Below are 72,089 nucleotides of genomic sequence, written 5' to 3'. Positions count from 1 at the left end.
AGCCAGGCTAAAAAAACAGCACGCCTGCAGTGAAGTTCGAACTCACAACCTCAGCCATACCGGGATTGCGACTCTCCCAACTTATTTTTACAGGCTTAGAGGAGAGCGAGTCGAGAAACAACCATGATGCCAATGTTTGCATCAAGTACAAACAACATCATATTGAAGGGGATCTAGGGTTCCAAGTTAATTCTATGAAAGATGCATTCACAAATATGTACAACAACTGTGATTGTTAATATGTACAATGTGTATGCATCTTTTATTATAGAAAAGTTTACTAAAACCTCTTCATATAAATTTATATGATATACTTAATTTAATTCCTATGTTTTTTGCAATATTTTTGTCTCCAGTCCATACTTTTTTGTTGCAACCTTAATTGTATCATGGCTAAAATTATACTGAAAACGAACACTAATTTTTTAGTGAAGTTTGTGGTGTATATATGCATAGCGTGTGTTGTTGAACTAAAAGTCAATTAACTATACTAGGTATGATTTTTGTTATTTTTTCAGAGAACAACCTTGTTCTTGAAACAACTCAGCGAAAGCCTTCCAAATTCCTTTTCCTTCTACAGAAGAGCGCTTGACATCAAGAAAATTATTCCACAGTGCCTTGCAAAGGGATTTACCGACATTATAATCATAAACGAAGACAGAAAAACACCAAGTAAGTCATTCAGCTTAAAGCAGCTGTCACCAAATTAAAACAATTGCAGAGTTAACATTTTGGCTGGATAAAGTGGAATATTAAACAGTTCTGATTGAAAATGTTGGTCAAGTTTCAATATTTTTTTTAAGTTTGATAAAGCTCCCATTTCTTGTTAAATATATTTAAATATATGTTGTTTAATAATAATGTTTAAGTCAGTAAACAGGCTTTTTCTTTAGTGGACCTTTATGAAAAAGTTTGGTTACTACTGACCTATCAAACACAACAAACTTTAATTGTAAAATAAAAAAAATTGTTTTTTGTTTTTATCAGATGGAATGCTTGTATGTCACTTGCCCGATGGCCCGACTGCCCACTTTAAACTCAGCAACCTCAAACTGAGGAAGGAAATTAAGAACAGCACAACTCCATCAGAACATCAACCAGAGGTACAAAACAGTTGTGTTGTTCAGAACAGTGTCTGGTAACATGTTTTGCAATAGTAAAATCATAATGCAATGGTACAATCATAATAACATATTTTTTATAGCATCCAATAATGAGTTAGAACATGCCCGACTGGCAAATTTGAATCTTAATACCAACTCTACATTATGTATAAGTTCAGGTTGAAAAATGGAATTGTAAAAGTTATTATTTTTATCAATCACCTATATTTTTTAAGGTCATACTAAACAACTTTGCAACCCGACTCGGACATTCCATTGGTCGGATGTTTGCCGCTTTGTACCCGCATGACCCCGACTTCAAAGGTCGTCAGGTCGTGACCTTTCACAACCAAAGGGACTATGTGTTTTTTCGTCACCACAGGTGGGCGCTAACAAATTTAGTTTTTGGAGAATTTTGTTAGATCAGTGATCGCCAACTGGTCTTGTTCAAGAATTTTATTTTTATTTTTTGACTGATGTTCTTTTGAACACTAGTCGAAAATTACTGCCTTACTACAATGGATAAAATAGCTTTTGTATTATGAAAGTAGTTATCCGCTATCACCAGTGACCACTGTCGATGTCCCATAGTGATTTGTCTTATTTTTGAGTAATAATAGGATTGTAATTGCGTGTGCCTGTTGCTGCTTAAAGTACAGCGATACAGACAAATGTCAGTTTTATGTTTATCCAAACAGGCTCAGCGCACTGAGAAAGACTGAAAGTGATTAAATTGTTATTTGAATCCACTGCTATAAACTTTTGTTTGGTGTTCGCAAAATATTTCAATGCATAAAGTGTTGCGTGGCTCATAAAGAGTTGAAAAACGCTGTGTTAGAAAATAATATAACATCATGTGCTGTAGATTTTTATATTGATTGCATTAATAACTTTTATGTAACCTTCTACTAATAATAAAACAGGTTATTGCAATATTCGTATTAAAAAAAAGAAATGAATGTTTAGATCTGCTGGACTGAAACGATCTGCTGGACTGAAACGTTTTATGACACGTCTCCTTCAATGGAAAACATAATATTAACGCAGTTTACTTTTTCATGCAGATACATATTTCGCAACGAGAAGAGAGTGGGTTTGCAGGAAATTGGCCCCAGGTTTACCCTTAAGCTGCGATCTTTGCAAAGAGGAACTTTCGACTCCAAGTTCGGTGAATACGAGTGGATACACAAGGTGAGAAACAAACAAGTTGTTATAACTCTTGTTGGCCGACCTATTTACATATTAACGAAAAAGAAACACCATTTTATCGATATTGCTAGCTGATTTTTTCCGCCAATTGTAGGGCACTTATAATTATAAGGCAAAAACAAATAAAAAAAACAAACAAAGAACTCATTTTTTTTGTTATAATTGATGATGTTGTTTTAGTCCCACTAAAAAGGGTTTGTACTCAAGCCGTTTCCACTTTACCAATCGGAGTTATTATTATCGAACCTTAACTGGTTCTTTTTTGTTCATAATCGTGACAAAATATGTAAAGTGTACATTACTGGAAATCTCGTTTTACTGATTCGCGGGATTCGCAATTATTCTTATGTTAAGTAAAAATCTTATTGCAAAAGCGTCACCGGTAAATTTATCGGTCAGATTGTCCCTTATTTAGGTTTGATTTCCAGTTGTTGATTAAGGTTACGTTTTTTATTTTAGCGACACGAGATGGACACCAGCAGAAGAAAGTTCCACCTGTAAAGATTTTCAACGAAATTGTGTTTTGGTTTCAATAAAAGCGCGATCAAGGACTTCTGCTACTAATTTATTTAAAAGTCAAATTATAATTTTTAGAGAAAAACTGTGAAATAGAAAATTGTGAAAAAATTTTATTTTCAGCCTGTAAACCCCGTTCAATTTAACGTTCGACTAATAAAAAGCGCTTGTTAAGAACACAAAATTTAAAACAATACCGCGTCCTTTAACCGAGCTTTATTTGTAGAAATTTAATTAATACTAACTAACATTAGTAGGTCCCCACGTTCCTAAGCAAATCAAGTAAGAAACTGCTTGTATATTACAAGATGAGTTGAGTCATTAAAACCAAAGTTAATTCAGAAATATAGGTTTCTCTTCCAATTTTTTATAATCCGCAAAACTATATTATATATACCAACGTTTTTAAACCATGTATAAGGTTTCCTGACTGGTGTGACTATAAGTCGCGTGATTCAGTGGATTTCAGCATTTTACGTGCTCTCGTTGCAATCTCATTTATTGTAACATTACAATAAATCGAAAACGCTAGTGAGGGTTCGACAATATATTTACTATTATTCATGAAGGGCCACTGTAATATGCAATCGCTCATATTTCGTAAAACAGAATCGAACGAACACAGTACACATGTTAGCCCGGTGTGCAACCGTAGCGGTGGCGTAAACCAGTAAAGTGCTGTCTAGATAAATCGATAACATCCACTCTGGCATACTTCGAGTAGTTCGTTCTCAACTTTCCATGCTGTATGTGTGTCGCTGTGGCGTATTACACGTTTGTTTGAAAGATGGAGGCTAGACAGCGACTCCTTTGGGAATTAAATTGGCAAAATTGTAGCTTCTCTGCGAGACAAATTTGAGTTTTTCTTATGTCTTAAGTTGTGTCTAGTTTAGGCCTACCATGTGCAAAATTTTTAGATTATCGTCAAGAAACAAATATAAGCTTAGTTGCAGCATATCATTGATTCGAATTATTATGTCTAAACGTTATGTCTAGTTTAGGATTACCATGTGCAAAATACCTTTAGATTTGCGCCAGGAAGACAATTTGAGCTTCGTAGTAGCATTTCTACGATACGAGTTTTCTACGTTTTTTAGTTTTCTAAAGCAAAGTTTGTGAGGGGAGGCCTTCATAAGTTTTCTTCAATGTGACATTAAAGATGTGTTAAAATCTTGTGTGTCGAGCTATAAAAACACACGGCGATTATTCCCACCAATGTTTATGGTCATAATGACAATTTTAACCTACAGGATGGACATGTGCTGCCGGGACTTATACACAAAGTTTGCAAATGGTCGGATATAATAAAAAAGCACGGAAAGAGCTTATTTTAGTCGATCACTTCTTTTAGTCGATCACAGACATGCCACACCTTTAATTGTAATGCACTGTTGCGTCACAAAAGGTGTAGTTATTATTACGTTTGCTCAATGATAATATCGAGCAAAATCGAAGTTGAAATTTTTGCTCCCCCACCTAAATTTTCGGCAGACTACGCCACTGGTTGTCTCGCCGAATTTGTCCATCAATGATACAAGCAGGTCAACATATTCTGCGATTCTGCGAAAGTTGTAGTACGAATATTAAATCACATACAGAAGTCGGTATCGTTCTGAACGTTTCGAATAACTTTATGTTCATTTTCAACATCGAATGAATGAATAAAGAGTGTTGTTAACGATAAATGAAGGGATATTCGAAACGTTTAAAACGCTACTTACTTCTGTATGATATTCTTTAAAACCTATTACTACAACCTCCAATCATACTGACAATGAGTGAAAGTTGTTTGTTCAATCTTTTGAGGTGCGATTATTTTTACAACATAATTAAGAAGTCATTGAGGGGTAATCAAAAGATTTTTTTTTTAAATGAGAATTGGTCCAGTTTAAAGAATTTTAAACCCATTAGGCCTCCCTTTTTGAAAACGTATTTTTCAACAATTGTTTTTTAGCACTAACTATCCGCCGCACAAATGAAACGCAAGCAGCTTTAAAAACCTTCAACCATGAACCGAATGCTGTTCGGTTACGGGTCGGCCCGTGGTACCGCCATCAGGTACAAGAAGTGGGTCGGCGCCGTGGCCACTTTGGCCCTTCTGGCCATCCTCTGGTGCACCTACGTCAAGGAGGGAAGGCCCGGGAAGGTCCACGTGGACAACCTGAACCACGACGGTCCGGATCCTTTCGCCTTCCTCATGAGCATTGGTGAAGAGGAGCTTGAGGAACTGGCGGTTGGGGAGGAGGAGATTGATCCTCTTAATGCGAGCAGGATGCTGGAAAACCTCGGGGATTTGGAAGTGGAGGCGATGGTTCGTGAGGAGAGCAACACTTCGATCGTCACCAACGAACTCAGTGAGTCGAAAACTGCGCATTGCTTGTTTCAAAACTTCAAATTTCGGGCTTTCTATCAGTGCTATAATGACTTGAGTCAATATTTTGACTTTAGTTTCAAACAGTGTGTTGATTGTAAGAGACAAAATTTAAAATCTCAGAAAACGTCAATAAGTTCCCCCTATAGAGTATTTTTATCTTTGAATAGTAGGCTATAACCCACATCTCACGTTAGCATTAGCCTACAGTAAGTCAACCGCATTGCTTATTTTAAACATTCTACCTTGGGGCTTTTAATAAATTTCTATTGTATATGATGAGCTCATAAAGTAGCTTATGAGCTTGTCGCAAATTTTAGCTCCCTATTGAATGTTTTTAGGGATGTAGTAATTTGATCTTATGTTAGTATAACACATTACTGACATCGTGCGGTCGTCGTATTTAACTCTCGTTGTCCACAAGTGACCACTATAATTGTACAACGTTCCTTCTTCTGGTATATTATTATAAATTCCGAAGTTGACTTCGCACTCCTTTATTATACTACGAGACTCGCATTCTTCCCAAATTCGGCAGATCGTAATCAAGAACACAGTTTTTTTATGAGAAACCGATTTTTACCGAAAAACAATTTCTTGCAAACAAGGCGTACGCCGCTAGGAAGGATAGCCTATGGCAGGGGCCTCGTGTGGACCACGGTAGGCAAATTTGTTTTAAAATGACGTCATGAATTTACGTCACAATACAAATAGACTTCATAAGTCTGCTGATTTCGGTCCAAAAATGTGAAAGTGAAATGGAGTCTTAATGCATTCAGTGCAATACCGTTTTATTTTTAACTAAATTGTTGTGTTTGATAAATTGATTACTTCTTAAATATACACTAATATTTCAATTAGGCCTTCATGGAGCCCCTAAAGCTAGCTGACGGGCCCCTAAGGGGTCCATGTACCCCAGTTTAAGAACCCCTGGCCTATGGTGAGATTCTATCTCACGACTCCGCAATGTTATTAGTTTGAATCTATGCAAAGTAGAGTTCTCATTATTTACAGCGGAAACTATTTGAATTGTTTTTTCATGATTTTTGATGCCTTTAGGAGTAGTAAAAGACACGATTTCAAGTAGTAGCGATGATGCTTGAAAATTTTATTTCAGTGAGTAAACCACAAACGAGCCATCGACTCCACATGGTAATTGACTGTGATTTGGTGTTAAATGAGCTTGTAGCCCTGCTGAAGTAGTAATCAGTATGACCCTATATTATATTTACTGTCATATGCCATTTTGTATTTAACTTCCAATCCCCACAAATGGACAATGTATTGTTAACCATTATGTCTTTCTTCGTAGCCTCCCTTCTTAATTCTGTAAAGTTGTACTACGGAGGCTCTATATAACTTTAAATAACTCTTAGTCTTTTCCCCACTGGAGTGAATTCGAACTTATGTTGAAAAAAAAACTAATTGTGATGGCCAAATTGTGTTGAATATTTTATTAGGGCAAGCGCCATAACGCGTTTTCATTCACGTGTCTTGCGCTTAACTTATACGCTTTATATAAAAATAAGCTCCAGACAAGCCTGGGTCATAGGACAAAGGCAGTGTAGCAGTTAAAAAGGGAACATGTGGCTTTGTTTAATATGTTATACTCTATTCGTTTAAAAAGTATTTTTTCTGAGTTTAAATCTTGGCCTGATGAAGTACCGTAGCGACCGTTGTGCTAGTGCTATGTGTTAGTGTATTTAGTAATTTCTTATCTTTCTTTTGAGTAAATTTGGCCAATGTTTGATAAACTCCTGCTTTTTAGATTTATAGATACAAACTAAATCTAAAATGGTAAAGGGGAATTTAGTTATGAATAGGGTTGAAGCGGTCAACGGGTAAAAAAGGTTGAGAACCACTGCTCTACGATTAGGAAGCATTTTTAATTTGTCCTAACCCTTCATCCAGTTTTCGACAAGGATGGTCACGAAATTGGGTTGAGGTTTCTTGTGCTGAGCGACTGGGGAGGAACCGGTGTACCCCCCTACACAACGCACACACAGATGAACGTTGGTAGAGCAATGGCCGATATCGCCAACAACTATGACTGCTCCTTCTTTCTATCACTCGGCGACAATTTCTGCGACGCGGGAGTCAAGGATGTCAACGACAGGAGATTCGAGGTTTGAATTTCTGCCGCTAGTTGCAGTAGAGAGCGTATTATTTAACCAAACAGGGGTGTTGTGGTAATTCAAACCAAAGTGTCGTTAAACGTTTACAAATATATTTAACGCAATATAAATTTTTAAGCATAACGGATAAAGGTTACAGTAAGACGTTGTAAAAATATCAAAGCTCATTAACAAGTATAGGAAGCATTGCAAACGTTTCGAATATCTCTTTATTCATTGTACCGGTGCCTTTTCAGTTTTCACAATGCTAAAAATAAATAATGAATTATTCGAAACGTTCAAAATGATACCTACATCTGTATGGGCTTTGTGATATTCTTACTACACGCAATATAAATTAAATTCTAAAACACTAAAAATTGAGTTGTACAGGGAAACCATAGCTTTCGAGAGAAAACATTGTAAATGTTAATCGACTATTTGCAAACTCGTATAAGGTGCCTTGAGTTAGCGTCTCTTACACAACCGCTAGGCGTCGCTGTTTGATTGCAAAATCCAAAGCTATGACCCAGAAAAAGAAACAACTGCTGATTCAACTACAGAAATATTCGCCATATTGTTGCCTTTGTAGCACGTTCAGATTAAAATTTCAAATGCGCTAAAAAATACAAAAAAGGTAAAAAAAGTGACTTTAATAACTGAACATCGGCGGTTGAAAATGACGATTTAGTTCTAATCTTAACACCAATCAGCCCAAAAATCACCACTGTTTTTTTCCGACAATTTTGCTCACAAAGAAATCAGTCACCAATGCGTTTTGTAGCCGATTTTTTGTGAGCAAAATAGTAGATCTGTTGGAAAAACTTCTCACTTACACAACAAAATTAAACTGAACTGTATTTCCAGGACACGTTTGAAGACGTTTTCACCCAACCTTCGCTCAAGCGACCGTGGTATGTTGTGGCTGGTGACAAGGATTACAAGGGAAACGTTTCTGCCCAGATCGAATACACCAAGAAATCAAGGTTGATATGCAATCTATACCTATACAATTACAACCACAGCCCTTACAGATATCAAGGTAAGGTTTAAATGCCAGGATTAGGTATATCACCTAGAACTTGATAATAAATTGCAAAGCCAAAAAGGTCAAGTAAATCGACAGCATCTTGATTAAGACGTTTCGATACGAGCTTGTATCACCTTCAGTAGATGTTTAAAAATGTGCTTCTAGAAAATGTGCTTCTCAGTCACATTAACTGAAGATGATACAAGCTCGTATCGAAACGTCTTAATCAAGATGATGTCGATTTACTCGACCTTTTTGGCTTTGCAATTTATTATCAAGCTACATTACAGATCCGTGCATAGTGTTGTGTACCCACCTAGAACTTGATCAGTGGTTCTCGGCCGGGCGCAATTTCTATGGATCAAATGAGCTGGGAGATATTTGAGAATATTTAGGAATTTGATTCTTGCTAGTATTATTAGTAAGCGTTCTGATCCAACTGTTTGTGTACTAGTACAATATAGCATAAACACAACTGCATTGTATAGAGTTGATTTGTATATTTTCAGACCAGTCTCGTTTATTGTGACATTATACTAAACCTAGTAAGGGTGCCGCAACCTTTTTTTTTCTCGGGGTATCACAAGCCATAAAAGGTTGGGATCCAATAAAATATCCACTGTAAAATTTGGAGGTTTTATTAATCCACCTTGGTGTGAAAATTTGTAAAAAAAATGTTGTTAAATTCCACCATCATGTGATAAAAGGTGGAAATAAAAACTCCTAAGCGTAGATTTTTTTACCAGCACCAATGGTATGAGGTTTATAGTGGACATCTCCACCCTGTGACTGTGAAAGCGTGGTGAAAGTCATCACAGTGTATAGGTAAAAATTTCAAAACTTCCATTGAAATAGTTTATTTGTTTGAAAGAGTCTGTGAAATAGACTGACAGTAATTCATCAGACATATTGGAGCAAGTTTAATATCGATTAGGCTAGCAGAAACCTATGCTGTTTCTTTGCACAGTAAGTCGCGAGACCTGTGATAAACCGTACACTAACGGCGGTAGAGAGCGTGTTTGCGTTAATTTTAAAAACTCCCTTGTTTAAAAATTATCACACGCTCAAATACACAAGGGTTAAGAAACGAAAAAAAGTTACGTCATGCTACATATTATTATTCGTGGGGTGTTGCAATAACACACGGTAAATAGGCTCCTGGAAAGTTTATTGTTATTTAACTGCAGCTCCGGCAAATAAAAGTCTGGTGGTGAAACTACTTTTACGACACGTCACTTGCAATAAAAGTCATTCTCGTTTAAGCGTTTAAAGTCCAGTGGCCTTTGGCCTTTTTTGACGACGGACTTTGGAGTTTTGGCTTTGACGACTAGTGGAAAATCCCCAGGAACTGTCGAATTTCGAATCCTTGTCAAAGTCTTGTGATGCCTGATCTACCTACGTACGCCCACTTTCTCATAAACACAACTGCTGGTAAAAAGCGTTTCTAAAGCCGTCAGCAATAATAGATTTAACCTTGACGTAGATGTAAGTTGCTTAATACCAATTTTTAAAGGGTCGGGTAAATGCATCAAAAAGGGTCGAGTAAATCCAACATCTTGATAAAAAAGTATCGATACCTTCTTGTATCACGACCAGGAAATACTTTGAACTCAATATTAAGCTACTTTACAGATGCGTGCATAGCGTATACCTATATGGGTGTAAGTAATACCTAAAAATGCTAGTTGCGTGACGATTAGGCACAGTTGTTTTACAAGCGGTGTGATACCCACCATAAAGATCATTAAAAAACAAAAAAGTTAAGTGCGCTGAATACAAAATTTATTGCAAAACTTCACCACGCATTTTTAAGTATACGAAATACAACTGCAAATATGATATTTCTGCATTTAAAGGAGATTTTTTATACAAAGGTATTGTTGACGGCAGAGTGTAAAAGTCACGTAATACATGTCATAAAGAGCACGATGGAACAAAAGTCGGAAGACAAAACCCTAACTGTATGGAAACATCATTTCCACGCGTTTCAACACAACACAGCCAAATGCTATATGAAATGTATTATGGACTCTAAAGTGTAAATAACATATAAAAATATGAAACATGCTTGCATGTTGCAAGGTTGCCAAGCCCTAGTGTTGCTCATTGTCTTTATGTAAATTTCACTTTGAAAAACAAAAAAGGTATGAGGAATAAATGATGATCTGACGATGCACGGTGTTCAATAAAAAACGTCCAGGTGCCAGCTTTGCCGGTTTATTGCCTTTTCCAATAAGCTCCGGCATATTTCAATGCACGGCGAGCAAATATCGGCCATGACGTGTGCGAAAAAAGAAGAGAAAGAAGTGAGCGAAGCACTTGGAGATTCCGTGACACTTATTTATGACGCAAACATACCACATGACGTCACGTGTTTGTTTTTAAAATTAATTGTTGCTCAATCATTGTACTCTGATTGGCCTTTACCTACTGAAACCCTCGACAGACAAAGGAATGTTTTTTTATAATGGTATTCGTGATTTTTGCACCAAAGTAATGGGATTTTTTGAAACAAGACTTATGATTAATGTAATATTTTGCAATTTTTTTGTAAATGTCGAAACATTCGATAAAACCGACATAATTTCCTTTTTCCAAACGTACCGGGAAGATTTCAGCTATCTTTACTTGTTTTTGCGATTTCCTGCAAATGCTAAACTTAATTGAAAATCGTGGCCCATGGTTTAAAGGTTCGTTCTCGTTTGTGATTTATAGAAAACCGAAAAAAAAAATCCAGCCTTGAACTAACGTGCCTCAAAAAGTTAGTAGATTTTGAAAAATGTTACTTTAACAGCGTTTGGCATTCTTATTTAATGATTTTTTAAAGTTATGTTTTAACATGTTAACCAGCAGCTAATACGGCGATTTTGAATAGCCAATAATATTCATCATATTTGCTGAGCATATATGCGGGCCTCAAATTGCAGTAAAATTAAGTAAAATTGGTTAAAACGCCTTAAAGGTGGCTTCTTAAAGTTGCTACGTGCTCCTAGAGAGTATAAGCTTGACGGAACTTTGTACCTTCTCCCCTCATCCAACCATTATTTGCGTTGCGATGCCGTTCAGCTTATTTTCCAACCGTCGTGTGATTGCTCAAAGTCGAACTTTGTCCGGGCAAGCCAGCAGCAGACGGCTGCTTCCAGTTTGTAAATAACACCACTTCTGCAGCTAATGTTGCAAACGCTGACTTGCAAACAGAAGTGTTGGTGTCGGGGTGGCACAACAACACTTCGAGACCGCTGCGTCACCTTTGCTTAACAATTACTGATTAGGTAATGCAACTAATAACTTTGCCGGCGGGTCCAACGCGTAATGATTAGAAGAGCAATTTAATTTAAGTGAAATAAATCCCGCTGGTATTTGAAGTCGTACAGGGTGAAAAAGGTGACTTTAAATTTTTTAAAACGACCCCACAAAGTGGGGCTCCACGCAACAGCCAATTAAAATTACACGAAGTTTAATTCCTGATAAGCATTTTCGACTAACAGCACACGTTTAGATAGGAAAACTGATCGGAAATTAATCTTATCTCTTGTCCCGGCTTACTCTAGAATCTGACTACAAGGCTAATAATCTTATTTTAACTTCTTTGTAAACGACCCGGGGATGAAACAAATTTAACCTTTAATCGTACATATTTGGGCTCCCACACAACCCAAAGTGAAAATTTGACTGGAAGCCTAAAGCCAAGGTTTCCGATTTCTATTGTCGTTGGATTGTTTGACTAAAACCTTATCGTATTTTCAGCGGAAAGATTCGGTTAAATATAAACATTCATGGGTAGGATTTTTGAAAAAGGCTTCAGGAATTTTTTTTGCCTAAACCTTATCATTTTTCTTAATATTTTTTGACTCACGCCATTTTAGTTTTTGCAAAAAAAACTCCTGCTGCATATTTGGAGGGGATTTTGGACTATAAATTATTATTTTAGGGGTGGTGAAAATGTAGTATTCTTTAAATAAAAAATACATTAACTTTTAAAGAGTGATTTGTTAACTGAAAGTTCCAACATTTTTAAAGGAATATCTTTTAGGAGAAATATTATCACTTTCTGGGGAATGTAGGAGCCAAACCTAACTTTTATTGAGTTATTTTTTGACGCAACACTTTTGAAAAACATTAACTTGAAGCTTTCATAAACTTTTTTAAGACGTTGGTCGTTCGAAGCGAACTACTACAAGAGGTCAGCCCACCTTCCCACCTTCCGTAACATCACAGTCGACTTTATCATGATCGACACGGTCCAGCTGTGCGGCGCCCTCTCACCCCTCGGTTCCAGGCAGCCCGCGGGGCCAAGTGACGTCATAGCGGCCGAAAAGCAGTGGAAGTGGATCGACAACAAGCTGAGATTTTCCGGGTAAGTCCCCGAAGCACGAATGGCGCGTTTAGAATGTGAGCGTTTAGAAACCAAAAAAAAATTAATTAATTGTACCACCCTGAAGAAGACTTGCACAGGTTGCCGAAACGTTGGTTAACGATAACTAACCAGACAAGCTGTTTTTGATTATTTATTATTACTAGGGCGATTTTTTTGGACTTAAAAAAAAATTTTGTCAAAATTTACACATTAGGTCAAAATTTGTCAAAGTCAAAATAAAAATGCACATAAATCGTTTGAAAAAAAAAACTTTGTTAGCTTTTTAATCAAAAAAATTAGTTTTGATTTATATTCAACGACATCTTAAGTGTACTATATCTTCATTGGAGCAGTATACGGTATACGCGAGCAGAATTAACCACCGAGGCCTCTCTGATTTATACAACAACCGTTCGAACTCTTTACATCAAACCAAGGATTTCGTAACATTTCACTCGTAGTATGAGTCAAATGACTCGTACAATCAAGTAACGTACTCGCCCTTGTTCTAGCGCCGAGTACGTGATTGTATCGGGCCATTACCCGGTCTACTCAGGCGGGAGGATGGGTTCTACTCGCTGCTTGATTGACAGGCTTCAACCAATGTTGGAACGATATCGAGTATCGGCGTACATCGGCGGTCACGATCACAGTTTACAGGTGAGTAACTCGTATTTCTTGACTCGTTTTATTTTGCTCATTCCGATAATTTTTCTAGCAAATTTTAATTTAGATTTAATGAAATGAGTACAGTACAGTAGAAATTGTTCTTTTAATATATCTTGAATGTTTCTACCATTTCTTTTCATGGTAAAACTCTTTTCATTGTTTCAAAACAAAAAAAATTTGATTTGTTTAACATTTGAGTTTAAGCCGTCTTTGCGGTATGTTTATATATTTTGAAAACAGTGTACAGTTTTCGCAGCTTGGCTTTTTTGCTATTTTATAAATAACGCTTTTTTTTAAGTTTTCAGCGCCTATGTGTTTGTTTTCGTAATGTTCCACTTTTGCAGTTTTAAATAACGCTGTTTTTATCCATTTTTTTAAATGGATACAGCGATAAGATTTTTTCGATTTTGTTGTGAAGCTCTTTAGTATTTACTGTTTCCAAAAAAGCTGTTTAGATCTCTTTTATTTAAAAAAAAGTATAATAGCCGCTTGTCTTAGTTTTACAGCTTTGCAAGATTTACTGTTTTTCTAAAAGGCTGTTTTAAAACCCATCTTTGCCGTTTATGTTTAATCATTTCAAGATACTGTTAAAATTACCCATTTTTGTTTTTAATCTCACAAAACGTCAAAAACTAGTTCTTTTTTAGCACATCAAGTCCCCAGGCGATGGTGGAGTCCATTATTTCGTGTCTGGGGCCGCGAGCCCCCAAGACGATCACCCTGAGCATTTGGACGGGGACCAAGATCATGACCAAGACGCGGTACTTCTGGACCAACCACCTCGACCCAAACGAGGGGGGCTTTCTCTACTGTGACGTCAGAAAGAAAGAGATGCTCGTTTCGTTCGTGAAGAGCGACAAGGTATTGGGTTTTGTAAATGACAAAAATTCCAAATTAATCGGTCGGGCTTGGAAAAAAGTCTTGGTGTAAAATTATAACATTTTATCACAAGCAATGTGTTTGCCTTGTTAAGATTGTTTGTCTGTATTAGGTTCAAGTCATTTCTTCCAGTTTGAAAATATTTTTATGAAGGTTTTCTTTTTCAATCATTCTAATATTTAAATTAATATTATAAATTATTTAATATTTAAATTAATATTAGTAAAGTGATAATATTTGCTATTTTCCCCCGTATGTCAGAAAAAGTAATGTTTAGGTAAAACCACCAATTAAACTTATTGTTTAGCTGGACATGTTTTGTAGGTGGCATCACAATATTTGTTATCGCGGAAAATCTGGACTTAACTTTTTTCATTTTTCTTAAACTTTGTCGGAATTTGTGTGAATAACTACTTTTCGCGACCCACTTTTTGTGCAAGTAGTTGCTCCAGCGGAAATTACTGTTTTTTTAAGTTTACAATAATTAGGAAGGGACAATATGTAGGGACTAGTAATTTAATCTTACAGCCATAATATTGTCCTATGCCAGGAATGTCCGAACTTTTAGCAGAATGGGCCGCATTGCCACTTTAAAAATTTCTATGCGCCGCGAAACCCAATAAATTAAAGGGGTGACGTCATATCGTGACGTCATAAAACTACTTAACTTGTAAACACCCGCTCTTCCAGAGTGAACTCGTTCGAAAATATTCAAGTGAATCTCGGCCTAATCGCGCTAAACGCGAAAAATTGAGTTTACATGCCGTATGATGCCACGGTACACCTTTGGCTGATATATTTCCTTAAAACGGTCCGCAAAAACACACACTAAGGAAAAAACACACATCTTTCTCAAAAATGAAGGGTGGTGCGCAAGTGTTTGGTGGATTTTAAAATACAACATTAGACTCCATAATATAGTCTCAGAAAAGATATAAGACATCAAAATACTGCGCGTTTTACACACGATGATAGTGGAAAGAATTGTTTTAAATAAAGGCTACTGAAAGTGAGAAAAAGTGTTGGGCCGCACGTAAACATTAGGCGGGCCGCAATGCCGCCCGCGGGCCACAGGTTGGACATTCCTGTCCTATGCCATTTGAGTTTCCAAGGCAAAAATTGCTTACGGTACCGTACCAACTATATATTCTGTTTTGCAAAAAAAATGTTTTGCTATCCAAGCGCGGGGACAAATTTGTTTAAAGTGAATTAATTTTTATTACTTAATTTAATATCCAGGTGGTGTTATACGTGGCCACTCTGCTACCCCGAAGCCACCCTGCCAACCTGAAGCCGGTGTACGACCCCCAAGACGCCGGGGAGCGGGCCAAGGCTCTGGCCATCCCGGTACTCAAAAAACACCCTAACCTAACCCCTCGAAAGCAGGCCGGCATGAAGGCACTAACCAGGCCGCACGCCCCTGTCAAGAAACGGGTTTTACAGCAGCTGAAAAAGACAAAGTACGCCCACCCTTCCCTAACACGCCAGCAGTCCTTAAAACAGCGGCAAAGGAACGAAGTTATTGCAAGGAAAAACGCCCAGGCGAGGGTCAAGGCACGACAGCACGCAAAGTTCGGGGATCGGTTTCGGGGTCCTTAGATAGAATAGACTACTGTAGAGCAGTGTCTGTATAGAAGGGTATTTTTTAACATTTTACTGGCTTGGGGGTGAAAAGCGATGTGCCTAGGGGTCGGCAATGGTACATAGAGCTTTTCTCGAATTTTGGAGCTTAAGAAACCTGGATTAATGAGAATTGCGCTGATTTAAATTGCATTCTTATAAATGACGTTCATGGTTTTGTTAATTAATTCATTATTAGCCGCTTGTTACATTGAAATGTCATCTGGTGGCGGTTCGATGTTATTGTTCCAAAAATGTTCCCCTATGACGCAACAACCACATCATTGCTGCATTGTGTGACAAAGAATGGCCGAAATACTTATTAATTTGGTATCGGATCAGCACCGATAGCACCCCAACACGAGTACCGATACTTTGCATCGAAGGGGGACCGAAAGGACCAAAACGGTCCCCCAAATTTCTCCAGCGGTTTCCCAAATTTTGGGCTTGCAACTTTTTGGTATTTAAATGAAACACTTTCGGTCTCTTAAAACTACTTAGCGGTCACCCAAACCAAACCTTAAAAAAAAAAACCTGCACAGTAGTACAGCGAAAGTCACCCGACAACCAAAAAAGTTGCAGAGAGATGAATTTCCCTCCAAAATAAACTTAAAGTCGTGGTTGTCCGTATATATTTTCTTCCTAATAAAAGCATACTTGAAGTTGTTTAATCCATATTTATTAACAAAAAAAAACTTAACGGCCAACAACTGTTTATGTTTTCATTAAAGCAGATATGAAGAAGTAATAAATATTTGATATAATTTCACAATCAAAAGAGTATTGTCGAGTCAGTGCTTGAATGGGTTGTTTTCATCGGGCTAGTTACTATCCCGTAACAAGTACAGTAGGAAGAGCACATATTGTTCGATATTCTACTTGCTGTTTGTCTCAAGTAGTGAAAGCTACTTTTCGGGCAATCGCCGTCCAAATTAACACGCACCAATAAGTTCGCGTGTCAGTTAAGTCGATAGCCCATCCCCAAATTACACCCTTGACGTTTACCATTATGCGTTGATTTCGACATTTCCGAAATAATGGGATAAAGGAGAATAGCAAGGTTAATGTAACTTCTGTAGCTTATAACTCTAGGGGGAGTGCACTGTCAGGTATAGTTGGAATCCATCTAGAAATGTTATTTATTTGTACACGTGTTGTTTCGCTACGTTAGTCGTTACATGCATTTATTTAACACCATTTCTATGTTAAGGTGTGCTGTCATTTTTAAAAGGAACTGTACAGCAGCTTGTTCATATTTGCTATAGCTTACATTTATTTTTGTAATTTCTGAAGGGTGTGGTAATAGAAATTGTTTATCACATTAATTTCGCCAGGTGTGTTTTCTATTTTTCGCCAAGTTCAACGTATCGCTTTATACTGTGCTGTACAAGTTCTTCCCTGTCACATTAATACGTGGGCGTATTTATTTGCGCTGCCAGTCATAAAACACAAACTCCCGAACTTTTATCCTCGCCAAATAAACTTTATTGCCACCTTATCACGTGTTCTGTGATGTCACAATAAGGTTGATTGCTGCTTAGAGTTCTGGAATGGGTCTCGTGGTTTAAATGAGTGGGTGTGTGATTTTTTTTTCATATTTGGTCACGAGGTCGCTTAACTTTTTCTCTTTGTACGCTTAGCCTTATTAGGTTTAATGTGTTGAAATTATGCTGCAATACGGAATAAGTGGTTTTCTGTCAAAATTCTACAACTGTACTGCATTGCACTGAACAGAAGCCTAACACATTTAGTAACGATAAAAATGCAATATTCCAGTTAAGTAACAAACAAAAATGAAATTTACCCAAATCTTGCAAATCGTTATTTCATCTTTTACCGTTGATTTTTGCTCTTTTTTAGTATTAAAACAACAAAAGAGGTGAAACTCATAAAACTAGAACTCCGGAGGATTTAAAGTACTGAAGTAGTGAGATAGGCGTTATACGCCAAAGCTTATAAAATTACTGTAAAAAAAAGAGGGCGCCAAAGTGCAACTGCAACAAATGTTACGAAAGCTTTTTTGCAGGCAGCAAACTCACAATCCAAAGTTTCTAATTTGATAAAAGTCGAAAAAACACTTCAGCGGTTGAAGGTACCACCAATGCAGAAATTAAATTGGTGATGACAAAAAATTGGGGTTTATTTTTTACCCGTTGCCTTTATTTTAAACATGTCCTTTTTCTAATAACAATTGATATATTTTTTTCAAAATAAGCAAACTAAAAACTATACACCAATATTACTAACCTTTTGATTTTTCGTGAAAAAATACACCAAGGTTAGCAGCCTTTTTAATTTTGGGTTGTTTGACTAACTTAAGGGCAGTACAAGAATATTGTAAAATTGTGTATAGTTCGTAAAAATGTAAAACAAATTTAGGTCACGCGTTGCAAAGAACTGGACAAAAAGCAACTTATTAAATGAGGTCGTGCCCTTTTTCGCATTTGTGTTCACACTGAAGCCGTTTTAGCGCCATTAGGTCGCTAACGCCAGCCTTCTATCTGGGTCAAGTATCCTGTTATTGCCAAGCGTCCCTTAAATCACCCAGCATAGCGTGTCAAGCATCCAGCAAGCCTAAGTTGTAAGTTACACAAGCTATGTGGCCTTAGTCAATTGCAGCCCAACTGGCGCGAGTGTTTGCAAACAATCGGTGGGTGTTGCCGAACAAAGAAGTCCAAAGTCTCAGTTTGTGCGGTCATGTGAAACCTACTCCCCAAGCAATAAAGTTGCTGGAGCCTATCTCCGCCAAAGCAGAAAAAGGGCCCTTTAAAAAAAGATGAGCAACTGCGACTTCAAATAAATCAAATACATTAAACTAGGGCAGAAATGGCGACTTGCGTGGGCCACAGAAGAGACCTTAATCGTTCAAAAAAACAAAAGTGGGTCATACATTCCATTCCATGTTAACATTAATGCAAACTTGCTGCGGCACTCTTCTCTGCAAATTTCGTTTTCCGGGGCTGATAGCCTTTTTTATCGGTTTGATGCCATGGGATTCATTGTATAAAATTCAGTTATAAAAATTAAGGTTTGCATTAATATGAAAAACAATTAAGGTTAACAAAGCTGCAATAAGCCTCCTCGTGATATCAAAACGAGTTTGAAGTTTTAACGATTGTATTTTTACATGGCACAGCATGTGTAGCAGTGATTTTATTATAAATATTTATATTTTCACACAGTTTGTTCTTCTTTAAAATTTTTGATTATTTTTTGCTATTTTAAGAATAACAAATAGTCCAATAAAAACTGTAGTGGGTCACATTCTGTAACTTATATAGGGCCAGGTTTATTAAGATGGGTTTAGTTGCTTTGCTACATTCAACTTACCGATTTTGGGGTTTGGGTTTAGAACTAAAAACCTTAAATTCGCCTAAAACTGCCTGACGGACCAAAAATTCGTCCGCGTACTTCTTGAACCGGCTTGACTAGACGCTTGCAAAATAGTTAAAGCGTCTCTTGTTATCAAAAAGCAATTGTTGTGTACCAGGAAATGCATGAAAAGTGGTTGTTGAACCAATTGGGCAATTGCTTGCTTTTTACAACTTCAACCTTTGACCAGCTAAGGTTATTGTTTCCATTGTCATGTGACATCACAGTCTTCCTATTGTCATTACGCGACTTTTAAAGTTCATAAGGACAATGGTGTCTAAAGTCTATAATCCCCTGTGACAGCCAAATGAACAAGGAAAAATTGCAATATTGCTAAACTACGAAACTGTATACGTATTCGCTAACTTGCATATTTGGTTGCGTCCTGGTGAGGTCATTAAATTATTACCTAACAGGTTCAAATATGTAAAGCTTACAACAAATGGTGGACTGGTGGTGCTTCAGCCCTCAACTCAAACTTTCTACACTTTCTCTCCTATATATATTTTACTGCTGCCGAAAATAGACAAAAATGTTGATTTATTTCAATGACATATTATGTTTTAGACTGTTGAGCAATTAAAGGACTGCATGTAGATACTATATTTTTAGTAAGTAAAAATGCCCCAAATTAACAGAATTTAATGCGACGATTTTATTTAGGCCATATCTTATGGTTTTATTTTCTAACCAACTAAATTAACTAAACCCACAATTACTGATCGTGCTATAATAAAAAAAAACTAGAACAAAGCGAATAAAATGAGCTAAAAAACGTAATTAAAATTTTTGTTTTACCGTTACCCACATATTGTATTAATGTTGGCCTATCAAAAAGCGGTTTAACCGAACAAAAAGCTTTTTTGTGAAAAAAAAATATTTATTTGTGAAAAAAGATGGATGAAACGTCTCAAGATTTACGCGCCACCCCTAGAGTTCGATAGACGGATTTATGTGCAAGAAAGATGTAGAACAAATAGGACGCGATTTAATTGGAACGCGATGCGAACTTTGTCCCATAGGACTGGTTGGACCTGAACGCCAAAGTTCAAATAGCTCAAAACTCGTCAACAAATTGCAACTCATAGAGCAACCCAGCCCTGGTTGCGCTGTAAACACCTTCCGTTAGGCATCCAAGGACATTAGTAGAGGCCTTTCGGCTCGGCTATTGCCCCCGCAAACTGTAGGCACCACTGCAGTATTTATTAAATTAAAGAATTTAGCAAAACGTTTTTTTTAGATTGGAACACTACTTTATTTTAAAATTTGAAGGCCAACTTTTTTTTAAAAAATTGAAACACTTAATGTGTTTTTTTAATTTAAAACATCAACCAGTTTTAAAACATTTGGAACACTACCTATTTAAAATATACATACATAAGTTCATCTCCTTTTAAAATTGGTATATTAACCTTTTTACAAAAGAGAAAGCATTGAATTTTTAAAATTATCAATAAAATGAAACATAAAATATTTATTAAAAAGTTACATTTAACTGCTTTCTTTATAAGTCAAAAGTGTCGGCCTTCAAACTTGTATTTTGGAATCATTTTTTTGAGCTTTTTTAAATAAATTTTGACTAAAGATTCATTTTTTTATTTTTTTTATAAGTAATTAAAAGTACATTAAAAAAAAAAAATTTATATATTCATAGGATTAAAAAAATATAATAGGATAATTATTTTTGACAGAGGATTTTTGCGAAAAATCGAAAAAATGTAACCGTAATTTTCTTTCAAATGCCAAATCGAGGATCGTTTAACTCTCAAGTATATCCAAACAACTTACATAATTAATATTGCAATTTTCTCGAACATTCTTATTGCAAACAAACCTTACAAAATCGTTTGCAATGTTCGCGGTTTGTTCACATGACGCCGTTCGACACACAAGGTTGTTTTTCGAACTTTGTCCCTCTCGTTAATAGCAATGCGCAAACAGCAAACAGATTGTGAAATATGCAGTTTCTTGTTATAAGGGTGAATCACATCCACATCGAAACTTCTTCCATGTTTCGAAAGTTCAGAAATTGACGATTTTGTAGTTTGCGTTGGCGTTCGCTCAACAACTTTCAAATTAATTTACTGATTTATCTAGAGCAGTGCTTTTCAACCTTGTTGCTGGAGTGGAACCCTATGGAAACATTCCACTGGCTTGAGGAACCCCAATGCAATAATTTCACTGGCTCGAGGAACCCCAGTGTAATAAACACAACTTAATTAGCAAATTTAAAAATGGCGGAACCCCTGGACTGTACTATAGCGGAACCCTGGTTGAAAACCACTGATCTAGAGCCTATATACTTCTAATTGGTTTGCATTTTAAAATAACTATTAAACAGTTATATTTTTATGTTTCCTTATATTCAAACTTAATAAGGTCCTTAATTATTTTAACAAAGCAATAGGGGCCGGGTGAAAAAGTTTGGGAAGCACTACCCTGTAACGTTATAAATACCTATCTATGACGTTAAAAATAATCCGTTATGACGTAACGAACAGATTTTCTCACACGTCCATTTTTTGTTTTCATGTTGTGTTTCATTTTTGCATCACAGGGACGAACAATATGTAAGAGCAGTGGCTTATTTTCGTAGAATTTCTTGGAAAGTGATTTTATAGTTTTTTCATGTGATAACCAGGACATTCCTACATTAGTTTTGTTGACTTAAAGACGTTTTGTTCTACATTGAATTCTTCATGTGTTAATGCTCCTAACTTGGTATGGATATTATTTATTAGCAAGCACCCCAACAACATGAATAAGTAAAAAAAAACGCGGATTTAACCAAACGCATTAGGTTGGAATATAAAAGCCTATAAAGAAGTAGGTAACATGTCGAACTGATTTTTAAACCACCCAACGTCGTTTAAAACTGTTTAAAAAATATAAAATTAAAAAAAGGAAAAAAAAATGGCATTGTGACTTATGCGGACCAATCTATCCAAAGCGATACTCATCTTTTAGACAATAAGAAAAACCGTTACATAAATGATTTAGCAAAATAATAATTGAAGATATAGGTGGACACTGGACAGGCAACCATGAATGCATGATTGATTTGGACAACCTGTCCCATACGTCATGTAATTCGAACGACGTAACCTGTTGCTTGCGCAAGCTTATACAGGAATCAATAAATATTTTTAATTTCGCAACGCGCTTCTCCTAACCGTTCGCATAATCCGGCACCTGCATCCAAACAACAACCTCATGAAGATTCGATCTTGGGCTGCAGCCTCTAAAACTTTTTACAGTGTTTAAACTTTAGTGTTTCAGTTCAATTTGCCAGCAGGTAAAAAATGTTTGATTAATATTTAAAAAGGAATTTGATACAGACAATTTGTAGTTTTTCTATTTTATGTACTTTTGTTTGCGTTTTAGTTTTCGGATTGTACGGGAATTTCTTATTTATTTTATGCATATTATGCTTCTCTTTAAAATAAACAAGAGTGTGTTTGTAAAGAGAAAGTATAAATGTTTAAAGTTTAAATTAAAAATAACAACTTCACTTCTGTCTCGCAAAAGCATTCATATATATAATTTAAAATAAATAAAGATTTTCCGATACAGAGAAAAATTGCAGTGTTGTAATTATTGAAGTCAATCACTTAACTAGGCCTATGGGTTAAGTGTAATGATTTGGCTTAAGTGCACTCGATTCAGTGTTTCGAATTGACTTGAGGTGACTTACGTCAAATGACTTGTTTACAACACCGAAAAATCTTGTAAAACCGTTCATAAAACGTTCGCATACGCCAAGAAATTTAGGTTCAACACTAAGGTCAGAGGGCGTCTTGTTTTGCGTTGTGCGCCTCGCTCGAAAAGCGAACTCGTGACGCGGATTTAGGAGACGGTGTGGGCTTTACCGTGTTGACACAACATCGTTGGTAATAAACTTTCCTCGGTCTTTCGTGCTGAACAACTGAACGCAACGTTGTCAAATTAGCAGCATCAAATCGGCCAGATCACATGGCTACATTGAGGTCGGACGGTTGTCATGGAAAATACTTACGCAATTGTTTTATATTTCATTGTGTTTTATACGACTCCAGAAATAAAATCGACTAATAATAACATTTAGAATAAACCAAAGGGCAATCACTTCGCCACGAACTCGACCAATTATTCCGACCATTACTAAACTTCTACCCCACCCACCCACAACCGAACCCTATCAATGGGAAAACAGTCTGGTGCCCTAATAGCCAAACTACGGCGCCTCAATCCCCTTTCCTGTCGTATTAATGTTATTTAGACCATTTAGATCCTATTTCAATGGGTTGAGGATTTTTTCTCGACAAGTTTAAATCTTATTACGTAATATACTTTAGTGTATACTTAATTCTGTTATGTTTGCTTAATTCTGTTATGTTGTTGTTTTCTGTTATGCTATTGCACTAATATAGAAAATTCTACCTAGGTCGAAAGCAATAGACGTAACAAATTAAAAAATGTGCTATCGCTTTTAAAAAATAATAGCAATTGTGACCCATGATGCAACATTAGGAAAAAATCACATATACCATTAAGAGTGTTGTTTTCGCATATATAATTGTTTTAGCGTTGTTATTTTTGATTTTTTTCGGCAATTGGTTCCTTTTTTTCTCTAGAAGTTTCCAACCCTGTTGTCAAGCAAACAGTACAGTGTTTCGATCCCTGCACCCGTTTAAAGCGCTCAATGCACTTCAAACTAGACAGAAACAAAGTCACGTGCTCGCGATAAGCGAAGCGTGAAGCAGCAACAACATGTTTTCTCTCTCTGGCTTTCGGCAACTATAGTTACGGCTCCCAGCAGCCTACAAGCTAGTATATAGCATTGGCACTAGGTGAATCAGCACTTGGCATCGCTAGTCTGCGCTTTGGGAGAAGCGTGCAAAACTTGTTTTTCCCTGAAGCGCCACAATAGATTAATCTGCTGCTGTCAGCTGGTTTAAGCGAACTCGCTTCAAAAGTTAACTTTTTTTCATGCCTGTGTACTGGTTTAATAAGCTCTAGGCCCTCGGGCGCTGATTTTGTCAACAATTGCGTTTTCGCGGAACCACAACGCAAAGCCGGGGTCAACGACCTCGCGTAACCTCACAGATCCAAGCTTGAACTCGCAAGCTGCTAACTTCGTAGCCAACCAGTTTAAGCAAAACCTTGTAGACTTATCCTGTAATTGCGATAACTCTTGCTACAAATAACAATAAACGCGACACACCTATTTCATGCTTTGCAGCAAACCATGTCAACCGTTGGATTACAGGCAGCTTTGTGCTCAACATTGACGATTTTTCAACGACCTAGCGTTAGACTATGTTAAAACGGGATTCCCTAAATTTTAAGCTGGCGACGTAATTATTCTAGGCCAAAAAGATTACACTTGAAAAAATAACTTAACGGGATTTTTGGGTCGCCCGTAAACAATACGGGGTGTTATTGTGATTGTGACATGAACGAAATAGTTTTTCTTTCTAAATCTCAAGTTTCAGCACGTTTTATTTTAATGTAATTTTATGGACTGTTGGACCGTTGTTTATTTGGTTCAATGCTGTTGTACACAACAAAGCAAAAAATGGGATGTACGGTTAAAAAAGCGCAACATCACGATTTTTAGGGCTTAGGGACCTCAGGGCCTGGTTGGATGGCCTTTAGTGTCAAAACCTTATCTACATTTAATCCTGAATGCATTGTACACATCTAATTCGCGACTTGAGGTTCAGCCAATTTCCCGTTGTCCTAATCGCCTTTTAAGCGTCGCGTAGGCCACCACAGATGTCTCGCTTCGAGTTTGTTGTGTAAGTGAATGAACGCTTCAGGCGCTGCAACGAATGCAGCAGCAAAGTAGCCAAGCAGCAGCAGTAGACAAGTCTTTTTCTTCTCTGCTGCAAACGTGACTACAGGAAATGCGTGCTATCGATTCGGCGATTCTATAAATAAGTCTCAAAGCTAAAGCCTCTTCTGCCGTCAATATCCGCTATTCAGCCCAAGTTTATCAAGTGTCCAAACAGGCCAATTTACATGGTTGCTTCATAGCGATTTAAACTACGCGTTTTCGCCGTTTTTCACCTCATTAAAATGCAATCCACATGCTTATAATACCCAGTTTCTAACGGTGTGCAAAAGTTGCCTTAAGACAGTTTGAACAAAGCGAAAAGCATTTTAACAACGCCAATTCCTTTACATAAACTTGCAATGAAGTTTGAAAAATACGCAAATTCACGACTGAAAATTTAGAGTTCGAAATTTATTGATTTTTTATGACCTATAAGTCCATTCATACAGGCAGCCACGCTGCGATGTGTGCACAAATCGCTTAGAAATTTGCCATCAGGGTTTAAAACAAAATAGTGTGGCAAATGGGCGTCTTTCGTTTTTTAAAGCGTTTTCACTCTGTACAGCCGCTAACACAGTTTAGCTTGGGAATTGGGAACTCGTCCGCTAAAGTTGGAATTTAAGGGAATTTGTCCAAACTAGGAAAACGTCAGGCTTGACCTTTTGGAATGGCGCTTTTGGCTTATACTGAAATCGCGTCATGTCTGGCCTTTTGGAATGTAGTATGAGTAATTTGCAAGTTCATCAACATTCTGTAAAACAACGTCAGTTTTTTTAAACAAGATGTTACAAGTTGTACATATGAGCGAACGTCATCCAGGATTATACATATATAGCGATTCTTGAAAAAAATGACCAACTGTGGCATTTTTATATAGATTAACCTCCGTTGAAAAATTGTGCCAAAATATGCTTCGAATCGTAAAAAACAAATCCCTCTGATTTCCGAGAAATATCTCGCAAGTGAGGCGCAATTGCACTCGTACTTTTCGACGCAATCATGTGCATTTCAGTTTTTCTTCTTTTTAAAAGCAGTGCCGTACCTATAGGTGTTTTCCGGCTTTTGTCTGGACCAAAGCATGAAAACGCACTTCAGAAATTACTCATTTATCATTATCTTATATATTGCGGGCTACCATCAGACAAAAATATGAGTGCAATCTACCCCCGAGGTTGCATTTTGACAAAGGTCGCATAGCGTACATAAAAAGACAAGGTTCCAACTAGGGATGTACGATAATATCGGATCGCATCCAATACCCGATGACAAGTGGTAGTATCGGTCTCATCCGATACTTGGGTGAAATTGATACAATTTTCAGCCATGATTGGCGATCAAACGCAGCGCAAATTTATCACAAATGTGAGTTAAGAACTGGAGGAACTTAACATTCTAACGCTAAACCCAATTTTAGGCAAACAAGCTAAAAAAAAAACTGTTTTTAAACGTTTCAATTTCACCTTTTTCCCTTTGATCAAACTAATGACACCGTTTGGTAGCAGATAGGATCGCAAACTTTTTTGTCCAAATCATTGGGTACCGCTATCGGAATAAAATGTAAAGTCTCAGAGTTCGAAAGATTAAAAAAAAAGCTTCCTATCAGAGCCAAGACGATATTACCGGACATTGCTGGGTTTCTTTTAACCCAGTGGTTCTCAAACTGGGGTCCGCGAGACAATTTTCTGGGACCGCGAAGCACCCAACAAAAAATCAACACAACGCTCCTAAAGAAGATAATTTTTTGGGCAATAAAATTTTCAGGCAACTTTCATTTTCAAACCAAGCTCATTGGTTGTTCATTAAGGTTATTGCACGCTTGAAGTTGAACCACTGTTTTAAACAAAGATAGTCCAGACAAGAATAGGCAGAGATCAAAATTAAAAAAAGTAGACATTGAAAAGAGCTATAGAAGAATCATTAATTACTTCTATGCGTTGATTGAAAAAACTTCACTAACCGCGATTATTCTCGCACAAAGCGATTTTTGCCAATTTTTGTTTTTCGCCGGTCGGTATTTTCGTGTCACGTGGTAAAAGTTCGTCAAAGCACTTCCGCACCACCGCCTCAGGTCCGTCACGTTTTTGACAGCAACGTGCAAGCCACACGTAATTAGCGGCATCGGCGCAAACCCGAACCAAGGGTCGCACTTTGACGAAATACATTTTGGCCGTTTTACAAGTCTAATTAAATAAGCGCAAGGCTCTCTTTTAAACTTATAGTACAGTGCTTCTAATACTGGGGTCCCCGCGGCCTCCCATTTTTTTCCTTGTTTATAAGATTAGGAGTTTTTTTTTGATAAAATTCGTTGCTGCAAGGAATTCTATTGACTAAATTGTTTGTTTGCAAATTGATTGACTCCTCTATAAATCTTGGGAAGCAAAAGGGTTCGCCAAATGATAATGGTTATCGTGTATATCTTTTCGAATGATTCATTCATATGCATCTATTGTGATCTGGCCACCAAAACAGTAAACTCATCTATAGTACACCGGGGGCTGTTATTGGGTAACTGTCGAGCTTTTTTACCCAAAACATGAGTACACATTTGTGAAACTGTGATGTTTCTGTTAAAGTCGTACTGAACGATAACGGCAAATACAGCGACAGTATAGGACATATCTAAAAAGGCTGCTCGTAGACATTTCACAGGGTGGGAGGCTATCTAAGGTTATCTTATCGAAATTAACCTTTTGAAATTAAAAGGCCGAGAAATGTACTTGTATGCTTAATGAATTACTTGAGTTTCCCCGTTAGAAAAACATCCGAATGTTGTACACCGAGAGTCTTTTGGGACAGGCTTGCCCTATTTTCGTTCTAAGAACATTATTACACAATACACTTATCACTATTATCTATGCCTTCTGATTTGGTACTAACCAACGAAAATGGCATACGCATCATTGTGCATGGACCTTAAGAGCCTCAAATTTATTAAAAGTAGCTTTTCGAGTGGCACTTGTTATTGCTCAAGTGTAGTATGACCGCTTATTTCAGGTGTGCTCCGGGATAAAAGGAACACGTCTAAATTGTGAATAAATAAAATTAAGTGGATTGGCAAATGTTGCCGGCTGATTTTAAATTTGCCAGTAGAGCTGATAAAAAAATGACAATAAAAAAAACAACAAAACTGTTGAAAAGGGATGAAGTGCGCTTTTAAGTAGCTCTTGTAATCCAATCGATCAAAATAAAGTGATTTACGCCCCCTTGACAATTCACACGACCGTCACTTTCGTCGCCATGTTTTTTGGCAAAAAAAAACTAAGAGCGGACCCTTCGGTGTGGTGATGTTCTATAAAGGAGTTATATTAGGTATTTTAGATGTTACATTATTAACATTAAAGCCTTTTTTGCTAACCCGGCATTTTTTCCTTCTTTTTTGGAAATTTTTTCTACTTTTCTAAAGAACCGAAAACAATTCTTCCCGACAAAAACATTTTAAACGGGCCGCGAATAATTTTAATTTTTTTTTTGTTTTGTCTGTTTTGTAACTTTATCTTAAGAATAAGCGGGTCACAGTCGTTTAATTATCTCAAGTTTTTTTGCTTTAAACCCAACAGACTTATTAACCATGATTGGTGCAATTATCGCCTACGGGGAAAAGCAGAAAGTTCAGGCCCGAAAAAAAAATCATTTTTTTCTCTCTCCTTGGCGAGTTAAAGCTGTCAAGGTTTGTTGGACTTCGGACTTTGCGGGTTTATAGGAAAGCTCAAAGAACACTTGAAGTAGGTCAAACAGCGACGAGCAAAACCAAACACAGAACTTGCACCTTCCAGATGACTCAATTGGGTCAATTAGGCAACATTACACCAGTGCCTGTTGAATTTGCTGCCTTGAAGCTATTAGTTAGATACAACCAATTGCACAAAACCGCAAAGACTGCAACAACAATACTTGTAGTGGTGGCCAATGTTAGGTGTATTTCGATGAATATGTGCTTTTATCATAACTTCAAAACAACGTTAGAGACAGCTGTTAATTTTCTTTGTAATTGTCCCGATAGAAGCGATTTTTACTGAAAGTTAAAATGTATATCTCAAAAATTAAAATTTAAACTACAAAAGTACTGAAATAAAAACTTATTTTAACAAACCTTTAAATTAAATATCAACATTGTGTTAAATGCTTCTAATTTAGTGTTTCCTATTAAAAACAAGTTAAACATAAGCTCGGGAGGAAAATTGCTTTCTTGGCAATCAAACGAAACTTGAACTTCTTGGCTGGATGTTCAACAAAGAAAACGTATTTTTTTCTTCACAAAGTCAGTTTTATTGTTGTGTGGCTCGTCACCTACCACGTGCTATACCGGGTACTGACAATTTTCCACGTAATGACAGATGCGAGGTGCTTCTGTCGCAAGATTTGCTGTCAGCGCGGGAAACCGTCGCAAATGGTGCGTTAACCAGACGCGAACATTTGCCGATCTTTGTCCCTTTTCCACCTTGATTTTTAGCTTTTTCCAACCCACTATGCAGTTCTACAACCGTTTATGGGGGCACATTTGACAAAGTTTGAGATATTTTTCACCCCTTGGCCATTTTGGGCCCCTTTAACAGCAGAAGATGTCAATTTATTGACTTAGTTTAAAAAACGCATTTATTGAGACAAACTGTTCAAAGAATAACAAAAATTGGTCTAAAGGGTAAAAAAATGGCCAAAGTGTAAATAAATTGTTAAAAAAGGCCCTGGAATTTTTTAGCAGCCACAGGTTAACTCCCTCTTTTGCCGGACAAGTTTGGGCTTGCCAGGTGCCGTGAGACGGTTAAATGCCCCTGTAGGAGACAAAAAACACAAATAAAACCTATAAAGCGAAACACGTCGGACGGGAGATTGCTTCGGCCACAAACCTAAATGTTCCGGTGTTGTCAAAACAACAGAATTTTCCATTCTGTGTCCTCTAAATTTAGTGCTTCTGCAAAGAATTTTAAATGTTAATCTCAGCAGTCGGAATAAATTCATTCAAATTAAGGCCATTGCTTAAACCACAATTAGCCTAAAGGTTTCATTTTTATGAAAAGTTAAGGTATTCACATTAACTTGTACACATTTGATTGAACGTGAAGCTGAAATATTTAAAAAAAGTCACAGTTTGCCGCCAATTTTTACTTAAAATGCCTAAAGCGTGTCCAGATCATAATCGCCGTAATTATCGATGGTATAAATAATTAATGACGGGCTTTCCATTTATACAGACCGTAGCCGTGTAATAAATGAAAAACAGCCTGAGCAAAAATCTCGATAATCAAAGCCGGCGTTTAAGCGATGAAAGATTGTTCGTGCAAGTCAAAACAATGTTACAGTTCGTTTCTACGCTCGTTTATGCATTTTATTAACTTAATGCATAGACACGTATATACAATTCACCCGGAGGTCTATGCTACTCTATAGGACACAGATTGCACGTATTGCAAAATCGAAAGTCCTGTTTCGCCGAATCTAGCTTTTATAATTATAGTATTATCGTGATAGGATTGTTGCATAACTTAGGTGCAAATGCAAACTCGGCATTACTTTTTAACAGAGCAGCGTATAGAGGCCACACGCGATAAATTCCCCAATAGAACTTGACTAGATCAACAGCAAAAGGTTTAAAGTCCACGAAACTCGGGTCAAAGTCCAGAGTTATTTTTGTCACATTAGGTATGCTTAGCGCTCAGCCTTTCTTTGCACATTTGCCGTGGAAGGTTACCACGCATTCTCTCTACATTCAGGTGGTGGCCAGTAAAAGATCTGGGGGGGAGATCTTAGGTGAGGGGTACATGAGACTATGCCCCCCTCCCAACTGTATTTTGGCTCTTTTGAACTACGTAATTGCTAACATGTATCAAAATTAGGTTTCGAGTATGTCTTAGCCTATTCTGCTGAAATGGTTTTATCCCAAAAGCGCCATGCTTCTCATCGCATCACCGAAAATAATTGTTTTTGGCAACTTGAACGATTTTAAGCCGTTGTTTTGCAATACGCGAATTAATGCTATCTTCGTAATGTTGCTTTTGCATGGCAAGTAACACTTTTCCGACCTCAAACTTAAACTAAATAAACGAACAGTGTGGCGTTCTTAAGGCTACCAATTTACAAAGGTCACGTTTCCAAGCAACTTGTGATGCCATCGCTAAATTTTTCCCTCCGAACAAAATCCGCGATCCTTCCCTGGTAACAGCGGCACGATATTAAGCGATCGATGCTCAACCAACAAGCACGTACGCTTCCACCAGCAGCTTGTTCCCTTTTCTACAGTCGATTTTCACGTCGGGAGCCCTCGCTTTATTTGATGTTTAATCAACAGCAGCCAACGGCTGTTGGAGTGTCGGTCGATTTTATATAAAAGCTAGGGTACGGGCTGTAGATCGACTGGAAAAATTACGTAGCTGTCTGTCTTCGACGTCACGTTTCATTTTTGTGACGTGGAAACGCTATAGGTGAACCGGACGGCGTCAATCCTGCCACCGACACCCGTAAATGCTAAGATGGGTCTATACCACCTTTATCAAGACATTTTTAATGTGTAACGCGCATTTATCATCGTTAGGCGCACCAGTGGCAATTTTATAAAAAAGAAAACAGAAAACAAGAAAACTGATTTCAATTAATAAGAACAACTGAACCCAAAGATGAGTCTAGACTTTAAATTGGTGACTAGGTAGCCGATGTTGGGAGTGTTTGTATGAACTATTGGTCTATAGAATAAGCCGGACATGGCAAACAAGCCTTTCAAACAAACAATAGTGAAAACGCAGACGAAATATAAATCCTATCTAAAATTGTGTTACATTTTCAAAAGAAGCCTAATTAAATTTCACATTTTAAAAATTCCGAAAAAAAACGCACAGTATAAACTTCTGTATGAGATTTTACATTTTTTGCCTTAAGCTACGAACTTCAACAATTGTTATACGTTAAAACGAGTTTTATTCTATAAACCTTTTATTTTTCCACCCATGGGAAAAAGGGGTTTCTCCTCATCAAACCAACAATCAGCCCCGTTCCATTTAAAACTGGCAAAATGCCTAAAATGAAACCCCAAAGAGACTAGGCCAGCGAAAATGCTCGTTGCAGCCCCAAAACAGTCTGTTGTCGAACCGGTCTGCGCCGCATTAGCCCGAATATCCCGTCACATAAATTATTCCGGCCGCATACAGACAGCCTAGCCACAGCGCCTACCCCTGTTGACAAGGTCTGAGGCAAATAACCGAACGTTATTACCCGCTACGGCGTATTATTGATGCCCAAACGAATCTCGACTTGTTTTTTGCGGATCTGACATCGATGTGTGCATTCCCGGAACTCATAAAATATGTGCGGGTTTTGACATTATCGCCAACAGAATAACGTAAACATTACATTACTGATTCTATTTGAATAGGTTCTAACATTGAAGCGGGACATCGCTTGTACAAAAATAAGGACGATTTTGACATAATCGTTCTAATTAAAAACATGTATAATAGTGAATTTCGTAGACTAATTGATAAAGGCAGGCAAAAAAAACTCGCAAATCTTTTTTTTAAGCTAAAACAAAAAAACATTTTTTTTGTAATGAACATAAATCAGTAAGTTCTGTAATAAATAAACATATTTCAAATGGTTAAATAGAATACTTTTTGTTTTAACTGAACCATTAACTGCTGCTTTTTACCGGTTTTTGATTGGGACATTTTTTAATTAACTGATTAATTGTGTTGTTTTGGTTGTTTGGGGAAAATGCCTACATTAAAAAGGGCTCAAATGTTCGATCTTATTGATTTGAAAACGTTTGCGATGAAAATTAAGAACACATAAACTGTTTTGCTTTCATTTTGCGAAAATAACAGTATATAAAGTGAAAAGCTGTTTTCAATCGTAATAACACATAACGCATGTGGGATGCATAACATCTTAGATTAGGAGCGACTGAATGGAATATATTCGACATGGATATGCACAATTAAAGTCAACATATAGTCCAACTATATTTTGTCACGCAATTTGTTTCACAATACAATTCATTCACATATAGATGGCCAAAGTGGCAAGGGCGAATTCAGGATTTTTGTTGGGGTATTGAGGTATATGACGTCAAAATTCACGTCTTAATTTGAGTAATCGTAAGAAATATGCTGTTCTAATAAGACCTAGTGTGCAATGCAACCGAAGCAAGAATTTATGAATTATTATGAAGAATTATTATGAAGCCGGGCGATATTGTCGCGGACCAATAACAGTAATATATTTTGATTTTACACTGGCCCATAGATAAAATTACGATCGAGGGTCAAAAAAATTACGATCGAGGGTCACATTTGGTCAGCGGGTCGGTTGTTGAAACAGCTGATTTAAGTGAACCGCGTGAACATAACAATACATAGGCTGAAGTCGTTAAATCATAAACATATATTTCGTGTGGTGGTTAGCGAAAAACGTGGGTCGTGCCAACACGTTCAGTTTAATGTCGCCGAAACAATTGCGAAACTCATATTTAACAGGCTTATGTGCTGCGCTCGTAAATGCCCTACGCACATATGTTACAAAGCACACATGAGACCAGGCGAAGCATGTATTTTCCTGGGATTAAACATCAAACGTTTTTAGTAAAGTTTATTATAAAGACGGAAATGTGTGTTTGTAAATCAATGTGGGGAATTTAAGGCTTAAATTTGGGCCCGGATTTCTCGAGAAAAAAAATTCCGTTATAATTGGACGCAAATCCACTTTCTGCATGACGAAACATTTCACGAGCTGGTGACAATTGTTGTAATTCGTTACCACTTTTAAAGCAATCACATTATTCATGAAGCCAATCACTGAACCCTTGCATCAATACCTAAGGTTTCAACATTTACGGGAAATATCGTTCCAGTGCCGTGTACTTTAAACATATAAAACAAACGAAGTTTCAGTAAATAAACCAAGGCCAATCGCTGTAACAAAACAACAAATCAGATTCAAGGTTCTCGATTACAAAGTTATATGACTAAGGAAACGAAAATCCGGGGGGGGGGGGGGGCTTCAAATTGCGTGAAAACGGGAAGTAGTGTCGCAATGAGTTACGTCGAACGTGAGGGAAGCAAACGTTCGGTTGGTGGCGACCTTTCGACTTTATCGCGACCGCAGCAAAACAACCAGTCAAGGTTCGGCCTTATACCTGTGTATCGACAAACAAACAAGGCTGATTTGGCCGCAAAACGTGACCGTATATTTTGCGCGCTGTTTTCGGCCTATTCTTGTACGCCGCACGTTAAAATACAGGGGTTCAAAATGGGCGATTGTTGATTTTAAGGGCGACTGTGTGAAATTTGTAAATTTTCGTTAAAAAACGGAAAAACGCAAACAGGGGCTGTAGAAAATCTCAAATCGTCTCGAATCTCGCAAAGAGGTTGATTTAAAGGTGACCGTGTAAAATTTGTGAATTTTCGAAAAAAAGAAAAAAAAGCGTTGTAGAAAATAGAAACCGTATCGTCCACCGCAGTTGGAAAAACAACACAAACATAGTCATCAGTCATGGTACAGCTGCTTATCTACATTTTGGCCTCGTGCTAAAATAAAAGGCTAAGGTCGGCCGAAATAAGCAAAATTTAAGCATTGGAACGGGTAATAGGGCAAGGTGAACCAAACAACACAAGCGACAAAAAACGTGAAATCTCGAACCCAGCAAAACAACCAGTCAAGGTTCGGCCTTATACCTGTGTATCGACAAACAAACAAGAGCGACTGCGACTAATTCGGTCGCAAAACGTGACAGCTTTAAGATTGGCACCCTTTTTACAAGCCGCTCTGTGACTTTTTGGCAATAAAAAGTAGCGTGTTGCGAAACGCGACCGACAATTTTTACGGCTACCGGGTGAAATTTGAAAATTTTAAGCGTGGAAACGGCTGCGAAAAAGTGGCTGTAAAACACCCTCAAATGTTGCATCACAACAAAATTGTCAGCAAACCGTTAAACTACCCACAGGGTTGCAAAATCGGAAAAACAAAAAGGTCGATGAGGCTGCCTATCTACTTTTTAGGCGATTTTTTAGGTTACAATCGAACAAATGCAGCTAAACTTCAAGCAAAAAAACAAAATTGCATCATAGACAACAAAAGTCAGCAAAGTGTTTTGCAATGGTACTAAACGAGGTTAAAAAATGTAATTTGCAGTGGGCGCAAAAATAGGTCCAAAAGTTCCAATTTCAACAATAGTCAGTAAAACAAAAAAATCGCATTAAAGGCTGGAAAAGGATTGCCAATCGTAAATAAAAGTGTCTCTTGAGACAAAGCGTAAAAAATACCTAAGATATTTTGGGCACAAAGTTTCATTACATTTAACAAAAAGCAGAAAGCGTGTTTAACCCACACAAATTCACATCCAACAAGGTTTAAAAATGTCTTTCGTATGCGATTCGGCAAAGCTGCTAAAACAAGGTGGAAAAATCCACAAAAAAACGGTAAAATGGGTATCTACAGCACATCAGTCACAAGGCAAAAAAATTACCCTGCAACCTACCAAATCGAAGTGTCGCGCCAATTAAGGCGCCACTTAAACAAGGTGGGTTAAACAAGGCGGGATAAGCGCCGAGAGTTGCACCACAGGCAACAAATACGGTCGCAGAGTTGCACAATCCGATCTTTAACCCCGGCCCAGAGAGCAAACTGTAGAGCAACGCAAGCAAGCAGGCAGGGCCAGACACTGGGACATCGAAACGTTTTCGGCTCTCCGCCTTCTTTCCAGCGCACAGCGAGGCTCGGTATAAAATCTCGGTGGGCGCCAGATTCGGCATTCGGAAAGAGAAGACTTTACAAGAACGAAAAATGGAGTTTCAGGCGTTTATTTTAAGTCTGTTGCTTCTCACAATCGTGTCACAGACCGACTCAAGTAAGTCTTAAAGTTTCGTTTTCAAAAAAGTGTAATGCATTGCTGTTTAATTGCTTTGATTTGTGTTTTATCGTAGAGGTTCGCGAGTCAGCCGTAGTTGTGCAAAAAGATTAGCATATTCGAAATGGAACTAGACTCGAAAGCTTTTTGTCGTTCAAGATTAGACTTGGTTTTGTTTGTCGATCGGTCGTTATCTGGAATTAATAGCGTTCGTTATGCAATTTATTCTGAAGTTGATTCAATATTGTAGTGCGTTGTTAGTAACTGTTCCGAAAGGTTAAATACTGTAGTGCGAACAAGTGCTTTTAAAAAAAAAAACGGTTTTTAAAGCCTTGAACATCTCAAAACAAAGCTGGCCGCATGTTTGCAGCAATCGGCTTGAACTTTGCTTCGTTTTTCCCTGTCTGGAAGTTCCACGCGAAGGTCCTTTGTACGCCAAGTGCTTTCGCTATTGCTTAACAACTTCCTGTCCAGGGCTGAACTCGCGTGCAAGTTCGCAAGACATTAAAGAAAAAACCCTTAAAAAATCGCGCTCAAAGAAGCTATAGGGACGTTTAAGGGTAAATTACGCGGCTTTTTCGGAGAAAAAAACATCTGGATTGTAGAACTGTGCAATAAACCCTTAGGTTTCTTGAAAAAAGGTAGTTACAAGCCCATTAAAGCCAAGCAAGAACGCAGACTGAGATAATGTATATATGAGATAATGTATATTTCCGACGAGTTTTTAGAATCAAATTAATTATCAAAAGCGACTCTTGTATAAGCGGCAGCTATCTACGATAAACCTTTTCTTTCGTTTGTTAAAAAGGCGTTGAAAATTTAAAGATTTAGAAAACCTTTCAGAACCTGTCAAAAGAGAAGGGGGTCACCTTGAAAGATCAACTACGCGAATTTTTATGACTTAATTCAACAAAGGCCTATTTGATGTAGTTTTCTATCACTGTATAACAAAAAAACACTCGGGTTGGTTGAAAAGTCGCAGAGGGGTGTGCGAAGGATCAGGGGTGCTTTATTTTTAATCGAGCCGCGGCGCCAACACAAGAAAGGTTGAGGGAACAACAAGGGTCAATCGGGTCCGGCCCTAGGCCTCTTGACCCACTTCTAAAGTGGCCGGCTTTTTGTTGAAAAAAGTTGCCGGACAACAAACTAGGTTAACAAGTTGTAGCTTTGTGGTCTCGCCCTCACGAACAACTTAACAAACTCAAGTTGTTTACTGAGATTGCGCAAATTAGTCTGGGAAATGACAGCAGGGCAACCTTAACTTTGTGAGTTAATGACGAATTTTTCAGTGGCTTATTAGAGCTGATGTCGCTTCTTAGACGTGCACAGCCCGATTAATATATAATGAATAACGTGACTTAAAAAGAAAAACATTCTGCGCCTGCTTAATGTGTTTATTGCAGCTCTGAACTTTAAGCAGCTTTAGCAGTAGCCTAAAAGTTTTGCTCGCTCGGCTATCTCCTCAAGCACGTGACTTCTTTGTTGTCTGCCTTCAGCTGGGATCGCCCATGCGTGACGGCAGCTAGCTTCGAGGTTCGACTCTTTGTGCCCGAGTTCGTTGCGCAGTGTTTTGGGCCGCCTCGTGTTTTCGCTCGCTCGCACCGGATTTTCGATGTTTTGCCGACTTTTCTCTGCGCTTTGAAACGTAGGTTTCGAGGTAGAGCGCCCAGACCACGTGATTTCAAGTGAAACTCCCGCTGCTGGTAAACATTTGACGTCAAGAACTTCGCCGTGTTTGCGCTTGTGAAGTTGCGTTTTAGCTTGTTAACATGACTTTTACAGCAAACATCGAGTTGGCCTTTTAGTTTAAAAGTTTCTTAGTGGAATCGTTCATTGTAATTTCGCTGTTTTTTTGCAAAATAAAATAAACGTTTAAGTTTAACCGCCGTTAGTTGTCTTATTTAAAGGGAAATTAAATTTTCTTTAAAGGAACTGATAAAGTAATTTAGCCAAGCAAAATGTGCCCGACAAAACGTTTTTTAAAGTCCCTTTTTGTTCCATTTGTCTTAATTTCAAACAATTGCACCCACACAAAATTTTCAATCATGATTTTCAAAAAGTACCTTTTTAACAACCTTTCATTACTGGACAACTCGCCGACGTCTCCGGGTCAAGTATGGGTCTCGTTTCACGGAACTGGACATAAGTGGACATAAGCGGTGTTCGTCCACTTTGACCTTTGCACTGTCGAGCCTCAAAGCGCCCAGTCAGCATTTAGCAGCCCGCTCATAGAAATCTAAGTTGTTGTTTGCTCGCGTTTGCGTAATCGAAGAGCTGCTCTTTTTCTCCTCCTACGCTCTCTCTCTCTCACTTTTCTTCTCCCAGGAGCAGCGCGAGGAGCGGACTTTGACCGCGTTTAGCGAATTAAAACGAACGGTGCTTGTTTTTGTCGGTGGCTGTTACGCCCGCCCGTTTCACTCCCTCGCCGATGCGGCAACCGGTTTTTGCTTTTTGCTGCGCCGCGATTTCTTTGTTCGCGGCTCCTGAAAGTCCCAGGCGGTTTAATCGCGCGCTTTTGCGCCAAAAAACGACCTACTTTCGCTATTCGGCACCTGTTACAATTTGTACTTGTTTTAAAGTTTTGTTTTATATAAAAAGTTATACAAAATGTCATTTTATTTTTATGAAAGGTATAAATTTTGCGTTTGTTTGGTTTTAGTTAATGTTTTTCGATAATTCTTAGTTGTAACGAATCATTTTTTTTACAAAAGCAAAAATTTTGCACATTTTCCGATTTTCAACCATCTAATTTTTTGTCTTTTTTTCAGGGTCTCTGGACACAGCTGTGCAATGCGCGACTACATGCACAGGTTTGTATATTTCTCATTTTCGTAGCCAAACAATCATTGCATATTCAAACTGTAAACAACGCCGACTCTCTTACAGAAAACTCTTTAATCGTTTGTGATTTGTCCTGAATAAATAAGTACAGATTTCGGGCAGAAATAGAAATAATTGAGTTGAATTAAAGCACTTTTTCTAGCGGGTCCAGTTATAAGTGGGCAGCACTTTGGTTCGCAGAAATGTTTTGAAGACGAAATAGCCTCTGAACAACTTTAAGCTGGCCAAAAACGTGATCTGGAAGTTATTTGTAATGCCCGAACGCCGCCGCTCATTTGAATATTTGGCAAAGCTAGCAAAACTATTCTATGTAATCCTGATTTGCATTCCAGACGTTTGTGTAATACAAATGCAAAAAGCGCCGACACCTTTTTAAACGTGTTTTTTATCTATTTTGTATGTTTTTCTGACTTAACAGTTAAGCAAAATAGCGTGAAAGCAAGTGGTTAAAAATGTTGTCAAGATTGCACCCTTAAGAATTAAAGTTGCAAACACTTGGTTGGTTTCAAAACAGGTCAAAATAGACCTTTAAGGTAAAACAGCGCAATTTTTCAATACTGCGCTTGTCTCAATACCAACAGAAAATATCACACTAAACCATTTTCGCCTGACCAATAAACCGTGTGAAATTCCACCTTCAATCCGCTCTTTTTCCACCATGTCACAGAATCCAGTGGATTTCTGGAAGGCTACACGTACAGCTACAAATACGAGGCCAACGTCGACTCTTTCGTCGAGTCGGCCGAAGGCAGCCAGAATGCCCAAGCGACGCAAGTCCTAATACGAGCGGACATGCAAATCATGGCGCTGTCGCCCTGTGAGATGGTCCTCATGGTAAGAAGCTGTTGTTTTACTTATGCAAATAGGGGCGGATAAAACTAAAGCCTGTACATTACACCTTTGTAAATGAAGCATATTGCTGCCATATAATCATTTGATTAAATGCTCATTAAATGCTTGAAATTTACTAGGTTTCGTATAATGGATCACACATAAAAATTGGCAAGGTTAATCACACACTTAAATGCTGCTTATACAAAGTTCTATTTTTTTCACGTAATTTAACAAAAATCGCTAATTTACAAACAAAAACACCTTTGCCTTCGTTAACATAATATTAAAGCATCACCAACGTTTAAAAACTAAAAAATCATTTAAAAACGTGTTTGGCAATAAAAATTCATTACAAATGTTTACACAATATGTTACATCTTCAGTCCCGACTCTTTTAATGCTCAAAGTCAACTCAAATCTCCAACCATTATGACGTCAACAATGCGCTTTGTTTTACTGGAACGTTGCAACAAAGCTAAATTACTTCTGTTGGCTATGCTATGTAATTACTTGTTTATCAAGCTCTAACTTTAGTGAATCTTTTTGCTTTTTCCAGGTGAAAAATCCCACCATCTCGGACCCGTCCAGAATGGACATGGGGACAGCTGACTGGACTGCGGACATGACCCGGAACCCCCTGCACTTCAGCTGGCAGAGTGGTGCCATCCCTGACGTTTGCTCGGCCAACGACGACAAACCTTGGGTGGTAAACTTGAAAAGGGGAATGCTCTCGTCTCTGCTACGACCAGAGAACTTGCAGCAGCCCGACGGCAGCGAAGCGCAAATCACTATGGTGAGGGATTTTGTAGTTTTTTTAATAAATTTGGGTTAAGGTTCGGGGGGGTTGCATTATTTTAATGATTTATTCCCTAAAACATTTAAATTTACCTTGTTGGTAAAATATTTTGTAATAATTTTCTATACCCTGGTTTGATTTTGTGGCGTCAGTAACTTGCTGCAAGTCCGGATCGTTTTGGTGCTAGTTTGTTGCCAAATTTTGCAACTTTACTATTGCAAACAAGTAGCTATGGAAAGCTTTTCACAAGAAGTCGGCGCACTTATTTATAATCGTAATTTGGCGGTAACAGTCTGTTTGGAAATTTTTATTTTGGTGCTGTCTTGTTTTGCACCACTCTTAATGGAAACCAATTCGCAATAAAGGATTTAAAAAAGGCTTGTGGCCCATTTTTAATCGCTTTCTGTATTTAGCGTTACTTTAATGCCATTTTTATACTTTTCAAACTGGTTCAACGCAACTTGACAAAAGCGCTTTATAAAATCACTAGCCGCTTGATGTTTACCCTGCGTTTTATTTCATTTATATTTTATTGCGCGCAAGTCTAAGCGGTTATCAAGGAGGCCTATTTAGCCAATTGTGCGAGGTTAAGCAAGGTCAAAGGCATTGTGCTCTTGCCTAGTTGTCAACCGCGCTATTTGTGGCAGTTAAAGATAGCCCAACTTTTTTCGCTCAGCCTTCTGAAGCGCAAATGTTTATCCCCCCTTTACCAACCGCAAGTAAGTGTTAAATCTTTAAGCCAGCTGAGCCACCACTCATAGAAACCTTATGAGCTGTTTTGTCGGGAGTGGGAGCGCTTCCTCCCACTCTGCTCCTCCTGGGAGCAAAAAGAGGCGCCGACTACTTTCCGCTCGCATTCAGGGTTGCGTGAACTCGCAAAGTCCAAGTGAACTTTTTGCAAATCAATAGCTCGGACATTGACGAATGACGTCATATTTTTACAGACTGACGTCACTGGCGAATGTTCGTGGGTTTATGACTTCACGAGCGCGAGCGGCGACGCGACCAGCGCGACTTTCAGCAAAGACTACAAGAGTTGTGAGGGAAGGAACCAACAGCTTCTCTTGTCGCACTTCACCAAGTACTACAGTGGATCGGTGAGAAAGCTCTGCGATTTACAACTTAAAGTCTCGAAAATTAGCCGGTTTAACAACTTATTATCTTGGTTTGCTGAGTGATTGAATTTAGACAAACTTAATAATGAATTTTAAAGCCAAAGAGGTTGAGTAAATTGATAAATCTGGGAGCTAAAACAGTCCTAATTTGAAGTCTTACTTTTTTTTATAAAGTTTTACCCCGTAACCCGATTTGCACAATAAAGTATGGTTTCGTAATGCTAACACTGTACCGCTAAAACACACCCAACTCTTTATGACAAACCTATCCGTGATGTGTCTACGCTTCGAAAAAGTTACCTTAAATGCACAAAAACAGCTATGCTATTGTTTTACCTTTATTTTCGAATAAAAAACATTGAAAAATGCGTTCTTTAACCGGCGCTGGTAACACTGTAAAAGTTCACATCTATAAAAAATACAAAAAAAATACTCATTTTTAGATTAGCGCAATACCGTTATTTTTTGTTTACCCCCGTGTTCAATTCACTTCTTAAACAAAACACAAAAACAAAAATCCTCTTTAAAAAAATCGTTTTTTTCCATTCCAGGACCAACAGAGCTTCATCAAGAGCAGTCACGAATGCGACCGAACCTACTCGGAGGGCAGGGTGACCCACTCTGAGTGCACAGAGGTTCACACCTTCGTGCCATTCAGCAAAGAAGACACTGGCGTGAAGACCCGGGTCACACAGACCGTGAGGGACTACAACGTGAGGAGGACCTACTCCGTGGAGACACGTAAGTGAAGAAAGACGATCGACTTTAGATTAAATTTCACTTAATATTACCGAATTGTTGAAATTAAGTAATGTTATTGCTAAAGACTCGACGTAAGATTGTGTCTGTTCTTTTTTCTAAAGCTTGGTTAGCGCAGAGCTTGAAGTTGACCAGACTTCATAATAGGTGATTTAACACCACTGACGCAGCCAGCTAACTGCTTATTTTCAGCCCTGTGATTTCAAAAATAAAAATATCATAAAACAGTGTACTGTAAATATCATACAGCAGTGCACTGTATAAAACAAGCATAACCACCGATATTTCAGTCCAGCAAAGATATAAACACTCTTGATAATGAATTGCAAAGCAAAAAAGGTCGAATAGATCATATTGATTAAGACGTTTCGATACGAGCTTGTATCAGCTTCAGTTAATGTGCACTCTATAAACACTCTTGCATTACCAATCTAGTATATCCTATTTAACGTGCTTTGTTCCTGTTCCTCCAGTCGGTGAGGATGACATCCGCCGGAGCACGATCGTCTTTGAACAGGAGGAGAGTGATTACTCCTCATCCGACATTAGTGAGGTCCAGAGCACCGTTTCTACCCTTTGCGCTACCATGGCAACCGAGAACTACAAGGAGGTAAGTTTGCGCGAGCTCACATTAAACAGAATAGCCTTTAGAAGGGTCGTTTGTTGTATATTGAATTAACAGCTCCGTTTGAAACAAGTATAACATAACCAAATGCTTTAATTTAAAGGGTTTAACGCGTAAAACGGATAAAAAATTCACCAAAACTTTTTGAATTTCTTCAAATCGTAATAAAAACATAATTCGTGGCCAAGTTTCATCTGGAGTTACCTGCGTATTTGTAGTTTGCAAAAGCACCCTATTACCCCATAACTCATACGAGAGTATATATATTTCGAAAACAACATTTTTTGCTCCATGAACAATATTCGCAATTGTTCTTAAAATTGAGTTAGCACTTTCCTACGCTTAGTTTTTGTCGGTCACTGATCGATCCATTTGTTTTAACGCACATGAGTGTACATAGACTTAATTTCTCCATCTGTTCCTTCAGGTTGGAGAGGACTTTATTAAGATCGTTTTTCTCCTGAGGAGATTGGACCCGGCTGCACTTGCCCAGGTCTACAGCTCACTCAACGGAGCTTGCCCACGATTTGAGGAAGAGATCAGGTGAGATTATGTAACTGCTTAAAGAATCCTGACAAATAGTTTTTGTGGCACTGCAAAATGGAAGGATTATTTTGCGATTTTCGAGCGAAGGGTATTTTAATTGCAATCAGGAGTTATTTGTGTGTGGCTTCCTTGGTAATATTAGTCACTCTTAAAACATTCTAGGTACTTTGTTAAACTTTGAAATCGGTATTACATCATGGCTGATAGGTCCCACATTAGTTGTATGCGTCCAAATAATTAAATAAACAGGACACCATCACAGTTTTGCACAAAACTCAAAAGTTTCATTTTGAGTGCATTTAAGTCATTTCATTATTAATGCAATTTGTAAATCTTGTTGTTAACAATCGAATTTGATTGACAGGTCGATGTTCCTGGACGCCCTTCAGTGGTGCGGCAGCGAAGGTTGCGTTGTGTACGCGGCCAACATGATCGAAAGCGGGGAACTACCGGACGCCATGGCCAGCAGGTGGCTGACCTCGATGAGCCTCATCACGGCGCCGACCGTTCCCATGCTCAGAGCCATGACCGTGAGTTGAAGGCGATCACGGCGTGATGCGAATCATGTGCATAAGTTAACATTGGAAAAAAAATTATGTGCATAAGTTACCATTGAAGAAAAAATCAAGTTAACATTGGAGAGATGCGTTAAAAGCCTAATTGTCCCCAGTTAATCGTTTTTAAAGCGAATGTTATGTGGAAAAAATATATTTTGGAAGCTTAGGCCATTGTTAATACATTAACGAATGTTTTAAAGTTGGTTTTACACTAGTTGGTTTTTGTGCTCCAGAAAAGCCGTGTACACTGCATTGTGTTCAAACGTTCAAGAAACATTGTTTTGCTTAATTTGTACGTGATACCAAGTGAACAAACAGACTTAACAATTTGGTAATTTTCCTTCAACGTTTAGGCGATCGTCAAATCCGGAAGATTCGTCGACAAGAGCTACCTCACAATGGGAACAATGATCAACCGATTGTCGCAAACAATCGACAATTGCATGAGCGAGCCTGACGTCATAATCGCACTCGAGCTTCTCGAACGCAAGTTGGGAGTGAATTGCCGGACCAGCAACCCGGAATCCAAACAGGAGGTTTGTGATATGGCAGTTGTTTTCAACGTTATGAAGTGTTTTTCTTGTAAAGTTTGTATTTGTTATATTATAGGTTAATTCATGTTAAATTATGAATGGTTACATCTCTTACTTTACATCTCTTACTTTAATACAAAAAAGGCGATTTTGGCATACCGATTTTATCGAATGTTCTGGCTTTTAAATGTTCATTTAAATTGCTACAAAAATCGATGTATTGTGTTATTGTCCGAAGCAATGTTTCGAAAATATCACGCATCTAGTAAAAACAGTACGAAAAAAACATACAAAAAAATTTACTGCTGTTCGATTTTTTTCTTTGTCCTTTTTACAAGAATTAAAAACATTGCGTTGTTTCAACTCAAAGTTTAAAGTGTATACTACAAGTGTGACCAACTTGCACACACTGAGAATGAACACGGTAATTTGGGTGAAAAATTAACTTTTCCTTCCTACTGCAGATTCTCCTTGCCTTGCGTGCGATCGGTAACGCCGGTGGCTTCACAACCCCAAGCATCCTTGCCCAATGTGCAAGCGAAGTGGCAAACGACATGGAGACCAGAGTGGCCGCCGTTCAAGCGTACAGAAGGATGCCATGCAACACTGACGTAAGTTTGACTGCACTGTACCATACAACACTGACGTAAATTAGATCATAATGTGACTGAAATTTCGGCCTTTAATTAGACTTTTAACACTGGCTTGTAAAGGTTTGAAACTTGGGCTACATTACAATACAAAACAAATAAAGCATTGCAAACTTAACAAATCGATTCATAAAATCGTTAAAAAAATCGTTAAAAAAAAGATACTTAGCACTAAAATATTAAAATATTTACGTTTGCTGTTAACTTAAATTGCTACTCTGTTAATTGCGACGCGTTTGTTGTTTTCCAAGCTAAAGAGTTAACCCGCAACGAAATGGCTAATACTCCTTTTATCTCGTTTTACGCTTTTAAGCTTGTCTTAAGACGATTTGTTTAAAAATCTGTTAATTTCTCCGCAGAGATCGGCCATCTCACAACTCTTCTTCGAGAACACCGAGGACTCTGAACTGAGGATCGGAGCTTACCTTGCAATGATGGAATGCCCGACCCCCAGCTTCATCAGGCAAGCCATCGTCATGCTCGACAACGAACCCATCCAACAAGGTTAGCAATGCATATATAATTATATATATAATCCACATAAACCAGAGGTTGGTGACCGGCTCACTTACGTTCTTGTGTGGTCCGCGTTTTTTGGGGGAGGGGACAAACCCAAAACCACCGCCACAAAAGTTGTTGCTTACAAAAAATATCCAGAACAATCACATATAAAACTAAGTAAAACTTTGTTACACTGATTTTCGGCTTGCTCGGCAGTATGGTGCAAATCATGCGGCCGCAGTTCTAAGTATGCTCATCCTTGACAAAACCTTTCTTAACTATATAAACATTAAGCTTTTTTTTCCGTTCACCAATGTCGTGCAACAATTTAAACAAGGTTATAGATGCTTACATACGCTATAAGCGATAGGTAACTGCATTAAACCTGTGTTGCGGCCCAGCAAGCAATGCAGTTCAGGATTCACCGAAGTAATTAGGCCTTTTAAATATTTTCAAACTAGCAAGTCAAAACGCGTTACCTAACACTTGCTTACTTGCCTTGCAGTTGCCAGTTTCGTGTGGACCCACATGAACCAGCTAATGGAATCGACCGACCCGTTGAAGGGATACATCAAGCCGTTCCTGGTCGAAGCCCAGTTCGCCAAGAAGTACGACCTTGACCCAAGGAAGTTCTCGCGCTTCTACGAGGCAACCATCTTCTCTGGTGAGTTGGTGATTCTAATTTGAGAACATGAAAGCATCAGAACCCGCAGTGATGCATGTTATGTCGTAAACGCGCTTCCACACAATTTAACAAACAGCTTTTCTCATAAGTTCGTTAAAAGGATGAAGTAACATATTCGAAAGAGTTTAACCTTGTAAATTTACTTCGTAAATATTTCGTTAAGGGAGAACATTTTGCTGGGTCAGATGCGATCAAAAGTACAAATAACAGTAAATCAAAGGAAATAGCCTTTTTTCAGGGTTGTATTAGGATAATCTCATGAAATATACCGGTCAGATCCGGGTTTTCAAACTTGCCAATAGTAGTGATTCTTCGTATAGTTAGCAAATTTAGTTATTTTTGTAAACACCTTAATCTTATCATTGATTTCATCAACGTTTCTGATTGCTTTTCTCTAATTACATCAACGAACACTTTCCTTCTGCAGACTCGCTGAACGCTGGAGCCACCGTGGAGAGCTCCCTGATCTGGTCTCCCAAGTCCTTTGTTCCTCGCAGTGGATCCGTGGATCTCACTTTGGATGTCTTCGGACAAGCGGTCAACCTCTTGGAGTTGGGAGGACGCGTCGAGGGAGTAGAGAGTCTTCTCAAATCCTTCTTGGGTCCAGATGGCTTCCTTAAGAACCACAAGATCAGTGAGCTCCTCTCCTCGGATGCTGAGGACGATGATGAAGAAGATGATGATGATGAAGTGGAAGAAATTCCTCCAGTTCGCGTCACTAGATCTTCGAGCGACTCCAGACTGAGAGACATCAAGTCACAGGTAAAAGGAGTTGATGGGTAATTTTCAACCTTGGTGATAAATATTACCGTTTCGTTTAACACTCACCAATGATAAGAGTAGACGTATCAAAGCCCATACAGAAATAGAAGTATTTGTTGTACCCTAAGTGCTTCTTAAGTAACAGTAATGACCTAGTCCTAGGAGTTTTATATTTGCCAAACAGAGGCATCACGTTGAAGGTTAATAGCAATAAAAGTAGCACTGGCCGATCACATTTCTTTCTATTGTTAGCATATTGTTCAAACTAAGCCACAGTCCATAGATCATGTAATAGTTTTTTTGAAATTTGTTTAGTGCTTTAAACTAAGTTTTGCGCTTATTTTTTGTGCACTTGGCAAGCTTTCCCCAGTTGCTTTTTCAATAAAATAATTTAAAGCATTTAAACCAAAACTATAATTTGGTTCTACAGCCTAATACTTTTATCTACGTATTAAAAACGCAGATGCGAGTTTTTTTGCAAAAGTAAGTTCTGTTTAAAGACATTGCGTTTAATCATCTTGTACTGTTTTGGTACGTTCCGAAACTTGTAGCAAATTTTTAAGAAGGAATAAATTAAATATACATAGCGCACTCGTCTACTGCAGTCATCTTTTCCTTGCCTTGTAAAGACGTAGTAAAGTCTGCTTAAAATACGATTTAATCTTTGCGTAGCACGCCAACCGGGTTCCCAAGGAAGACAAGCCGAGCGGCTCGATGTACATGCGACTTTTCGGTAACGAAATGGTCTACTGGAACACCAAAGGAATGCCGGCGATCGAAGCTCAAGTTGGAACCATCGACGTTGCACCATTCCTGGCAAGACTTGCTCAGGTAAAACATTTTATTCATGGAAGTAGGCCTTTTTAATGCACAGTAAAGATTTTGTTTTCAATGCACACGACAGATTTCCTTTTTCAATGCCCGTTTCAACGGTAATTCGTGCGTTAAATATAAAAAAAGTATCTAGGTATTATTTTGCGCCTTCATGGTGATAAAGATGCTCCTATAAAAGAGTTTGTTAATTTGTCTGAATTAGTCTTTTAACATAACGTTGGAGTATTATTATACAACCTTATGTTTACCTAAACATTGCTCGTTTTCACATGACAGGGATCCAACTACAAGTATCACGACGACATGATGCTCATGAACAGCGCTCATATGATCCCCACATCGGCGGGACTTCCCCTCACACTGGCCTTCAACGGAACTGCGAGCATTGACGTGACCGCAAACGGAAAAATGGACATGACACAGATGTTCTCAACATCCCCGTCTATTGACATCCTTGGATCCCTTACACCGAGGTATTTATTTTTTTATATAAGATAAGAGGTACTAACACTTGATCGACTAAATGCGAAATCTACTCGACCATATCGAAACCGAATTTTTCGTCAATTTAGCTGGGGTTTTGTGAATGTTGCTTACTTCTTTCTCAAGATTTCGACCGTCAATCGAAATACAGTTTAAAAAATAGGGCAGCTGTCTATCTATTTGAAATATCAAAAGTCATGTTTGTACTTTAATTGGAGCCTGATAGCAAAAGCTCTATGAAAACAATCGACAAAAACATTATTTTCACTTTGAACGAAATGGCTAGTCAGAAAACTCAGAAAATAGAAGATTGAAACGGCAAAATATATTTAATTAGAAAATATAAAATTTTACGCCATTTTTAGAAGTTTTTTGAATCCAATAAATCAAAAACCGTGACAAACACTATAAATGTACCACCGCTTACCACAACGTAAAACGCTTTCTCTTTCCAGGGGAGTCGTGCTGGTAACCGGCTCGATGAGCGTCGATTGTCACGTGACCAGGACCGGAATCGCCACTGAGTCGTCGGCCATTACGTCATGGACCCTTGGAGGCAAGGTCATGGTTGAGCGCGGAAGCCGTGTGCAAGTCAAGCTTGACGCACCCTACGAACGCAACACAGTGTTCAGTTTCAAGTAAGCTTGAGAAAAAATCAGTGGCTAATATTGTTAGACGTTTTTAAGGATTCTGACTTTTTCATTTTTTTGTATTTATGTATTTTTTTAATGTAAGCTTACGTAGCAGCCTACGCCTTCATAGAGTAAGTACATTGATCTAAAAATGGGCTGCAAAAAGCACGAAAGACACTTCGGAATTGACTGTTTAAACAGGCAAACTAAATTATCTGACTCAGTTATTTCAACACAGCGCTAAAACACTCGAATATTCACTCATTATAACGACGTTTGTAATGTTAAATCATCATGTAAGTTTTAAAACAATCGTTGGAAGCTCTTGGTGGCCGTATTTTGAAAGGCGAATGCACATTTTAACCGAATTTTGTTCCGCAAGCGATTGCTTAGAAAAGTAGCTCTAAAAGAGGACTGAAAATGGTACATTGAACACTGCCAAACAACAAAAGTCTTCTATAGTTTTATAGTGTAAAATGGCACAAATGTTAAATTTACCCACCTGGGAAAGGTTATCTGCGGTCGTATTTACAGCTTTTCGTAAACAAGACACAAAGGCCACCTTTCAATTCACACTGGGCAAGACATTCAGTTCGTGCAAAACACACAGCATTTGATTCCTGGTGCAACTCTTTCAAGGCAATTTGCACTCGCTTGAACCGAAGGCACTGATTGAACACCCGGGCCAACCGAATTCGAAACGGACCCGCGTGACCGCACATACACGCACTCACGTGCACACACGCGCAAATACAAAGCGCATCACAACTAACAACTGGATGCAAACTTTCTAGAATCTAAATAAACCCTGTCCAGCATCTTATTGAAATAGTTGTTCTGTAACTGTGGGTAATAATCTCCAAATCAAAGTTTATGGGGTAATCTTGACAATAATAGCATATACAACATATTTAAATGCTTTGTAGTAAAGAGTACCTTTCTAAGTTAACTTCTCTTAAGACATTACGTCACAAAGGACTACACAAAGTGTTGGTTTACAGCTAATTGATTGCAGATTATAAATTTACTAATTGTTTCAGGTTGTATAATGAAATTTGATTTATACAGTAAAGATACAAAACAGTTTAAGAGCCACTAGCTTAAGATCATACAACCATCCGAAATTCAAACAACAACAAATCACAGCCCCTTGTTTCGTTTAACAAACCGTCTTTGTTACGTCACACAGCCACAAGTTGCTGAAGATCGTGGGCGACCAGAAGGTTGAGGCTCGCGAGGGTCTGCTCGGTTTGGCGAGGATTGAGAGCGATTGCAAACCCGAGTTCGCTGGACAACGAGTTTGCATCAGCAACTCAATGAGTCGCTACTCAGAGGTGAGTTGAACGCGATGATTTTGATCGAAAATGAGTAGGTTTGCTTGCATTTCTTTGTTGATGTGATTTTTTTTAACAAATTAGAAAACAACCTTTTTAATATCTATTTATTTAAAAAATAAATAAAAATACGTACAACTAAAAGCATAACAAAATTAAAACTAAAAGTAAAAAAAAAATCAAGCCTTCTTTTTATGCAAAAATAACAACATTTCCCCCCTGGCTTTAGTAACAACTGAAGTGTCGGTTAATATTACGATTTTACCAACGCTTATATAGATATTGTTATTGATTTTCTTATTATTAAATGACAAAAATTTAAAACTTAAATCCGGTTTTCGCAAGCTTAGGAAACAAACCTACTAAAAACTTTCGCTGAAAAAAGTATAACCTCCGTCCCAAAACTTTGCAATATACAATGAATTCATTCGAATTAAGATATCGATGATGCTTTTAAGAGCTAAATATATTTATCATGTAACATCCAAACAAACTGATTTTTGGTTTTACTAAGATCTGTACCAAGTTTAATATTTATCAGTGCATAAGGAATCAGAAAACGTACACTTAATATGGCAAAAATTCACAAATTAGCCAAATACACTTAAAATAGCCATCAAAAGTTCGAAATTGCTTAATTTTTTACTTTGTTTTTGTAGGACGATGATGCTAGCTATGTGCTCCCCACCAACGGACCAGTCGATATCACAGTCTACTTGGAGAAGACCGACACTGGATTTGACCACTACTTGCTCACCGCAAACTACGACAGCACATACTCGCCGGTAAACTCAACTGAGTAACTCGTATCTTAGATGAGTAAAACGCCCAACCGTCTCCCGTAAAATAGAATACGATTTTTTGGAACAGTGGGAATACTGCAACAGCTATGAAACGTTTTTACTATAGTAACATCCTTAAAACAACAAAAAACTCGTATTTAGTTTGAAGTGTCGAGCAAGCGCCCTGGGTTTAAACCGTCCTACATAAAATGGAATTAGATTTTTTTAATTAAGGGGAATACTGCAACATCTATGAAACGTATTTTATTTAAAAAAAGAAGACTTATGTCCATGTATAGTCTTTTATCGAAATGGTGGAACTCAAGTAAAGTAGTTTTAACGAAAATACCTAAGTCAAGTAAAAAACATGGATTAGGCTAACCAGATTAAAGTTATTTGTTTTTACATCCCTGAATTAAATTACTTTTACCAATATTTAAATTAAAAGCAAACGCGGTAAAATTAAACTGTTTGAACATTTCGGTATTTGTATATATATATATTTTTTTTTTTTATTATTTGACTCAAGTAATTTTCATATTTTTTGTCTCTTTAAACTAAGTCAAGTTTAGAGTTAAGTGCACTTAATTTACGAACTTGAGCCATAAAAACGGTTTACCACTCAGCTGAGTGACATCCCGACCGCACTTAACGCCACCGTTGTCATGGATACGCCCAACTCCCGCGTCAACAGGAAAAGCTCGCTCGAAGTCCATTATGACGTCAACGCGATGAAGTTCAACCTACATCTGACGCAACCAAACAACCAACTGCAAGTGGCAGGTAAAAAGACTGCTTTTAAACTGACACGACCGCAAAGGGACACCGAAAACCGATTTTTCCGAATATAATACCATAAACTATTTTTATATTATAAAAGTATGGTATAGTCGCGATATTGAGCAATAAACTATTAAAAATCTCAGTAAAAAATAAGCTGCTTACTGTAAATATTTTTGTTTTGTTTTTCTTGAAAACAATTGACTAGCTTTTAACTTTCTGATCCCAAAACCTTTACTAGCCATATTTAAGATCTTACAGGATAACCTAAAAAAACACCACCATTAATTTTGCATGATTTTTAGTTTGTAATAATGTTTTTTAATTACAGCCATCGTAGAGAACGACCTGAACCGCAAGGCGATTAACGTTCAATACAACAGAAATGGAGCAAACAACGTATTCTCTGTAAGTTTGCATTTCGCTAAACTAATCCACCGCCAGTCTTTACATAAAGTCAAAGTTGTCGCTGTTTTGGACGCGTAGTCTACAATTCAAATAAAAATGAATTTTTTTAAATGAAATTATAACATTGTCGACAAAGGTTTTGCTATGAAAAGGAAGTTTTTCAGTGGGCATGGTAAAGAAAACAAAAAACAGTCCTCTCTGGTAAATAAGCATAACTTTTTACATATTTATTTTTAGGCTGCCTTGGAGAAACAGAATGAGTTGACTGAAAGCAGATGGGAAATGACGAGCTCCCTCCAAACACCTGAGAAGGTCATTTCCGGTCAGGCCATGGTCATACTTGACCCATCCAAGAAAGCACTGGTCAACATGACAATCAACAACCTCATGCCTTCTCCGATCGCTCTTGAAGGTAAGGTTTATAACATTGAAATCGGCCGCTTTTTAAACTTTAACAGTACTAAAACATTGTACAATGCTTTGGATTTGGGTGACAAAAATGGGAACGTTGGACTTAAAAAGAAAAAAAAGTAGCCAACTTAAGTTTATCTGATTTACATCATATTTCATCCGGATTCTGCATTCACTAATTTCAACTCTAACATGATTATAGTTTTTAAATTGCCTTTTTGTACTGACCATAGTTCCTAAAGAAAGCGCCAAAACATTTCGCGTTAAATATTTGAGCAACAAACCGTGACTTTAACACGCATCAATCTGTAAACTATGCTTTAACGTAATTTTCATTTCAGCTGTTCACGGAATGTAGATAGAGAAATAAAGAAATAGTGTGATTAACTCCCTGCCACTGAAGCTACTTTTAAAATATTTCCATCTGGTTTATCTCAAAGTAGCAATTAGAGGTTTAACGCCAATTATATCTTCTTCCAACAGTTTCATTGGCCGATAGCAGTGTACCCGCTCACAACCGACTTCGCTACAACGGTAAGGCAATGTTCAAGCTGCCAGGAATTGTTGACAGCGGGGTTGGATTTGACATGAGCATCAAGCCTAAGTTGGACGCATTCAGCTTTAGACTCGATTATACATTTACTGACCAAGACGAGGAACAGTGAGTGTTGGCTGACCGTTTTGTAGCATAATATTTGGAGGTTGTAGCAAGACGTAGCAAGAATTTCGAAGCCCATACAGAAGTAGGTAGCAGTTTAAACAACATTTGCCTACAAATAAATCAACAGATATCCTAAACGTTAAAAATGCAACCTACTTCTGTATGTGCTTCGATACTCTAATTGTGTCTTTGTCATGAAACGTCACTTTCGGCATTAGAGGCATATTTAGCGAAACATAAAAAAAATCATTTATTTTTTTCTTTGAAAATCAAGTAATTTTCGGTTGCATGTGACACGCTTTGATTTTTATCCAAAAAAAATTAAAATAGAAAAAAAAATACCGAAGAACTTAGGGACCAATTCGTTGACCTTAAAACATTTAGACTCTACAAATTAATCGATTTGTGTGCTTCAACTTTTTATTAATTTTCAATCTAGATTCTTGCCCACTCAATTTTCTTGCTTAATCCGGTGACACTTATGGAAATAAAAAAATGCTGGCTTTGATACTCTAGTTGTGTCTTACCATAAAATCCTACTTTCGGTATTAGAGAGGCATATTTTTACTTTTACTATGTGTTGATAACTTCATATTAAAATATTTGGACTCTACAAATTAGTCGATTTGTGTGTTTTAATTTTGGTAACTTTTGATTTAGATTCTTACTCTTTCCCACTCAGTAAACATAAAAATGATGGTTTTTGCTACTTTGTTTTCGTTAAACTTGGCCCACATAGAAATCAAACATTTCCATTTCCGCAGCGTGATCTTTGTCCACAAGCGGCGCAACCCGACCAGCTCCTCAGTGACCCACTGGGAAGCACAGCAGAAGTTCGTCTGCTCTCAGTTCCCACTGATAAACCACCACGTGCTTTACAACTACACAAACGGACCGAATGAGGTCCGCTCGTATGTCAAAGTGGGAGTCGGAAGACACGCCGGGCATGAGGACAACACCAACTTCATGTCGATCAACCAGACTTACATCAAGACCTTTGAAGATGGTTTGAACAACATCCAAGGCTCTGCTGAGTTCCTTTTGCCATCTTACGAGATCAAGTACACAGCCGCCGTAAGCCATGAGTACAACGCCAAGCAGTTCACAACCAGCGTTAACTACAACCAGTATCAATGGCTCATGGAGTACCATGATATGCGTGAGGCGACTGGGACCACTTGGGATTACGTGATGCGCACAGAGTTCCCAACTCCTTGGGGCCAGATTATCTTCCACGACAAGTTGGACATGATTGCGCCTCACAAGTACCACCTAAACCACAAGATCTCAGTGGACAACACACAAGGCCTCAACATCATTACCGACATCTTCGTCGACAATCTTCCGGACAACAAGCGCCTGGAGGTTCAGTCTCGCGGAGCCAATGGAGCATCGCTCCTCCACTACAGATCAACCTTCGACTTCATCGAGGGAGGATTCGAGACCCGCCACTCCTGTGTGTCCGAGTACAACCGCCAAGTGAACGCAAGTCTTCGCTACCAAGGACAGAAGGAAGGAGGCTTTGAGACCAACGCTATCTTCCTTTATGATCCCAGCATCTTCATGGAGATGAACCTGGACGTTGAGAGCGATGAGACGACCGCCATGAGCAAAGCTCGCATCGACTACAAGGACGACCGCGGAATCAAGCGCTTCCTCCAGTTGCTAGGCAACAAAGAGTCCCTGCAGGCTCAGAGCGAGATGAGACACTCCGGAAGCATCTCGTTCACCTCCAGCAGTCCCAACATCCCGGTGCAGGAGCTCAGCGCCTCCGCTCATCTCGAGAAGTCCCTAGGAAGCAGCAGCGCAAACTTGGTCATTACCATGAACAGAGATGAGATTCTAGGAGGAGACTTTGGTCACACCTACGAGATCACAGACGACAACTCCGGAGTCAACACGGTCTCGGCCACCATGCGGCAGCAAATCTTGCCGTACGCGCCCCACAAGATGGCGACCACGGCCACGGTGACCAGCACCCTGAACAGCGGCCACACGCTCACTCTAAACTACGTGCAAAACGACCAGATCAAACTGACCTCTTCTGTAGAGCTGTCGGCCAACTTTGCGCGACTTACAGGAAGCGCAAACCAGCGGTTTACTGAAGACATTCCGGAGGACCTTTCCTTCACCATCACTCGCGGACAGACGAGCGTCGACGGCGTCGTTACAATGAACGGAAGATCGGCTTCTTTGAACCTGAGAAAGGACAGCGACAGCTCTGTGAGCGCCACTTGGTCGCACAACGTTAACCAGCTGGCAGCTCTGGAGGTGCCGAGGGCTATCAACGCCAACTTGCAGTGGGGCGAAAGGTCCAGTGACGGAGGACAAGGATTATGGTTTAGCTCCGACATCGATAGGGAGGACTTTAACGCAGAGGCGATGTACTACGCAGGCGCCACTAGCCGCGTTCAGTTCCTCTTCGTGAACAACGTCAGGTCCCTCGCCTCTGTGCCTTCACGAATTGACGCGATGACCAGTTACCGCGTCGCAACCACCAACGGACACCTCCAGGCCCGCGTTACAGTTGGAAGTGACGAGCTTGCCTTCACTGAACTCCAGTGGCAGCCACATCGCCTCGACTTCCAGATCCGTCACGGCATCTCAGAATTGGACGCGTATGACATCCCTCGGGTCAACAAGCTCCTGATGAAAGACACCACTCCTGGAGACAGCGACCATTACCAAGGACAGATCATCACCGACGTTGATCTGATCCACTCGGAACTGGTCGTCACCTCGAACGAGCGATTATGCAGCATCCGCTACGTGTCCAACTGCCCTGTGATCGGAGGCAATGCCGAGCTCGCTATCCAGAAGCAAACAACCGATGGATCCTTTGGACTTACTTTCACCCGGGACGGAGTAACCAAGTCGGCTAATGTTAGGTTCGACGGGGATAAGAGTTCCAACACTTACGCCGCCACTTGGTCACAAGACATATTCGAGGACAGAAACAGCTGGTGGATTCCAAACTCTGGCCACTCGATGATCAGCTACACTCTTGAGGAATCTAGTTTCTCTCTTAACCTGGCAGGAAACTACAATGGCGTTGGCGGTTCGATCAGCTCAGCCCTTGAGTATCCAATCAACAAGCAGAAAGCAATTGTCGCAGTCACTGTCGGATTTGCGCAGAACATCACCGATATCATCCCAAACGTGCACGTCAAGTTGGCCGGCAAGACCGACTACAGAACCGACATCTTAACCAGCCTCAAATACACGATTGGCAACGACAGCGAGCGTACTGTGAGGAGTCGTCTTCACCGTGCAACCTCCCAACAAGAGGACACCTTTACTGCAAGGTTTAACCACAACCTGGTCCAGCTAAGGCAGTTCGGAGTTCCTCAAGGCATCATTGAGGAGCTAACAGTGGCCCAGAGCGGAGAGGGTTACATGGTGACCATCTCGTCCACCATCAACGACAACGTGCAGCAGTTCTCTGTAGTCGGAGGCTTCGACACCACCAGCAACACGCTCAAGCTTGGATTCGCCCACGACATCCCGGAACTCACAGATCTAGGAGTATTCCGCAACGTCACCCTCATCACCAGCGGATCGTACGAAGGATCTGAGACGCACCACACTGTGAACGCTGATGGCTCCTTGCAGTTGGACGACGATGTCTACACTTCCTCCGCTTCAGTGGACGTTGCTCTTGGAGAGAGCGACATTGTCATCACCACCGACTGGCAGCAGCACACTCCTCTTGTAGGATTCGGAGTCCCGCGTCGCATTCGCAAAGTCACCACCATCAACTACGGGCTCCTGAACCCGGCCAGTATGTCCGGCTCACTCGAGCTGGCTACCAACCTCGAGCGAACCATGTACGACCCGAAAACCGGCCTTGAAAGCGTGCTGCGAAACCAGGCGGGCGCCACGGTCATTATCGAGCTCTTTAACTGGCACATCAGCCTTGCTGGAAACCACGATTTTGACATCAATAGTTTCCCGCACTCCTTCGAGTACGATATCGTCGTGTCCGGCTCCGCATCCGGCTCTCCGATCCTCCACAAGTCCGTGGCCATGTCTGTCACCCTGGACCAGGTGAAGCAGGTAGCCTCGGTTACGATGAATCAGAACTTTGACCGGAACAGCTTCTACCTGGTAACCCACCACAACGTGTCGGCCATCTTGCAGTACGGTATTCCGGGCAACATGTCAGTGAGCTTCCAGCTACACGACAACTACGACGCCGACTTGGCGATCGTTTACGATACGGCAGAGAAAAGCGTCGGATTTAAGCTGGACTACGACGGGAACCAGAAGAAGCTCATCTTCTACTTCAACCACAACTTTGATATGATTGTTGAGCAGTTCGGCGTGCCAAAAGCGATCGGATTCGAGAGCCAGTTTCTACACAGCTCCAGCGACGTGCACTCCTACCTTACTTACCAGTGGGGCGACGAGATCAGGACCGGAAAGGTGGACGGAAGATGGAGTTCAATCACATCTATCCCGGACTTCAAGCTCAAGATCGTTCACAACTTCACAACCGACGAGTTCTTCCCTAACATCACCTTGGCAGGATCGCTCAACTTCAACAGCGACGGATACAGCCTTGATTTGCGCACTACTCGTGGTAGGGCCGGATTTCAGTGCACCAAGACAGGCAGGAGCGATACGGAGCACGGGCTGGAATGCACCTTGCAACAAAACTTTGACACCGAAGTCATGCCCGCCCTTTCGCAGCTTGAAAGCACCTTTACTCTTGAAGATGCAAGTCTCATCGGCAATGTCCAGTTGTCTTTGGAGCGCGAACTCAAACTGCACACCCAGTTTACCGGGAACCTGGACATGAATGCCATGGAAACCACACTGCACCTCACCAACAACCAGCAGTTCGTCACCAGCGACATCTTCCCAGTCGACATCACTTTGGACACCTCCGGTAGCCTTCAGAACGGTCTCCAGGCCTCTGTGAGCCTTCAGCGCAGCGAGCAGCCAAATTTCGAGGTCTCTGTCGACTTTAGATACGACATCGAAGACATGACCGCCAGCCTTGAGCTCCGACACTCGCAGAACGCGTGGAGAAAGAACGCCTACATCCCCAAGATCACGAGGATCAACACGGCGTACGTGGCAACCGACCAGAGCCACATGGTCCGCGCTGTTATAAAGAGGGGAAGGGTGACCAACACGGCAACGGCCAGTGTCAGTTACTCGTACACCGACGATCAGGTCTTCGGCAAGGTCAGCTACACTCAGGACTTTGAAGAGATCCCAACGTTTGTTCCTAGAGACGGAGCCGTAAATGTTCTTCTCGGAAAGACGCAGGAATCCTTCTACGGCCAGGTGAACGTCACAATGGACGAAGTGACGCTTCGCCACGCGATTGAAGGAAGCTACAACAAACAGCCCCAGGAACTGTCCAGCGAATTCAGCCTCATACTCGACGACGGTTACCTCCAGGCCCTTGGCGTTCCTGCTTCTCTGGGAGCCTCCTTTACCTCCGAATGGGCCTCCGGGATCGTGGGCAGCGCTCACGGCCACTACGGCAACAAGAACGTCGTACTAGAGATCAACAGCGACAAGGAAACCCGTGCGTCAGTCCACCTCAACCACAACCTCGATCAGCAGCCCAACGATATCCGAGTGGTGGTCACCAAGCGAGGTCCCAGCGCCTCCATGGTGCTCACATTGGACGGAGTAGAGCAGGACGTTGCCCTTTCAGGAAACTACGAGAACCAGCAAGGCCAGGTCCAGATCTCGCACAGATTTGACAGCACATACATCCCTAACGATATGACCCTTGGTGGAAGTTTCCGCCTCACTCCTGACGTTTATATCTCGGCCGACGCTATTGTCGATTCCAAGCAGTTCGGAGTCTCTGGCGGCTACGAGAAGCTTTCCGACGGCTTTCGCGTGACGTCATCTCTCCTTGATGACGTCAGCAGGAGCGTCACCTTCCGCAAAAACCTGGTGCCGGGCGGTTTCTCGCTGAGTCTGGATCACAACATCCCAGAGCTTTCCAGCTTGGTGCCGCAGTCGATCGGACTCTCAGGTGAAGCGAGACTCACTCCGAGACCAAACGTCACTGCTAGCTACCGTCACGAGGGCACCACCCAGCGGTTCACAGCCGAGGGTGACGTCACAGCGCTCGAGTTCGAGATCCGACATGACTTCGAGATCCTGCCTCTACCGCGTCACGTAGCCTTAAAGATGTCAGGAACACGCGAGCCTCTCCAGGGATCCTTTAAGCTGGTGGTGGACGAGATCAGCCGATCCGCCAGCGCCTCCGTGGACCCTGAGAACCTTGTGGCCACTTTTATGCACAGCATCCCTGAGCTTCCTCTTCCTGGATCCTTGAAGATCGAGTTGAGCGGCTCTGCGTCGCCTCCCAGCGGCACAGTTCGCGTCACGGTTGATGGAATCCCCAAGGAAGCTTCGGCCACTTTGGATTTGGCTGCGATGCGCGGAAGTGTAAGCCACAACGCCGTGGAGCTTGACAACCTCCTGATTCCACGCGATATCATCGTTGGTCTCAAAGGAAGTATGGAACCGATGAGCGGAGAGCTTTACATCTCGATCGACGGACTCGTCCGCAAAGTTGGAGGATCTGTTAACCGGCGCCGCGGTTTGTTATCTCTCTTCCAGAGCGCACCAGAAGTACCTCAGTATCTTCCTAAGAACATAACCCTTGCCGTTAGCGGGACCATGGAGCCTCTTGAGGGAAGCATTACACTTACAATGGACGACGTCGTAAGGCAGATGTCCGGCCAGATCAACACCAGGAGCCTATTATTTATGGGGACCCACTCGTTCCCGGAGCTTGATTCCTACATCCCGAACGACATTCGCGCCACATTTGGCTTCACAGCCGAGTCGGTGCACGGGTCAGTGTCCTACACTAAGCAGGGGAACGCGAAGAACGCCCAGGGATCGGTTAACTTCAGCCCCAACCACGTTCGCATCCACGCTAGTCAGACCATCCTAGAGAGCGAGGAAATGCCGTCGGAAGTGGGCCTTGAGCTTTCCGGGAGCCTTGAGTTCTACAACTTCACGGCGGCGGCCACCTATGACGATCATTACGTGAACCTAAACGGCAACGTAATGACCGGATTGACCTCTGACGCTTGGTACGGAATTGCCCTCAGCGCTCAGCACAACATCGACATCGTGCACCAGACCCTGGACTTCCCAAGTAACATGGAAGTGGAGCTAAAGGGACGCAAGAGCGGAGCATCTTACGAGGCGGCAGTTGTGCTTAACTTGATTGTGGACCACGACTACCAGGGCGTGGCTACTATCACTCCAACCAGAACGGAGAACAACGTTGCGCTTACAGCGGATTACACACACACGTACAACGGCCAGGAAAGAACCGTGCAAGGGTCTATGGACTTCAAGCGCTTCAGCATGTACAGCTACCAGCTGGTGCTTAACGGTGAACAGAGCAGACCAGACCACGCGCACATTCGCCTGCGCGTTGCCCCTTCGGTTGAATTCAGCACTAACGGACCTTACAGCTTCCAGGTCGACTTCGAGGCTACACAGAGCATCCCACAGCTTACAGATGCCGGTGTTCCAAACAGCATCACCTTAGGAAGGTTTAACGGATCCATTGAAAGCATGAAGGCGCGCGAAAGCCACGGAGCCGTCGTGGACGGGCAGAAGTACTACGGATCGCACGACGTTAGAATCGAGTCGCAGCCCATGTACTCTTACAAGCTCTTCGACACCTACAGCTTTATCAACCCGCAAAAGGGAAGCGTGAACGGATCTAGCAACTTCACGCTGAGCAGAAGCCGAAACGACGACCGCTTCATGGCCAGGATGACGCACGCCAACACTTTGGAAGCTAACGATGACTTCAAGCTTGTGATTTTCGCTGATAGCCTCAACCCACGCGTTACTCTGCGCCTTAAGAACAAGGAGCTTCAACGCGACCATGGGGTGCCCACCAACAGTGAGGCCTCTTTTATTCAGAGGCCAGTGCAATCCGGACTCGACCTGTCTCTTAACTTCCGCTTTGATGACATGAGCGTGGCGACTGGTGTGATCGGGAGTCACCAAGCTTCCAGGATGACCACATCCACCATCGGGAACGTCTACTTTGACCACAGCGTGCCTTACCTGAGCGACTTGAGCGTCCCTACGCACTTGGCTCAGAAGTTCGTCGTCAACACTGAGATGAGCAATGAGGCTACAAACTTGGACGCAAGCATTGGAGCTGAAATGAACCAGTACACGATTTGGTATAACTTCACCGAGCGTCTTTTCAGCACTTCAGGCTCTGTGAGCCAGGTTATGAGCCACAATATGCCACAACTGGATGAGTACTTGGGCTACAGGGACTACCACGAGACCTACAGCTACAACGTGGTCGACCGAGTACTGACCTTGAACGGAGTCATCGAACTTGATCAAGTAAGAGCTGGAGACTACACTATGACGTACAACTATAACAACAACGACATACACTACACTGGGCGATACGATAAGATGGGTTACGATTTCGACGCCAACCTTAGCTCAACAGTAAACAGCCTCGAATTCCTGGTGAAACTGGACAACCAAGACGCCAATATCTTCAACGTCGTGGGAAACTTTGGAGAAGGTCACGGCAGCGGAAGAATCCAGTTTGATCTTTACGAGACGCAGCTTGACCAGCAATTTGACTACCAATTGAGCGGAGGAGGATGCGGGTTAAGTGTTGACAACACGTTTAGCTACGGAGGACACACCCACAGCGCCACCTTCGAAACCTCGCCGATCCCAGAAGACTCCGAAGGTTTCAAGGGCCAGTCTGTTGAGGCTAGCTACACCAAGGATGAGACAACTCTCAACGCCGGCATCAAGGCCAAGTACAACTCTTGGTTCGTCAACGTTCTAGCAACTCTGCTCAACGAGTTCGACCCAACCAATGAAAGAAGCCGAGTCGCCTTTTCGACTAACTCGAACGGCTACAACCTCAAGTTCTCGCACGGAAGAAACCGTATCACGAGCGCTGCTTCCTATACAATGCCGGACCGCGAGAACTTTGATGCCGAATGGAGCCTTTCACAGAACATGAACTCCGATATGCCGGCCGAGAGCATCGCCTCTGTGGTTTACAACCCGCAGCAGTGGAGCGCCAGTGTTGTGGCTGACGACAGGCACTACCTCACCTTCAACGTCCAGAACAGACAGATCGAGTTCGCAATCAACTCGCCCCAGGGCAGCATTGCTTCGGTAACCGGCACCTACGCCAGCGAGCCTACCAAGGACATGAACGTGGCTGTTATCTTCGCGCCGCTCGAGGTTAACCTGGACATGGTCGGATCGCTGTCCATGTTCCAGAAGAAGACTGGTAACTCGACCGCCACCTTTATGCTGACCGATCGCGACACAAACGAAGAGATGCACTTCTCCTTGTACGCTTGTCCGTCCGGCAACGACGCTTTCGACTTCTACGGCGGGCTCTTTGCCTTCTCTGAGCTGCACCTGATGCCCTTCACCTTTTCAACGTCGCTTAACTCTTCCGTGGACGCCGAGCGCGAGACCTACAACTGCAAGCTCCAGGCCGAGTACGGCGACAGCACCCTTGCCTTTGCCGGTGAATTTGCGCCCAATCGATTCAACGTGCGACTCACACAGCCATGGAGCGAAACGGCCAGCACTGTGATCCTTTCGGGCTCCAACGTAACCAGTTCTGACAACCACGTGAAAACCATTAAGGTCCAGTGGGGAAGCGCTGACGAGAGCCTTGAGTTTGTGGCCAACTGCACGATGCAGGATCTCCGCGAACAGCACACCATCTCGCTCACTCAGCCCTCCAAGGATCTCGGCTTCGGCAAACTAACTGTGAAGTCAGACAAGGACCAGAGAACCCCTGACCTCTTCATCACCAACTTCGGCGTCGACCTCGACGGCTCCGTGTTCGGAATTGGCGTTCGTTACGCTGGAGACTTGCCCCAGGCTCTTGGCCAGCACGACCTTACAGTTGTTATCCGCCAGCCCTTCTTCTATTCCATCCCTGAGACATTCACGACCCGCGGAGTGATGACCATCTCTTCCTCTGGACTCTACGAGAGCGACTGGCGCATCCTAGTCAAGGGAGAAGAGGCGGTTTCCCTGGTGAAAAACTACAGGCCAACCTCCACCGGACACACTTTCGACCTCCTGTGGAGGCTCGCCTACTACGACGTCCCCTTCCTCCGTTACCTTAAGATCGACACCGACTCCTCCAATTCCGCAAGCGTCAAACAAGGAAGAGGGTTCCTCCAGATCGACGACATGCCAAAGATGGGATTCGAAATGAGAGCAGGAGAATTGGATGACGGCGAGCAAATCAACAAGACGATGAAGGCGATGATCACAACAGGACCTCTTTCGAAGTGGCTTCTTGTCCGTACTCTTGGACTTACCTCTTGGTACAGTTTCCAACAGCAAGGAAGCAGACAGATCCCAGCCTTCAGTGCAACTATGGACCTGGACGGGAACCAGTACCACGTGGACGGCAACTACAACGTTCGAGTCCTGGATCACGACAAGCGCTTCATGGGAGATCTGACCTTGACACACCCGCACGACCTTGAGATCTTCGGCATGCACGTGCCACGTGTTAACACCGGCAGCGCCAAGTTAACCGCAAAGCCCAATGGCATCCGTCTCATCCTCACCTACGACAACGAGCTGATTGAACAGGTAAAGACACAGGCACAATATCGCATGGCGGGAGGCGACCGAATGCTGGACGGATCCATCACCATCAAGTACAGTCCGGTCGGAGAGCCAGATGACGTCACTGGAAGAATTGAGGTTGTTCGCAACGAGAACGGCTTCGACAAGACTGCAACCCTGAGCTTCGGCTACCCGGCTTCCAACATTGACAGCCATGTTATCATCAGCGGGGTGGACGCAGATGACCGCATCGCCACCGAAGTGATCGTGAAGAACTACAACAGCGTTGAGAGAAAGCTCTGGAAGCTCGCACTGGCCTACGCCAAGCAGAGCCGAGTGATTAGCGTGACTGTGAACAGCCCAGGCATGGAGGAGACTACTATGAGCGGCGACCTGACCCAGATCATCACCCAGGCCGGTCATTTGATGAAGACCCTAGCTTCCGAAGCGGCCAGCACCGGTCTGCAGTTTGTGTACGGTTACAGCACTACTCGTGACGGTTTAGATATGTGGATTGGATACATGAACAACGACGAACCAATCCACACCCTTCACCTCTTAGTTGGAGTGAACGCAGAGTCAGCTTACGCCCTGCTGGAAGTACAACGCGACGGACTGAGCCAGGCAAAGATCGGCAAGGTTTCAATCAACTTGGTCGACGAGAGGCTCATTCAGGTCGAGTTTAAGGGATACCCGGTTGTGACCGACTTCCTACGCAAGATGCTGTCCACCTGCGACAACGAAGTGACCAGGAAGATCAACTGGCTTGCTGACCAGCTTGTAGACTTCCTCTTGTCCTGCCGTTCAGCGGTCAGTGGAAGTGATAACGTCCGCCAGATGAACACAGCGGCCATCGATCGCGCAATCGCTAAGATCAACGAAATGCGAGTCGGATCCATGAAGCAGGTTTCTAGCATCTTCAACGGGGCCTCGGACAACTACGACAGCTCGCACACAATCGTTCAAGTCCAGCTGCAACGCGCTGTACTTATGCTCCAGGAAGCTGTTGATCAACTGATGTCCACTGTCGCGCAGCCCTTCGCTGACGTAGTGGACCAGCACTACGGCGCTTTCCTGAGACAAATCGGAACCGAGTTTAAATCCCAGCTGAGCTTCGTAGCTCGTATTCTCGCAAAGGTGAACGCTGATGAGGTCTTCAACGAGCTGATTGATGAGGTCATCGAAAAGACTTCCGCTTTTATCCTCACCAACGGAGAAGCGACCTTCATCGCTTGCAGGAGACCACTTTCGGAGCTGATCGCTATCACCGATTCTGCAATCATCATCAACATCCCTCTTAAGTTCGAGGTAGGTTTCAAATTAAACTAGACCTTTTCGAATTACAAACATGTGAAAAATCGGTAAAAAAATTCGATAAAAACTTTGAAAAAATTTGTTATGTGCTTTCACTTATCTTCTCTAGTTCAAAATTACGAATAATGTATATGAAACAATCAAAAACCTACAGCGGCCAAACGCCAGTTGTGGAAAAAGCAGTAAAGGTAAAATTTCTGGTTGGTTCTACAGTGCACCCAAAGCGCTTTAACTGAATACTCTGGTTGTGGTTATTTTCACCGTCCGACCTTTTCCAATTAAAATGGATAGCGAAATCCTGTCTCAATTTCAACATAAAAATCCAGTATCTTTAACACTGTAAAGAATGGAACTACGGAGCCAAGATTTCAGTCTATTGTATAACCAATGGTAACTGTATATATATTTTTAAATGCAGCTTGATCACTTCGTCCCGGTACCAACCATCGACGAAATCAAGGCCTGGCTTGCCGAGACTGCCCTTGCTGTACAGATGGACGCAGCTGTCAACAAGCTGTACGCGTATGTCGACCAGTACTACAAGATCAGATCGGTGGTCTACATGAGCCGCGAAGAACTCCTTCCTCCGTTCAAGGTAAGGGTTGTTTGTAGAAATATTTAAGGCGAATTGATGAATATTTAAGGCGAATTGATGCCTACTGACCAAACGCAGTCTAACATTATGCCATTAGTTAACCAACTTACTCTTTTCTCCACACACACAGGGCCACGCCTTTGTATCCGGTTTCGACCACTTCAGCACCTTTGACAAACGCCACTTCCAATATTCGAGCGACTGTCCCAGCACCGTTGTGCTTGTCACCGACACCAGGACCAACAAGTTCACAGTCGCCATGACCTACGGCGACCTCTCTAGCGACACCAAACCGTCGATCGAGCTGATCGTCGACAACCGCAAGGTGTCGGTGTTCAGCGACTACACAGTGCAAGTGAACGGACACGCACGAGACACGCCTCTGCATATCGACAACGTGAGTTTAACCTGAGAAGTAATGTGGAATCAAATTAAAGATTCTTTTTAAATATAAATCCCTAATCCAGCTTGCACATTCTTTTTTGGGATTAAATAAACAAGAAGATAATTATAAATGTTCGTAGTTCCACCAAACGTAGCCATTTTAAGTTATTTTTTTTAGTAATTTTTCCGACCCTGTTTAACTCAACAACTACAACGACCTTCACAGATCGCAGTGACCTTGGAGGGCGAGGTGGTTCACCTACGTCACGTGGACGGCGACGTAGATGTTGCTTGCAACTTCAAGACTGAGCTTTGCATGGTCGATGTCTCACCCTACTACTTCGGTTCCACCGGTGGTATGCTGGGACTCTTCAACAACGAACCATCGGATGACTTTATGGCTCCTGACCTCAGGCAGGTCGCTGACCCAGCTGAGCTCGCCAGTGAATGGGAGGTAAGAATGCGATTATTATTATTTTTTATAAGTTTTATTATTGTTCATGAGTTTTATTAAGTTTCTAATGGAATAATATTGATTTGTATGTAAATGTCTACTGATATTAAATCGTATGTAGCCTACATATTAGTATCATAGGTACTGAAGGTAAATTTTATGTATATAATCGTATTCTTCACACGTTTAGCGCTATTTATTAAGTTTGTAAATGAAGTGATAGGTAAACGAGGACCTGTTAAATCTAAAAAAATACAGTTAATTGAAAAAACTGACCAAACATCATAACAAACTTTGTCCTTCATTTTGCCCAGACTTCCAGCGTTTCCTGCGCCAGCCGCAACAGCTACCGCCCATGTGCCAGCAACAACATCCCGGAGACGTGCGCCGACCTCTTCAAGAGCTCATCTTCGCCATTTAGATCCTGCTTCCCGGTGGTTGATCCCGCCGAGTTCATGAGGATGTGCCAGGACGATGTGTGCGACAGTGGAAACAGGGTGGGTGTCAGTGTGTTGTAAACAAGTCATTTTGCGCAAAAGACTTAAGTCAAGTCATTTGAAAAGAGTGACCTAAGTGCACTTAAGTCAAGTCATTGACTTAATTCATTACAACATTGAGTGTCGGTGTGGAAGCGAAGAGAAACACCCACTCTTGCTAAACCGAGAATCTCGTCTTATATTAGATAAAAGCCAGTAATTTATAGTCGATAAGATGCAACAAGAAGTCGTGATCATATAGAAAAAAATTCGCTCTCGAAAATTAAACCCCCTTTATTACACCTAAAAAACTATTTTTAATAACTACATATTTATCGTTAACAACGAACCCTATAATATTAACGTTAACATGTTTTATTGCGAATTTGGGCTCAAAAGAATTAGAAACGCCAAAGCAATACCTAATATTTCTAACAACTTAAAAAAATACTAAATCTAACTACAACCCTATCTCAGCAGAGTACTCTAGCAAAGCTAGCAATTCAGGTCAGACACTATTAAAAGATCTTTCGAATTATTTATTCGAATTAACATATACTGAAGATGTCTTTGCCGGCGAAATTTATATATATCTTAAAAGATATTTTAATAGTGTCTGGCCTGAATTGCTAGCTTTGCTAGTCTATTCTGCTGTTACTGATCAGAAATTGAGGTCGACATTTATCTTGCAAGGGTCAAATTTTTATTATCACATATTCAGTGCAACATTACAATCCTATTTAAATCCACAGGACCAGTCTAGAATATTAAGGTTAACAAGTGTGCTCCCAAAGCAATGTCTAATCAATCAAAAGTGAAAACAATTGTCAAAGTTCCACTTGTTTTCAGTATTTTCTATAAGGGCTATCAACCAAGACTAATCTATCAAATAACTTCAAAAAATACTAAATCTAACTACAACAATATTTAATCCACAGGACAAGTCTTGCGCCGCTTCTGCAGCCTACCTTTACCGCTGTAAGTTGGCCGGTGCGCCCCTGGTCATGCCCCACCAGTGCCAGAGCTGCCAGGACGCCCACGGGCACCACTTTGCCGCCGGACGCACCAGGGCCATGTCCGTCACTGGAGTCGACCTCGTCTTCGTTGTACAAGAAAGCACTTGCTTGAGGTGGGGTTCGAACCCGACGTCTGAAAACCGTCGGAACTTGAATTTTTTTTCGATTTTTGTTTGGAAGATACTGAACTCTCGAAGAAAATAAATTGTAAAATAGAGATTTCTGGGATAGAACTTTTAGAACATTTATTAAGGGTGATAATTTCGGCCATATTGAAATGAATTGTTAAATGCTTTCTGTTGGCGATTTGTTCCCCACAGTATATACTCTTGCCTCAATTAAGGTGAATTTGCAAATCACCTTTTTTCAAAATGTGATTAAGTTGTTAATTGGCAGATATTTTTAGCCAAACAGTAATTTTGTAAAACCACATCTTAACTTTATTCCACAAAATGTAAAACTCGGATCATCTTAATTTAATTCTAAAGTGACAAAAAATTCCATTTAATGCAAAAAAACCTAATCAGAAACAATGCCTAATTTTGACAAGAGTCTAAAAGCATAAAGACATCCAAGCGAAGAAAAAAGCTAATTGCGTTTAACGTTCGTGTCAGACGGACCGTGAAATCGATGAAGAGGTTTACCAAGAAACTTGCCACGAAACTGCACGGCGACAGACTCCGTGACTCCAGATTCTACGTGGTTGGGTTTGGAGCTGACGAGGCTCCTCACACTTTCACAATGCAAGGACGTGACTACACCACCAACAAGGTAACTATCAGTGTTGTAAACAAGTCAGTTTTAAGTCCAAGTCAAGCCATTTATGAAATAACTTAACTCGAAGACATTTTGTTTTTAAAATCAACAAGTCAAGTCATTCAGAGCAGGTCATCTCCGAGTCAAATCACTCTTATAATAATAAATCGACGACCATTAAAATTGGTAAACTCGTACGATTATCAACAATAATAATTCAACCAAAAAATAACTAATCGACAGGTTGCAAATCTAATTTTTTTTGGTGCAAAACTTGAAATAAATAGCTCAATATTTATAATAAAATACCAAAAAAACACTTCATTTCGACCCAAGTTATTTCTCTCAATGATCACTTAAAATCTGGACATAATAAATCACGAGACATGGCGGATTCAAAAATCTAATTTTACAGGAGAACAACCAAATTAATAGTCACAATTTATAGGTTTTGGCAACCAAGCAGTTTTTGGCATATCACAATAAAATTGTAATGGTCTTTGACAATTTATTTTTCTGTGTGTAATAGGTTACGAGAAAAAGATATCAAAGAAATTAGAATCACTCCTAAACGTCTGCAACACCCATCATGACTAAAATACGATTGCCTATGACGATAATTTTGTTAATTACCCATAGGTTCAAAGCCTCTGTCTTACACAAATACCAATTCGGCCAATTCTTGCTTCTGCGAGACCAAACTAAAACTTTCGCATTTTTGTTCGCAGAAAACTCTGTTTAAGGCTATTCGCAAGATGGACGTGTCCGACAGCAATGAAGGAGATGCTCTTGCCGCCGTATCCTACGCCACTACACTTAAGTTCAGGGCCGGAGTAAAGCCGATCATCGTCCTGCTTTCGTGCGGAGAATGTAGCCAGGAAACCGCAGTAAGTAGACAAACGTTTTGCGTGTGCATTAAGTAGACAAGAGTTGTTTAAAATAATTATATGGTAACCTTGGCAGTTCGTTTGGTTCAGATTGTTAGCATTTTGTTTTTAAAAGGATTTGGATAGATTTGTTGGATTTTCGTTCCAATGTTAACTTAGATCGTTAATTACTTGAAAAGTAAATTGATCTCGCCTATTACCATTTTCCCTTAGTTGGAAATATCTTATAAACAACCTTAAACAAAATTGATTTTGTCTGTAAAAAATGGCATGTTTGGTAATATTTTAGCATCTTAAGTTCCTTAGTTAAACGCGAGGCGCAAGTTCTGTTTGATTTCTTATCAGTAAAATTTTGCTAAAAAATTCTCTTTTTCCCGTCCAGGTTTCTTTCGGCAACGTCGAATGGCAAGTGAAGAAGCTGGGAGCCGATTTCCACCACATTCCAAACAGCCCCATCAGAGCTGGAAGGAAATCGGTAAGAAAAGTATTTTTAGTCAAATAACAAGTGTTCTTTAGTGGTAATTTATATAGGCGGATAATGAGTTATTAATCATATTAAAGCAAATATTATTTTAACTTTAAAGATTCACGGAAAAACTAACATGGTTTAGAACACTGTAAGACTTAACAATTTGGGTTTTAAAGTGTTTTTTTTTATTAACAAATATTCTAATTACTATTAGTTTGCCTTAAAAAAGGCTTGCAAGTTGCAAGCAAATTGGATGCAAAATAAAACAATTTCAAAAAAGCGAGCTTTAAACACCAACACGTGAGTTTTTGACAAAATCCTAAACAAACCAAATCCGTCTTCAGATGTACGGATTTGACACGAACCGAGCTTTCTCGAAACAAGATGTTGCAAGTTCGGTTGTGAAGGCGAGCAAGACCGACGCGTGTGTACCTCTGGCGACTGTCACTGGCGGATCTGTGTGGGATGCCAGCCAAATGGTGAGTTATACACCGAAAACATGGTAAACTGTAGCTTGAGATGAATGTCAAAGACATATATGGGTTAAGTAAATCGACATTATTTTAAAATAAAGTTTCTTAACGCACTTTTGTTATTATCAGTTAATTATAATCAGCTTTGACATGCATTTTCAAGCTACATTAATTACAGATATATGCAAAGTGTACCTAAATAATAAACTGTACCATGTAAATAGTAGCCGATCACTTTACTACATTAATAACTTAAAGTCGTCCAGTAAATTTTCTCTTTCGCTTGCTAGTAGTTTTTCGCATATTATCACTAACTTATGGTTAACCTTAAAACATTGGACCACTTTACTTTCCAGATTTTAGCTAACTAACAGTTTTTTTTAACTTTTTGGGGGGATTTTAATTAACTATATGTTTTTTTAAGTTTGCCGACTAATACTAATCTTTTAACTTATTTTACAGAGCGACAACAACTTCCAAACACGCTTGAGCACCTACATTAGCGAACACGCCGACGCCGGGTCAAGGGTTACCTGCACCTGTCAAGTCAATGACGTAGGCGTTGCCACTTCTGTGTGTTCAAGTTCGCCGCGATAGAACATTACCTTAACACCATCACTAGCTGTAAAGGGTGCCGGCGTCCTTCGCCTTTTTACCATCGTATATACTAGTTACCATCTACACTTAAAGTTAGGCGCTGCTGTACATAAACACCACACCTGTAGCGCGGGACGCCCCCCTTTACGAAACTACTAACGCTCTGAACCGTCGTACGTCTACTAGTTCTAATTTAGGTGTGTTTATCTCCTATTTCTGTTTATTTTCTTTTTGTATAATTTGTGCCTTGCCTTGTGACAAAATACTGTCGGTCTGTCTTGTCATTGTCTTGTCATAATTGTATGTTTGTCTATCTGTCCCTGTCTATCAGTGTTTGTCCCAGTTTTGTTTGTCCAGTGCTCTTGCACTAATGGCAGCCGTTGCTGACCATGTCCGTTTCATGTCTTTGTTTTATATGTTTGTTTTTCTGTTAACGTTTGTTTTTAATTCTTTATCTAATTCGCGGTCACCGAAATGTGTTTTTTTCGTGTCCCGAAATTAGTATACATCACTGTTATTTCATATACCCGCAAAAAACAGTATTTCGTTATAACCGAAAATTATACCTGAAAAAACTTACACTTTTCTACGGCAAAACCACACCTGACTGATTATAATAATAAGTTACACTTTTAATTTTACTTGAAA

The 72,089-nt window shown here is 40.3% G+C and overlaps 2 protein-coding genes and 1 pseudogene across 2 annotated transcripts in view; all 3 read left to right on the top strand.

The window, feature by feature from the left end:
* LOC146163248 (ribosome production factor 1-like) overlaps nucleotides 1-2,864 on the top strand; it is a 9,833-nt gene extending 6,969 nt beyond the window's left edge. Inside the window, exons 4-8 of the mRNA XM_083381749.1 lie at nucleotides 519-672; nucleotides 988-1,103; nucleotides 1,340-1,485; nucleotides 2,168-2,294; nucleotides 2,772-2,864. Coding sequence (XP_083237875.1) covers nucleotides 519-672; nucleotides 988-1,103; nucleotides 1,340-1,485; nucleotides 2,168-2,294; nucleotides 2,772-2,813 — 585 coding nt within the window. The 3' untranslated portion in view covers nucleotides 2,814-2,864. The remainder of the gene's footprint in view (nucleotides 1-518; nucleotides 673-987; nucleotides 1,104-1,339; nucleotides 1,486-2,167; nucleotides 2,295-2,771) is intronic.
* Nucleotides 2,865-4,836: 1,972 nt separating this feature from the next.
* LOC146163247 (tartrate-resistant acid phosphatase type 5-like) lies at nucleotides 4,837-15,847 on the top strand (annotated as a pseudogene).
* Nucleotides 15,848-35,804: 19,957 nt separating this feature from the next.
* On the top strand, nucleotides 35,805-71,723 carry LOC146163246 (uncharacterized). The gene is made up of 34 exons (XM_083382495.1): nucleotides 35,805-35,886; nucleotides 38,655-38,696; nucleotides 39,395-39,561; nucleotides 40,118-40,354; nucleotides 41,302-41,454; nucleotides 42,024-42,213; nucleotides 42,705-42,841; nucleotides 43,284-43,399; nucleotides 43,767-43,932; nucleotides 44,313-44,495; nucleotides 44,957-45,103; nucleotides 45,502-45,646; nucleotides 46,149-46,307; nucleotides 46,756-47,090; nucleotides 47,763-47,921; nucleotides 48,201-48,397; nucleotides 48,863-49,045; nucleotides 50,229-50,373; nucleotides 51,033-51,158; nucleotides 51,782-51,938; nucleotides 52,267-52,343; nucleotides 52,581-52,755; nucleotides 53,238-53,415; nucleotides 54,180-65,328; nucleotides 65,753-65,929; nucleotides 66,060-66,326; nucleotides 66,540-66,767; nucleotides 67,082-67,264; nucleotides 68,182-68,372; nucleotides 68,874-69,030; nucleotides 69,744-69,902; nucleotides 70,285-70,377; nucleotides 70,716-70,850; nucleotides 71,307-71,723. The coding sequence occupies exons 1-34, from the start codon at nucleotides 35,823-35,825 to the stop codon at nucleotides 71,439-71,441; spliced, it is 16,512 nt and encodes a 5,503-aa protein (XP_083238621.1). The 5' UTR covers nucleotides 35,805-35,822; the 3' UTR covers nucleotides 71,442-71,723.
* The last annotated feature ends 366 nt before the right edge of the window (nucleotides 71,724-72,089 follow it).

Source organism: Ascidiella aspersa, chromosome 2 (genome assembly GCF_963924565.1).
Source record: "Ascidiella aspersa chromosome 2, kaAscAspe10.2, whole genome shotgun sequence".
NCBI classification, from domain to species: domain Eukaryota; kingdom Metazoa; phylum Chordata; class Ascidiacea; order Phlebobranchia; family Ascidiidae; genus Ascidiella; species Ascidiella aspersa.
The sequence above is the reverse complement of the archived record's forward strand: the minus strand, read 5'-3'. Positions and strand labels throughout refer to the sequence as shown.

Coding starts and splice junctions, on each gene's coding strand:
- LOC146163246 (XM_083382495.1), top strand. CDS start 35,823: ATGGAGTTTCAGGCGTTTATTTTAAGTCTGTTGCTTCTCACAATCGTG. Junction 45,104..45,501: donor GGATGCCATGCAACACTGAC/GTAAGTTTGACT, acceptor ATTTCTCCGCAG/AGATCGGCCATCTCACAACT. Junction 47,091..47,762: donor TGAGAGACATCAAGTCACAG/GTAAAAGGAGTT, acceptor ATCTTTGCGTAG/CACGCCAACCGGGTTCCCAA.